Source organism: Salmo salar, chromosome 15 (assembly GCF_965601325.2).
Source record: "Salmo salar chromosome 15, fSalSal1, whole genome shotgun sequence".
NCBI lineage: Eukaryota > Metazoa > Chordata > Actinopteri > Salmoniformes > Salmonidae > Salmo > Salmo salar.
In genome coordinates, this window is record NC_138305.1 from 7,774,479 (window position 1) to 7,846,567 (window position 72,089).

The following is a 72,089-nucleotide window of genomic DNA, read 5'->3' on the forward strand; positions in this document are numbered from 1 at the left end:
ATCTAGGTCTAAAACATAGTACAATGCAAATTACAATACAAGATATATGAAATGGCTGTGTCTCTTCACCGTGTACAGTGGACTGGACATGACATAGACTAACGACCCCACATTTCCCCATCACAAGCACTTTTCAGAACTAAAGTACGATAGGTACCACATCAAGTACCAGAGAAACCCATTAAACTTTGGTTCTCCACGTCAGTTAATAAAATGGTTGACACTGGCCATGCTCCAGCTTGGTGCTCCAACCGCGAAGAGAAAACCCTGACGGTGCACTTGCTCCAGCCGAGGACTCTGAGAAGCGTTTACACTGCGGCTTCTGAGAAAACCACCTGGGACTCCCCACATCGCAACAGATGGGCGAGCAACCCAACCTTCCTCCCAGTTACGGACGGAACAGTGCCCTGAGGAGCCAACCATAACAATAACCCCAGGTTCAGCATCTGCCAGCAGAATGTCTCCTCTCCACTTACACAGAGTTCATATAAGGTTTTTGGCTCCACTAGGAGACATAAGGAATAAGTGAAGTCACAGTGATTTCATAGACAGAAAGACATGTTAGTGAATATGGTTAGATATGGGAATATTAATATATATATATGAATATATTAACCTTGAGCTTAATCTGAGCTGCTATAATAGCTTTGGATCCCTGGTATTGACAATGTGACAGCTTCCTGTAACATCTTCCTGTAACTGTAGGTGGCAAGAATCCGACTTCTCCTGGATACTGTCCTAACTTTACTCTCACAATTCAGTTTTTTAAAGCATTTGCACCCGAGCAACGTTTGTATCGTTTTTTCTCTTTATTCAGCCTTTATCATTTAACATTGTAAAATCCCTTGTCGTGGGTTCTAGCTCTTGTCCTGATCTAGTCCTGAAGATTGATTCACTGCGATTTCAACATGTGCTCCATCCATTCTGTCACAGATTGGTAGCACTCTGTTTTTCCTGTCCTTACAGTAGTTTACAGACACAGGGACCTGCCAGCTCTGCGGCAATTCATTGACAGAAGTCTAACTCCCTCTGCTGGACACTTTTAGCACACGCAGATTGTGACAAGACATGGGTGGGTGGATCCTTTTTCAATGAGTTGACAAGCGTAACAATAAGGAAATCAAAGGTGAAAGTAAAGTTTCATATCTGCCATTTTAGCACACAAAAGGGACATCGGATTCAAAACATAACTTTGATTAAGTAAATTAAAACTAGATTTTTTTTTTTACTGCGTTAAACTAAATTCAGAGGTAAGTTAATGAGCGGAGGAAACAATGCATTCACTCTAAGACTATATATGTATATGGATTTCCTCTGAATAGGTTCCATTGCCTCGTGTTTGCGTATGAGACATCGAATTCTTCTCCTCTAGTTGTGTTCAAGTACGAAAAAAAAACATATCACAGTAAGTCATGGCTTACTTATATAACTTAATAGATTTCTCCAAAACACTTCATTGTACTGTAGCCAGTGATGTAGTTGTAAATCGTGAGGTGCCGGAACAAAAAGTGAGGGTGAGAGGGGGGTGGGGGAATTCTGAGGTATCAGAACACAAAGTGAGGGTGAGAGGGGGGTGACCTGGTGAGTTCTGAGGTATCAGAACACAAAGTGAGGGTGAGAGGGGGGTGACCTGGTGAGTTCTGAGATACCAGAACACAAAGTGAGGGTGAGAGGGGGGTGACCTGGTGAGTTCTGAGGTACCAGAACACAAAGTGAGGGTGAGAGGTGGGTGACCTGGTGAGTTCTGAGGTATCAGAACACAAAGTGAGGGTGAGAGGTGGGTGACCTGGTGAGTTCTGAGGTATCAGAACACAAAGTGACCTGGGGAGTTTTGAGGTCTCTGAATGCATGAAAAAAAAAAACTTTTATAATAAACATTGCATGCATATCATCGCATTTGCGTAGTGGCATAGAGCAGTAGAGGAGAGACACTTACTGAAGATGCATATATGGGAAACATTTATAGTAGCCTAGGATCTGGGAAAAATCTGGCCTTTTATAAACACATTTCTTGCAATTCTACATCATTTTACATGACTGGAGACTTTGGCAGAATCTTTTTTAATACCGCACAAGTGATCGAAATGGCAGGCTCCTTTGACACTGACAAAACTGAGAATCTGAGTTCAATAAAAACGACCTCGTCTTGAATCCATTAATATCCTAGGCCTAGGTGTGTGGGTAGACATATTGTAGGCTACAATATGAGGAGGAAATTATAGTCCTGAACATGCTTTCTGGTCAAACCCCACCTCAAATTAGATTCTGCCACCGAGTAGACTAGATGTATGTTGTTGTTGCATAAAGTAATAAATAAGAGCTTTTTCACAGATCCTATTTTGCAAACTACAGTGTCCTGCCAGACACTTTCAGCTGTCAATCAGAAAATAGTAGCCTAGACACAAACAATAATAATAACGGTACCTTATTTACAAGTACAACATACCTTTTAAAATCAGATGCTATTGTGGATTATGTGATGTCTAGCTACATATAGATGTCTTAATTTGACCAGTTTCTCACAACAGGAACATAATCCTGCAGCAACAGGAAATGTGAAACATTATGGTCATTTTTGTAGGAGCTGATACATTGTTTGTTAGCATAAATCAAGTCTGACATTTTAAAGTGGAAATTACAAACTTTAGAAGCCTTTTAAAAACTCGAATACACTGCAATTTGCATTTGCTGCTGCCCAGGAAATGTATCTTTGACAACAGAGTGATCAAATTAACACAGTACATCTGTATCTTCTATCCTCTCTCTAGAATAGATAGACTAGACAAAAATGTCTAGACCACAAAGACTACGCTGAGTGTCCCATATCACAGCCCTCAATCATGAGTTCCTCACAGGAAACAGAGGAAGATGAGGGTGGTGTGGAAAGCAGGTAAGCCCCTACATGCTTTTTCAATTGTAATTTTATCAGCATACCCACTGTAAATTAAGGCAAACTGAATTGATGATGGCTTACTGGCATGTCACAGCGTCATTCATATCTAGTAATATTTTAACAATAATATTAAATAAAACATGAATGTTATAATTTGTTCATTTAACATAATGAAAAATACACCAGTGCTTCCGCACATTGGCTAACCGGGCTATCGGCATTGTGTCCCACCACCCACCACCCACCAACCCCTCTTTTACACTACTGCTACTCTCTGTTCATCATATATGGATAGTCACTTTAACCATATCTACATGTAAATACTACCTCAATCAGCCTGACTAACCTGTGTCTGTATGTAGCCTCGCTACTTTTATAGACTCACTACTGTATATAGCCTGTCTTTTTACTGTTGTTTTTATGTCTTTACTTACCTATTGTTCACCTAATACCTTTTTTGCACTATTGGTTATAGCCTGTAAGTAAGCATTTCACTGTAAGATCTACTACACCTGTTGTATTTGGCGCACGTGACAAATAAACTTTGATTTGATTATGTTTCACAGTTGCAGTAAATAGTAATATTGCAATAATAAGTAATTGACAGTTTACAAACTAGGCATATATACAGTACCAGTCAAAAGTTTCACAACACTTACTAGGTGTTTTCTTTAGTTTTACTATTTTCTATATTGTAGAATAATAGTGAAGACATCAAAACTATGAAATAACACATATAGAATCATGTAGTAACCAAAAAAGGGTTAAACAAATCAAAATAGGTTTTTATTATATTATTTATAATATATATTTTAAAATATGCTGCATCAGATGACATGGCATCCACAATCACCTGACCTCAACCCGGGGGCGGCAGGTAGCCTAGTGGTTAGACCATTGGGCAAGTCTTATTTTTTATTTTACCTTTATTTAACTAGGCAAGTCAGTTAAGAACAAATTCTTATTTACAATGACGGCCTAGGAACAGTGGGTTAACTGCCTTGTTCAGGGGCAGAACGACAGATTTAAACGACAGTAACCGAAAGGTTGCTAGATCAAATCCCCGAGCTGACAAGGTAAAAATCTGTCGTTCTGCCCCTGAACAAGGCACTGTTCTTCGGCCGTCATTGTAAATAAGAATTTGTTCTTAACTGACTTGAATGGTTAAATAAAAAAATAAAACCCAATTGAGATAGTTTGGGATGAGTTTGAGCAGCCAACAAGGGCTCAGCATATGTGGGCACTCCTTCAAGACTGTTGGAAAAGCATTCCAGGTGAAGCTGGTTGAGAGAAGGCAAAGGGTGGCTACTTTGAAGAATCTCAAATGTATTTTGATAAGTTCAACACTTTTTTTGGTTACTACATCATTCCATATGTGTTATTTCATAGTTTTGACTTCTTCACTATTATTCTACAATGTAGAAAATAGTACAAATAAAGAAAAACCCTTGAATGAGTAGGTGTGTCCAAACTTTTGACTGGTACTGTACATTATAAGCCTTTCAGAAATAATTGTAGGTAAACAAAGGAAAACTTCCTCTAAAACTATATTTTGCTATTTGTTTCATTAGTCCATTGTTGATATACACCCAAAATAATTTGCATGTCAGCAATCAAGTTTTCAAGATATATAACTTTTCAAAATCCAGAAATACAGCCAGTATGATGCATTTTGCATCATATTATGCTGCGTTTTGCATCAGGATGCAAAATGCATTATACTGGCTGTACGTCTATATTTTGAAAGTTATATATCTTAACTTGATTGCTGATATGCAAAACATTTTGGGACTATATCAACAATGGACTAATGAAACAAACAGCGAAAGATAGTTTTCCAGTCTCACTTTTCCTTTAATGTGAATGTTACCCAAACGACACATTATTGATTGTACCTGAGAAACATGAGGTTTGTTCTTCAGAAATATTTATTTTTATTTACAATGACTGTGTTCACCAGATTCATGTTTTCATTGATGCAATTTATATTACAGCCCCCAGTCTGAACAGTCAGCAGCATCTCCTGCACCCAGCTCTCTTTCCATGAAGAGTGACCAGTCAATGGATCAGCCCATTCATTTCAGATATAGAGCTTTGGATGGAAAGTTTAGGTGAGTTTAACATTTTGCACAGGGATGTGGTAATAGAAAGGTCTGAATACAGTTTAGTTTCAACTGAAAATGCAAAACAGGAAGATTTGTTCAATAGAATATTGCTTTACCTCTCAATACAAAGGCTGTTAGGAGGAGCATCATTTGCTATGTTTCACAGTTGCAGTCAATAATAATATTGTTATCATAACTAATGAACACTTTAATTAGGCTGTCATGTGCCTTTTACTGAGGAGTGGCTTCTGTCTGGCCACTCTACCATAAATGCCTGATTGGTGGAATGATGCAGAGACGGTTGTCCTTCCGGAAGGTTCTCCCATCTCCACAGAGGAACTCTGGAGCTCTGTCAGAGTGACCATCGGGTTCTTGGTCACCTCCCTGACCAAGGCCCTTCTCTCCCAATTGCTCAATTTGACCGGACGGCCAGCTCTAGGGAGAGTCTTGGTGGTTCCAAATTTCTTCCATTTAAGAATGATGGAGGCCACTGTGTTCTTGGTGACCTTCAATGCTGCAGAAATGTTTTGGTACCCTTCCCTAGATCTGTGCCTTGACACAATTCTGTCTCGGAGCTCTACGGAGAATTCCTTCGACCTCATGGCTTGGTTTTTGCTCTGACATGCACTGTCAACTGTGGGACCTTATATAGACAGGTGTGTGCCTTTCCAAATCATGTCCAATCAATTGAATTTACCACAGTTGAACTCCAATCAAGTTCTAGAAACATCAAGGATGATCAATGAAAACAGGATGCACCTGAGCTCAATTTCGAGTCTCATTGCAAAGGGTCTGAATACTTATGTAAATGTGATATTTCAAAATATTGCAAAAATGTCTAAAAACATGTTTTTGCTTTGTCATTACGGGGTATTTTTACGTGACAAAATGTGGAAATAGGGAAGTGGTCTGAATACTTTCAGAATGCGCTGTATTTCGGCTCAATCAGAAATTACTTTTAAAAGACGCATTGTCAACAAACCCAGGTCAAATTGAGTCCTAAGCCTAGTTACATTCTTAATATTTTATAAATAATTGTAGGTAAACCTTAATGTGAATGTTACCCACATTAGATATTATTGATTGTACCTGAGAAACATGAGGTTTGTTCTTCACTTCTTTTTTTTTTTTACAATGACTGTGTTCACCAGATTCATGCTTTCATTGATGCAATTTATATTACAGCCCCCAGTCTGAACAGTCAGCAGCATCTCCACCACCCAGCTCTCTGTCCATGAAGAGTGACCAGTCAATGGATCAGCCCATTAATTTCAGATATAGAGCTTTGGATGGAAAGTTTAGGTGAGTTTAACATTTTGCACAGGGAGGTGGTAATAGAAAGGTCTGAATAGAAGATGTGAATACGGTTTAGTTCAAAGTGATTTCATGACCGAGAATTATAAGGTTATATCTACAAAAAGATCACTCTGAAATAAATCGGCTTTAAAGTTCCAAGCCCTCATTGGTTTGAATAGTGTGAGCACCACATTAGGTAGAGAACATTGTACAGAACAAAGCTATATCAACTAAATTTGGACAAAAATGCAGATAGAACCTTATCATTTAAAGCTCTTGATTTGTTAAAGAACTGTTGCTTGTTTCCTGTCCATACAAAGGCTGCTAGGACTAGCATAGTCTGCCTCCTCAGACCTCACAGTGAAAAGTGAGAGTTCCATGGATCGTCCAATCACATTTCAAGAGGCCTTGTCCCATCTTTTTTTAAATTTATTTTGCATTCATGTTATATGACTGTAGTGTAAATTCACCACACAACAGGAATCTGATTTCAAAAAGTTCTGCTTTACATGGCCACGATACATTTGTTTTAATTATGATGGCAAGCCATTAGGAAACAGCAGGACATATAGACCAGTGTGTATATATTTCACCTACAGTAGATAACACATCCCTGTTTCCTCTTTTCGAATACAAGGGCTAAGCAGAGGAAAATGTCTGCCTTCACCTCATACTCTCACTCTTCATGGAGAGGTATAACGGATCACCCAGGTACCTTCTATGGAAGGCCATATCACTGGTAAGTCCTCCACATTGACAGGCTGTGTCTATGGTTGAATATCAAACTGAACTCTTGGCCCCTCAGCCCTTTGTCGAGTGGCCACTTGCTCATATGTTTGATAGTGATCACTCGAGTCTGCAAGTGTTTTTGACAAAATTACCATTGAGAAGATGCGCACACAACATCCCAACTACCAATATGAAAAAATTCAAAATGTATTTGTGAGCATTCTCTCAGGACCTGTCTTGTAGCATGACTCTCTCTTTGGGATATGCCGACATGGCCATACTCATAAACGCAATCGTATCCGTAAATTGACCGTTGATAGTCAGATCGCATCGGATGATACTCGTGATCGGAAAAACAAAAGTCTTTTAATATGCCTAAATAGATTTAGGCAAAATCCCTCCCTGCAAGTTCTCACTGCGAAACTGCCCCGATGGTCCTGCAAAGGATGATTCGGGCCCAGTGGGAGTGACATTCAAGGGTTTTTCTTTATCTTTACTATTCTACTGTAACATTCTTCGTCGTCTGAAGAGGAGGTATCATCGGACCAGAACGCAGCGGGTAAAGTGCTCATCCTCTCATTTATTAAAGAAAACACTTAATCAATACAAAACAAATGACAAAAACAGTCCAGTAAGGTGCATAGACTATACTAGAAACAACCACCCACAAAACCCAGTGAAAACACACACAACTAAATATGGCCTCCAATTAGAGACAACAACAACCAGCTGCCTCTAATTGGAGGTCATTGACAAAACTCAGATAGAACTAGAAAAGCTAGATAAACATAGAAATAAGAAAACTACAACCTAAACCCACAATACCCAACCACACAAAACAAACACCCCCTGCCACGCCCTGACCAACTACAATGACAAATAACCCCTTTTACTGGCCAGGATGTGACATCTACATTGTAGAATAATAGTGAAGACATCAAAACTATGTAAATAACCCATATAGAATCATGTAGTAACCAAAAAAGGGTTAAACAAATCAAAATAGGTTTTTATTATATTATTTTATAATATATATTTTAAAATATGCTGCATCAGATGATATGGCATCCACAATCACCTGACCTCAACCCGGGGGCGGCAGGTAGCCTAGTGGTTAGACCGTTGGGCCAGTCTTATTTTGATTTTACCTTTATTTTAACTAGGCAAGTCAGTTAAGAACAAATTCTTATTTTCAATGACGGCCTAGGAACAGTGGGTTAACTGCCTTGTTCAGGGGCAGAACAACAGATTTAAATGACAGTAACCGAAAGGTTGCTAGATCAAATCCCTGAGCTGACAAGGTAAAATTCTGTCGTTCTGCCCCTGAACAAGGCACTGTTCTTCGGCCGTCATTGTAAATAAGAATTTGTTCTTAACTGACTTGAATTGTTAAATAAAAAAAATAAAACCCAATTGAGATAGTTTGGGATGAGTTGGAGCAGCCAACAAGGGCTCAGCATATGTGGGCATTCCTTCAAGACTGTTGGAAAAGCATTCCAGGTGAAGCTGGTTGAGAGAAGGCAAAGGGTGGCTACTTTGAAGAATCTCAAATGTATTTTGATTTGTTTAACACTTTTTTGGTTACTACATCATTCCATATGTGTTATTTCATAGTTTTGATTTCTTTGCTAGTATTCTACAATGTAGAATATAGTAAAAAATAAAGAAAAACCCTTGAATGAGTAGGTGTGTCCAAACTTTTGACTGGTACTGTACATTATAAACCTTTCGGAAATAATTGTAGGTAAACCTTAATGTGAATGTTACCCACATTAGATATTATTGATTGTACCTGAGAAACATGAGGTTTGTTCTTCACTTCTTTTTTTTATTTACAATGACTGTGTTCACCAGATTCATGCTTTCATTGATGCAATTTATATTACAGCCCCCAGTCTGAACAGTCAGCAGCATCTCCAGCACCCAGCTCTCTGTCCATGAAGAGTGACCAGTCAATGGATCAGCCCATTAATTTCAGATATAGAGCTTTGGATGGAAAGTTTAGGTGAGTTTAACATTTTGCACAGGGAGGGGGTAATAGAAAGGTCTGAATAGAAGATGTGAATACGGTTTAGTTCAAAGTGATTTCATGACCGAGAATTATAAGGTTATATCTACAAAAAGATCACTCTGAAATAAATCGGCTTTAAAGTTCCAAGCCCTCATTGGTTTGAATAGTGTGAGCACCACATTAGGTAGAGAACATTGTACAGAACAAAGCTATATCAACTAAATTTGGACAAAAATGCAGATAGAACCTTATCATTTCAAGCTCTTGATTTGTTAAAGAACTGTTGCTTGTTTCCTGTCCATACAAAGGCTGCTAGGACTAGCATCGTCTGCCTCCTCAGACCTCACAGTGAAAAGTGAGAGTTCCATGGATCGTCCAATCACATTCTAAGAGGCCTTGTCCCATCTTTTTTTACATTTATTTTGCATTCATGTTATATGACTGTAGTGTAAATTCACCACACAACAGGAATCTGATTTCAAAAAGTTCTGCTTTACATGGCCACGATACATTTGTTTTAATTATGATGGCAAGCCATTATGAAACAGCAGGACATATAGACCAGTGTATATATATTTCACCTACAGTAGATAACACATCCCTGTTTCCTCTTTTCGAATACAAGGGCTAAGCAGAGGAAAATGTCTGCCTTCACCTCATACTCTCACTCTTCATGGAGAGGTATAACGGATCACCCAGGTACCTTCTATGGAAGGCCATATCACTGGTAAGTCCTCCACATTGACAGGCTGTGTCTATGGTTGAATATCAAACTGAACTCTTGGCCCCTCAGCCCTTTGTCGAGTGGCCACTTGCTCATATGTTTGATAGTGATCACTCGAGTCTGCAAGTGTTTTTGACAAAATTACCATTGAGAAGATGCGCACACAACATCCCAACTACCAATATGAAAAAATTCAAAATGTATTTGTGAGCATTCTCTCAGGACCTGTCTTGTAGCATGACTCTCTATTTGGGATATGCCGACATGGCCATACTCATAAACGCAATCGTATCCGTAAATTGACAGTTGATAGTCAGATCGCATCGGATGATACTCGTGATCGGAAAAACAAAAGTCTTTTAATATGCCTAAATAGATTTAGGCAAAATCCCTCCCTGCAAGTTCTCACTGCGAATCTGCCCCGATGGTCCTGCAAAGGATGATTCTGGCCCAGTGGGAGTGACATTCAAGGGTTTTTCTTTATTTTTACTATTCTACATTGTAGAATAATAGTGAAGACATCAAAACTATGTAAATAACCCATATAGAATCATGTAGTAACCAAAAAAGGGTTAAACAAATCAAATTAGGTTTTCATTATATTATTTTATAATATATATTTTAAAATATGCTGCATCAGATGACATGGCATCCACAATCATCTGACCTCAACCCGGGGGCGGCAGGTAGCCTAGTGGTTAGACCGTTGGGCCAGTTGTATTTTTTATTTTACCTTTATTTTAACTAGGCAAGTCAGTTAAGAACAAATTCTTATTTTCAATGGCGGCCTAGTAACAGTGGGCTAACTGCCTTGTTCAGGGGCAGAATGACAGATTTAAACGACAGTAACCGAAAGGTTGCTAGATCAAATCCCTGAGCTGACAAGGTAAAAATCTGTCGTTCTGCCCCTGAACAAGGCACTGTTCTTCGGCCATCATTGTAAATAAGAATTTGTTCTTAACTGACTTGAATGGTTAAATAAAAAAATAAAACCCAATTGAGATAGTTTGGGATGAGTTGGAGCAGCCAACAAGGGCTCAGCATATGTGGGCACTCCTTCACGACTGTTGGAAAAGCATTCCAAGTGAAGCTGGTTGAGAGAAGGCAAAGGATGGCTACTTTGAAGAATCTCAAATGTATTTTGATTTGTTTAACACTTTTTTTGGTTACTACATCATTCCATATATGTTATTTCATAGTTTTGATTTCTTTGCTAGTATTCTACAATGTAGAAAATAGTTAAAAATTAAGAAAAACCCTTGAATGAGTAGGTGTGTCCAAACTTTTGACTGGTACTGTACATTATAAGCCTTTCAGAAATAATTGTAGGTAAACAAAGGAAAACTTCCTCTAAAACTATATTTTGCTATTTGTTTCATTAGTCCATTGTTGATATACACCCAAAATAATTTGCATGTCAGCAATCAAGTTTTCAAGATATATAACTTTTCAAAATCCAGAAATACAGCCAGTATGATGCATTTTGCATCATATGATGCTGTGTTTTGCATCAGGATGTAAAATGCATTAAACTGGCTGTATTTCTATATTTTTAAAGTTATATATCTTAACTTGATTGCTGATATGCAAAACATTTTGGGACTATATCAACAATGGACTAATGAAACAAACAGCGAAAGATAGTTTTCCAGCCTCACTTTTCCTTTCATGTGAATGTTACCCAAACGACACATTATTGATTGTACCTGAGAAACATGAGGTTTGTTCTTCAGAAATATTTATTTTTATTTACAATGACTGTGTTCACCAGATTCATGTTTTCATTGATGCAATTTATATTACAGCCCCCAGTCTGAACAGTCAGCAGCATCTCCTGCACCCAGCTATCTGTCCATGAAGAGTGACCAGTCAATGGATCAGCCCATTCATTTCAGATATAGAGCTTTGGATGGAAAGTTTAGGTGAGTTTAACATTTTGCACAGGGAAGTGGTAATAGAAAGGTCTGAATACAGTTTAGTTTCAACTGAAAATGCAAAACAGGAAGATTTGTTCAATAGAATATTGCTTTACTTCTCAATACAAAGGCTGTTAGGAGGAGCATCATTTGCTATGCTTCACAGTTGCAGTCAATAATAATATTGTTATCATAACTAATGAACACTTTAATTAGGCTGTGATGTGCCTTTTACTGAGGAGTGGCTTCTGTCTGGCCACTCTACCATAAATGCCTGATTGGTGGAGTGATGCAGAGACTGTTGTCCTTCTGGAAGGTTCTCCCATCTCCACAGAGGAACTCTCGAGCTCTGTCAGAGTGACCATTGGGTTCTTGGTCACCCCCCTGACCAAGGCCCTTCTCTCCCAATTGCTAAATTTGACCGGACGGCCAGCTCTAGGGAGAGTCTTGGTGGTTCCAAACTTCTTCCATTTATTAAGAATGATGGAGGCCACTGTGTTCTTGGTGACCTTCAATGCTGCGGAAATGTTTTGGTACCCTTCCCCAGATCTGTGACTCGACACGATCCTGTCTCTGAGCTCTACGGAGAATTCCTTTGACCTCATGGCTTTGTTTTTGCTCTGACATGCACTGTCAACATTGGGACCTTATATAGACAGGTGTGTGCCTTTCCAAATCATGTCCAATCAATTGAATTTACCACAGTTGAACTCCAATCAAGTTGTAGAAACATCAAGGATGATCAATGGAAACAGGATGCACCTGAGCTCAATTTCGAGTCTCATAGCAAAGGGTCTGAATACTTATGTAAATGTTATATTTCAGTTTTTATTTTTAATACAATTGCAAAAATTTCTAAAAACCTGTTTTCGCTTTGTCATTACGGGGTATTTTTACGTGACAAAATGTGGAAATAGGGAAGTGGTCTGAATACTTTCAGAATGCGCTGTATTTCGGCTCAATCAGAAATTACTTTTAAAAGACGCATTGTCAACAAACCCAGGTCAAATTGAGTCCTAAGCCTAGTTACATTCTAAATATTTTATAAATAATTGTAGGTAAACCTTAATGTGAATGTTACCCACATTAGATATTATTGATTGTACCTGAGAAACATGAGGTTTGTTCTTCACTTCTTTTTTTTATTTACAATGACTGTGTTCACCAGATTCATGCTTTCATTGATGCAATTTATATTACAGCCCCCAGTCTGAACAGTCAGCAGCATCTCCAGCACCCAGCTCTCTGTCCATGAAGAGTGACCAGTCAATGGATCAGCCCATTAATTTCAGATATAGAGCTTTGGATGGAAAGTTTAGGTGAGTTTAACATTTTGCACAGGGAGGTGGTAATAGAAAGGTCTGAATAGAAGATGTGAATACGGTTTAGTTCAAAGTGATTTCATGACCGAGAATTATAAGGTTATATCTACAAAAAGATCACTCTGAAATAAATCGGCTTTAAAGTTCCAAGCCCTCATTGGTTTGAATAGTGTGAGCACCACATTAGGTAGAGAACATTGTACAGAACAAAGCTATATCAACTAAATTTGGACAAAAATGCAGATAGAACCTTATCATTTCAAGCTCTTGATTTGTTAAAGAACTGTTGCTTGTTTCCTGTCCATACAAAGGCTGCTAGGACTAGCATCGTCTGCCTCCTCAGACCTCACAGTGAAAAGTGAGAGTTCCATGGATCGTCCAATCACATTCTAAGAGGCCTTGTCCCATCTTTTTTTACATTTATTTTGCATTCATGTTATATGACTGTAGTGTAAATTCACCACACAACAGGAATCTGATTTCAAAAAGTTCTGCTTTACATGGCCACGATACATTTGTTTTAATTATGATGGCAAGCCATTATGAAACAGCAGGACATATAGACCAGTGTATATATATTTCACCTACAGTAGATAACACATCCCTGTTTCCTCTTTTCGAATACAAGGGCTAAGCAGAGGAAAATGTCTGCCTTCACCTCATACTCTCACTCTTCATGGAGAGGTATAACGGATCACCCAGGTACCTTCTATGGAAGGCCATATCACTGGTAAGTCCTCCACATTGACAGGCTGTGTCTATGGTTGAATATCAAACTGAACTCTTGGCCCCTCAGCCCTTTGTCGAGTGGCCACTTGCTCATATGTTTGATAGTGATCACTCGAGTCTGCAAGTGTTTTTGACAAAATTACCATTGAGAAGATGCGCACACAACATCCCAACTACCAATATGAAAAAATTCAAAATGTATTTGTGAGCATTCTCTCAGGACCTGTCTTGTAGCATGACTCTCTATTTGGGATATGCCGACATGGCCATACTCATAAACGCAATCGTATCCGTAAATTGACAGTTGATAGTCAGATCGCATCGGATGATACTCGTGATCGGAAAAACAAAAGTCTTTTAATATGCCTAAATAGATTTAGGCAAAATCCCTCCCTGCAAGTTCTCACTGCGAATCTGCCCCGATGGTCCTGCAAAGGATGATTCTGGCCCAGTGGGAGTGACATTCAAGGGTTTTTCTTTATTTTTACTATTCTACATTGTAGAATAATAGTGAAGACATCAAAACTATGTAAATAACCCATATAGAATCATGTAGTAACCAAAAAAGGGTTAAACAAATCAAATTAGGTTTTCATTATATTATTTTATAATATATATTTTAAAATATGCTGCATCAGATGACATGGCATCCACAATCATCTGACCTCAACCCGGGGGCGGCAGGTAGCCTAGTGGTTAGACCGTTGGGCCAGTTGTATTTTTTATTTTACCTTTATTTTAACTAGGCAAGTCAGTTAAGAACAAATTCTTATTTTCAATGGCGGCCTAGTAACAGTGGGCTAACTGCCTTGTTCAGGGGCAGAATGACAGATTTAAACGACAGTAACCGAAAGGTTGCTAGATCAAATCCCTGAGCTGACAAGGTAAAAATCTGTCGTTCTGCCCCTGAACAAGGCACTGTTCTTCGGCCATCATTGTAAATAAGAATTTGTTCTTAACTGACTTGAATGGTTAAATAAAAAAATAAAACCCAATTGAGATAGTTTGGGATGAGTTGGAGCAGCCAACAAGGGCTCAGCATATGTGGGCACTCCTTCACGACTGTTGGAAAAGCATTCCAAGTGAAGCTGGTTGAGAGAAGGCAAAGGATGGCTACTTTGAAGAATCTCAAATGTATTTTGATTTGTTTAACACTTTTTTTGGTTACTACATCATTCCATATATGTTATTTCATAGTTTTGATTTCTTTGCTAGTATTCTACAATGTAGAAAATAGTTAAAAATTAAGAAAAACCCTTGAATGAGTAGGTGTGTCCAAACTTTTGACTGGTACTGTACATTATAAGCCTTTCAGAAATAATTGTAGGTAAACAAAGGAAAACTTCCTCTAAAACTATATTTTGCTATTTGTTTCATTAGTCCATTGTTGATATACACCCAAAATAATTTGCATGTCAGCAATCAAGTTTTCAAGATATATAACTTTTCAAAATCCAGAAATACAGCCAGTATGATGCATTTTGCATCATATGATGCTGCGTTTTGCATCAGGATGCAAAATGCATTAAACTGGCTGTATTTCTATATTTTGAAAGTTATATATCTTAACTTGATTGCTGATATGCAAAACATTTTGGGACTATATCAACAATGGACTAATGAAACAAACAGCGAAAGATAGTTTTCCAGCCTCACTTTTCCTTTCATGTGAATGTTACCCAAACGACACATTATTGATTGTACCTGAGAAACATGAGGTTTGTTCTTCAGAAATATTTATTTTTATTTACAATGACTGTGTTCACCAGATTCATGTTTTCATTGATGCAATTTATATTACAGCCCCCAGTCTGAACAGTCAGCAGCATCTCCTGCACCCAGCTATCTGTCCATGAAGAGTGACCAGTCAATGGATCAGCCCATTCATTTCAGATATAGAGCTTTGGATGGAAAGTTTAGGTGAGTTTAACATTTTGCACAGGGAAGTGGTAATAGAAAGGTCTGAATACAGTTTAGTTTCAACTGAAAATGCAAAACAGGAAGATTTGTTCAATAGAGTATTGCTTTACCTCTCAATACAAAGGCTGTTAGGAGGAGCATCATTTGCTATGTTTCACAGTTGCAGTCAATAATAATATTGTTATCATAACTAATGAACACTTTAATTAGGCTGTGATGTGCTTTTTACTGAGGAGTGGCTTCTGTCTGGCCACTCTACCATAAATGCCTGATTGGTGGAGTGATGCAGAGACTGTTGTCCGGTGAGAGAGAGACAGGTTGAGATTGCCAAGGCCAGAGTAGAACAGAAGGTGTCATATGCTGAGGCAGTGAAGAGAGTAGAGGATGATAGGTCAAGGCTAAGTAGTAGGTCTATGACAATACAGTGATATGAATTTGTGCTTCATTAAGGTTGGCGTCTTTTATCGTTCATTGCCATGTCTATCAACTGTACTGCAGAAATGGAATGTAAATCACAGAAGAGATGTTGTGGTGGCAGCTGCAGAGAAGTACATGAGTGTAAGAGGTTTTACTGCAAAAGAGTTACAATGAATGAAAGAGTCCCGTCCTCCCAGGCCATTAGCCTGGTGTAGGATCAGTAAGAGTCAGTACTGTAGTGGAATAGGGTCGTGGTTTTTATGAAATAGTGTTTTTTATGAAATAGTGATATATATATATATATATATATATATATATATATATATATATATATATATATATATATATATATATATTACTGCTCAAAAAAATAAAGGGAACACTAAAATAACACATCCTAGATCTGAATGAATGAAATAATCTTATTAAATACTTTTATCTTTACATAGTTGAATGTGCTGACAACAAAATCACACAAAAATAATCAATGGAAATCCAATTGATCAACCCATGGAGGTCTGGATTTGGAGTCACACTCAAAATTAAAGTGGAAAACCACACTACAGGCTGATCCAACTTTGCTGTAATGTCCTTAAAACAAGTCAAAATGAGGCTCAGTAGTTTGTGTGGCCTCCACGTGCCTGTATGACCCCCTAGCCTGTATGACCTCCCTACAACGCCTGGGCATGCTCCTGATGAGGTGGCGGATGGTCTCCTGAGGGATCTCCTCCCAGACCTGGACTAAAGCATCCGCCAACTCCTGGACAGTCTGTGGTGCATGGAGCGAGACATGATGTCCCAGATGTGCTCAATTGGATTCAGGTCTGGGGAACGGGCGGGCCAGTCCATAGCATCAATGCCTTCCTCTTGCAGGAACTGCTGACACACTCCAGCCACATGAGGTCTAGCATTGTCTTGCATTAGGAGGAACCCAGGGCCAACTGCACCAGCATATGGTCTCACGAGGGGTCTGAGGATCTCATCTCGGTACCTAATGGCAGTCAGGCTACCTCTGGCGAACACATGGAGGGCTGTGTGGCCCCCCAAAGAAATTCCACCCCACACCATGACTGACCCACCGCCAAACCGATCATGCTGGAGGATGTTGCAGGCAGCAGAACGTTCTCCACGGCGTCTCCAGACTCTGTCACGTCTGTCACGTGCTCAGTGTGAACCTGCTTTCATCTGTGAAGAGCACAGGGCGCCAGTGGCGAATTTGCCAATCTTGGTGTTCTCTTGCAAATGCCAAACGTCCTGCACGGTGTTGGGCTGTAAGCACAACCCCCACCTGTGGACGTCGGGCCCTCATACCACCCTCATGGAGTCTGTTTCTGACCATTTGAGCAGACACATGCACATTTGTGGCCTGCTGGAGGTCATTTTGCAGGGCTCTGGCAGTGCTCCTTCTGCTCCTCCTTGCACAAAGGCAGAGGTAGCGGTCCTGCTGCTGGGTTGTTGCCCTCCTACGGCCTCCTCCATGTCTCCTGATGTACTGGCCTGTCTCCTGGTAGCGCCTCCATGCTCTGGACATTACGCTGACAGACACAGCAAACCTTCTTGCCACAGCTCGCATTGATGTGCCATCCTGGATGAGCTGCACTACCTGAGCCACTTGTGTGGGTTGTAGACTCCGTCTCATGCTACCACTAGAGTGAAAGCACCGCTAGCATTCAAAAGTGACCAAAACATCAGCCAGGAAGCATAGGAACTGAGAAGTGGTCTGTGGTCACCACCTGCAGAACCACTCCTTTATTGGGGGTGTCTTGCTAATTGCCTATAATTTCCACCTGTTGTCTATTCCATTTGCACAACAGCATGTGAAATGTATTGTCAATCAGTGTTGCTTCCTAAGTGGACAGTTTGATTTCACAGAAGTGTGATTGACTTGGAGTTACATTGTGTTGTTTAAGTGTTCCCTTTATTTTTTTGAGCAGTATATAGTTTACATGCACCTAAGCCAAATACAGTTTTTCACAATTTCTGACATTTAATCCTAATAAAATTGTCTTAGGTCAGTTAGGATCACCACTTTATTTTAAGAATGTGAAATGTCAGAATAATAGTGTGGAGAATGATTTATTTCAGCTTTTATTTCTTTCATCACATTCCCAGTGGGTCAGAAGTTTACATACACTCAATTAGTATTTGGTAGCATTGCCTTTAAATTGTTGAACTTGGGTCAAACATTTCGGGTAGCCTTCCACAAGCATCCCACAATGTTGGGTGAATTTTGGCCCATTCCTCCTGACATAGCTGGTGTAACTGAGTCAGGTTTGTAGGCCTCCTTGCACGCACACGCTTTTTCAGTTCTGCCCACACATTTTCTATAGGATTGAGGTCAGGGCTTTGTGATGGCCACTCCAATACCTTGACTTACTTGTCCTTAAGCCATTTTGCCACAACTTTGGAAGTATGCTTGGGGTCATTGTACATTTGGAAGACCCATTTGCAACCAAGCTTTAACTTCCTGACTGATGTCTTGAGATGTTGCTTCAATATATCCACATAATTTTCCTACCTCATTATGCCATCTATTTTGTGAAGTGCACCAGTCCCTCCTGCAGCAAAGCAGCATGATGATGAGGTCTACCATTTTTTTCTGAGGTCTTGGCTGATTTCTTTAGATTTTCCCATGATGTCAAGCAAAGAGGGACTAAGTTTGAAGGTAGGCCTTGAAATACATTGACATGTACACCTCCAATTGACTCAAATTATGTCAATTAGCCTAACAGATGCTTCTAAAGCCATGTCATAATTTTCTGGAATTTTCCAAGCTGTATAAAGGCACAGTCAACTTAGTGTATGTAAACTTCTGACCCACTGGAATTGTGATACAGTGAATTATAAGTGAAATAATCTGTCTGTAAACAATTGTTGGAAAAATGACTTGTATCATGCACAAAGTTGATGTCCTAACTGACTTGCCAAAACTATAGTTTGTTAACAAGAAATTTGTGGAGTGGTTGAAAAACGAGTTTTAATGACTCCAACCTAAGTATATGTAAACTTCCCACTTCAACTGTGTATAGTTGTTAGTTGGTTGTGCAATGTTTTCCTTTAACCCTTTCCTTTTTGTATCACAAAATGTAACATGACTGAACACACAACCGCACAGTAGGTATCGGCATGCACAAACTAAATGTTCGACCGCCATGATACCAAAAAAGAAGACGACTCCACAACTAACATTTTAGATTTACTCAATTGCTGCGTTTCCACCTCAAAGTAGACAGCCCTCGGCCCTAAACCCTGAGCCCTTGAATGATGTTTCACATCGTCACATCCGAGTGTACCTTAAATGTCCTTTGCCCAAATGAGGGGGAGTGATGATCAGAGAGGCAACGTTCTTGGTAGATATCTTGAAGTTGAGCTTTAAAACAGCCAACCTAAAGCTGGGTAGCGAGCTACAGTTACCCATAGATGGCTAGCTAGTTATATAGTTTGGTCATTTATTCCAATACATTTCAGAATTGCTAAAAATATGTTTATGAATCTAGCAACATTTTATAGGATCCTCACTACGAGACTAAGTCAATTTGCCAACGCTAAAATCGATGTATAAATGTATTTTTTTTTAGCAAGCTAGCTTCATACTTTTTTCTGACATGCTGAAAATGCAGCCTTGTTGATTACATTTGACCCTTCACGGCCACCAGAGTTTGACATGTGACTACAGTTTGCTTTTAATTGTGGGTCATATCAACCACGCAAGTGACCAAAGTTCTTCACTCCCCGAGCTAAATTGAGGTGGCAACGTTAGTGAATTGGATCTCCACTTAAGATGGCAATCAAACTGCATCCGGTTTCGACGGGGATTCCCCCGAGGGAAAGTGGATAGCGCAAGGGCTGAGGGGGTAAAAATAACATGTTTGGACTGCAGCTAATGACTCGTGAACATGTGTAACCTTCTGGTTCAAACCTGTTGATGATTAGTTATTTGAGAAGGAGACCAAGTCAAGACGCTGGACCGGGTGGATTCAGTTTATAGTAAGGCAGTTTATTATGAGACAAAGATATTTGGCAAAGCGTGCACGGACTCCTTCGTTTAGCTCATAGGGAACTAGCAGAAGAGAGCCCCGAAACATAGTGTGCATCTAATTTATACAATGAAATGACAGTGTGTTGACGTTGAGTCTAGTAGGTCCGCTCTCCTCACTGGTCGATGAGTGGAGGGACGGTCCACTCTCCAGGTGGTGTCGACTTCCCATTGGCCCTTGGCAGTGTCCTTTGTCCTCGGAGTCCAACACACCTAAGTGTGTGTGTGTGTGGTGTGTGTATTTCTGGTAATTCGTGTCTGGGTGCTTGCGATATTCATGGAATGTTGTTCTTTACACCAGTGGTCAGTTCGTGTGGCTAGGGTGCTTTCATGTCTTGACATTTTTGTGTGAGTGCTTAGTCCGCCATCAGTCTCTGGGTGTGGTCGTGATTGGTATCAGTTGGTTGCTCAATATGTCTTTGGAATTTTGTTGTGTGCTGTTGTGAAACATGTTGTGCAAATGCCCTCCTTATATATCATTAGGTAAAACGTTAGATTATCTTTATTACAAACCCCTTTCCAAGGCAACTAATCAGCAGGCATGGAAACAATGGTACTGGAGCTCATGCAATCTATATTTATTTCAGGGACAGACAATAACAGTCATTCACATCCCTGGGACAGACAATAACACACCACCAATAACACACTATTGTCAAACCTTCTAGGTTTGGATGGAGCTCACAAGCTAGCCAACAAGCTAGCTAACAGTGTACATGGATAACAGGATGAGAGCTAGCATAGCTAACAAGTTAGCATGAAAACTCTGTTATAACGACCAACATACATTTCACATTATGACAAACTACATGTCGTTACATTGTACATTAGTTCATACATATTATGTGACAGTTTGGACATAATTATATCAAAAGAAAGTGCCTTTAACTGGGAGAGGATCATTTCCTACATACCATTGATTCCATCAGCATTAAACCACAGAGAGAACAATCAGACAGATATTTCACCGGATGTATAAATGTGAAGCATCAGCTTGGCGTTTCCATTCCTTTTCCTGTAGACCACAATCACCTCCTTTGTCTTGATCACGTTGAGGGATAGGTTGTTGTCCTGGCACCACACGGCCAGGTCTCTGACCTCCTCCCTATAGGCTGTCTCGCTGTCGGTGATCAGGCCTACCACTGTTGTGCCATCGGCAAATTTAATGATGGTGTTGGAGTCGTGCCTGGCCGTGTAGTCATGAGTGAACAGGGAGTACAGCAGGGGGCTGAGCACACACCCCTGAGGGGCCTCTGTGTTGAGGATCAGCGTGGCGGATGTGTAGTTACCTACCCTTACCACCTGGGGGCGGCCCGTCAAGAAGTCCAGGATCCAGTTGCAGAGGGAGGTGTTTAGTCCCAGGGTCCTTAGCTTATTGATGCGCTTTAAGGACACTATGGTGTTGAACGCTGAGCTGTAGTCAATGAATAGCATTCTCACATAGGTGTTCCTTTTGTCCAGGTGAGAAAGGGCAGTGTGGAGTGCAATAGAGACTGCATCATCTATGGATCTGTTGGGGTGTTATGCAAATTGGAGTGGGTCTAGGGTTTCTGGGATGATGGTGTTGATGTGAGCCATGATCAGCCTTTCAATGCACTTCATGGCTTCAGACGTGAGTGCTACGGGTCGGTAGTCATTTAGGCAGGTTACCTTAGTGTTCTTGGACACAGGCACTATAGTGGTCTGCTTGAAACATGTTGGCATTACAGACTCGGACAGGGAGAGGTTGAAAATATCAGAGAAGACACTTGCTAGTTGGTCAGTGCATGCTCGGAGTACACGTCCTTGTAATCCGTCTGGCCCTGCGGCCTTGTGAATGTTGACCTGTTTAAAAGTCTTACTCACATCGGCTGCGGAGAGCATGATCACACAGTCTTCCGGTGCAGCTGGTGATCTCATGCATGTTTCAGTGTTTTTGCATCGAAGCGAACATAGAAGTAGTTTAGCTCGTCTGGTAGGCTCGTGTCACTGGGCAGCTCTTGGCTGTGCTTCCCTTTATAGTCTGTAATGGTTTGCAAGCCCTGCCACATCCGAAGAGCGTCAGAGCCGGTGTAGTACGACTCGATCTTAGTTCTGTATTGACGCTTTACCTGTTTGATGGTTCGTCGGCGGGCATAGCAGGATTTCTTATAAGCTTCCGGGTTAGAGTCCCGCTCCTTGAAAGCGGCAGCTCTAGCCTTTAGCTCAGTGCGGATGCTGCCTGTAATCCATGGCTTCTGGTTGGGGCATGTACGTACGGTCACTGTGGGGATGACGTTATTGATACTATAAGGTTAAAGTGCAAAATGTCAGATTTAATTTGAGGGTATTTTCATCCATATCAGGTGAACCTTTTAGAAATGACAGCACTTTTTGTACATAGTAAGAAAGTATTGTGACAAATTAACTTATGTGTACTAAAGTAGTGAAAAGTTACGTATTTGGGCTCATATTCATAGCACGCAATGACTACATCAAGCTTGTGACTCTACAAATTGGTTGGATGCACTTGCTGTTTTGGTTGTGTTTCAGATCATTTTGTGTCCAATAGAAATGAATTGTAAATAATGTAGTGTGTCATTTTGGAGTCACTTTTATCATGAAAAAATAATGAGTGAGAAGGTTATAGACTCACAAATATCATACCCCCCCCCCCCCCCCCAAAAAATGCTAACCTCTCCTGTTATTGTAATGGTGAGAGGTTAGCATGTCTTGGGGGTATGATATAAAATGCTAACCTCCCCTGTTATTGTAATGGTGAGAGGTTAGCATGTCTTGGGGGTATGATATAAAATGCTAACCTCTCCTGTTATTGTAATGGTGAGAGGTTAGCATGTCTTGGGGTTATTATATAAAATGCTAACCTCTCCTGTTATTGTAATGGTGAGAGGTTAGCATGTCTTGGGGGGTATGATATAAAATGCTAACCTCTCCTGTTATTGTAATGGTGAGAGGTTAGCATGTCTTGGGGTTATTATATAAAATGCTAACCTCTCCTGTTATTGTAATGGTGAGAGGTTAGCATGTCTTGGGGGGTATGATATAAAATGCTAACCTCTCCTGTTATTGTAATGGTGAGAGGTTAGCATGTCTTGGGGGTATGATATAAAATGCTAACCTCTCCTGTTATTGTAATGGTGAGAGGTTAGCATGTCTTGGGGTTATTATATAAAATGCTAACCTCTCCTGTTATTGTAATGGTGAGAGGTTAGCATGTCTTGGGGGGTATGATATAAAATGCTAACCTCTCCTGTTATTGTAATGGTGAGAGGTTAGCATGTCTTGGGGTTATGATATTTGTGCTTCTAACTTTCTCACTCATTAATATTCACAATTCATTCAGAATTATCCTTAGTTGTGGTAGCGTCCACATTAATGTATATGTGTTTTAGAAACATTATCTTCCTATTTATATCAAAAGTGACTCCAAAATGACACAATACATTATATTGGAGTACAGAGCCAAACTAACGTTGGAGCTCACTGTAAGTTAGGAAATCTCTTACTCATTTATCAAGGTACCCTTTAAGACATAAAACTAAGGGGTATTCAGGCACTTTTCCCAGTCTTGAATGTTGCTGCACATAGTTTTAAAGTTGGGGAAGTACGTGTTATATATGCTATTGCTACAAGCTAACATAGTCTCTCCCCTTTGTGCAGTGCACTGACAGCTAGTCTTCTGGCAGAGGACCACTTCAGATGCTCAGTGTGCAAGGAGGTTCTCAACGAGCCGGTCTCCATCCCCTGTGGACACAGTTTCTGCAGGCAGTGCATTGAGACCTGTTGGAACAACCCAGCGAAGAAAAAAGTATACGACTGTCCCGGGTGCCAACGGAGATACATAACATGCCCCGTTCTCTTCACAAATTTAACCTTGGATAAGGTGATCCAGAAACTCCAGCAGACAGGATTTAAGGTCCCTGCACTTCCCCCTCACCGCTACGCTGGACCTGGAGATGTGGCCTGTGATCTCTGCACTGAGAAACAGCTCAGAGCTGTGAAGTTCTGTCTGACCTGCACTGCCTCTTACTGTGAGAGCCACGTTAGGCAGCATTACACCGTAGCAGCACTGCAGAGACACACCCTGGTGGATGTAACTGGAAACCTGGATCAGAAACTCTGCAATGAAGAACAACAGACTGCATTAAGGCTGGAAGCTAAATTGGAACAGATGAATACAGAGTTTGCTGAGGAAAAAACACAAAAAAATAAACTGACGCAGGTACACTATTTTATCAACACTTTACGTTTTTTCTGTATTAACAATTTCAAACTAATAACTAATAGTATTTCCTCTCTGTACTAGGCTGGATTTACTAGATAATCAGTATCCCACTTATACAGTACAGTAGCGATTATGATTTGATTTGCTCCCCAGAATGTAAAGAATCCAACCACTGAGTTAACCTGTTATGCAAAGAGGTCATCCAAAGGTAAGATACAATTCAAATCAAACTTTATTAGACAGGTGTAGACTTTACAGTGAAATGCTTACTTACAAGCCCTTAACCAACAATGCAGTTTAAAAAATATGAATAAGAATAAGAAATAAAAGTAACAAGTAATTAAAGAGCAGCAGTAAAATAACAATAGTGAGACTATATACAGGGGGGTACCGGTACAGAGTCAATGTGCGGGGGCACCGGTTAGTTGAGGTAATATGTACATGTAGGTAGAGTTATTAAAGTGACTATGCATAGATCATAACAGAGTAGCAACCACGTAAAAGCGGGGGCGGGGGGGCAATGCAAATAGTCTGGGTAGCCATTTGATTAAATGTTCAGGAGTCTTATGGCTTGGGGGTAGAAGCTGTTTAGAAGCCTCTTGGACCTAGACTTGGTGCTTCGGTACTGCTTGCCGTGCGGTAGCAGAGAGAACAGTCTATGACTAGGGTGGCTGGAGTCTTTCAATTTTTAGGGCCTTCCTCTGACACCGCCTGGTATAGAGGTCCTGGATGGCAGGAAGCTTGGCCCCAGTGATGTACTGTGCCGTACGCACTACCCTCTGTAGTGGCTTGCGGTCAGAGGCCGAGCAGTTGCCATATCAGGCAGTGATGCAACCAGTCAGGATGCTCTCGTTGGTGCAGCTGTAAAACATTTTGAGGATCTGAGGACCCATGCCAAATGTCTCCTGAGGGGGAATAGGTTTTGTCGTGCCCTCTTCACGACTGTCTTGGTGTGCTTGGACCATGTTCGCTTGTTGGTGATGTGGACACCAAGGAACTTGAAGCTCTCAACCTGCTCCACTACAGCCTCGTCGATGAGAATGTGGGCGTCCTCCTTTTCCTGTAGTCCACAGTTCTGCTGTTGAATGATAGTACAGTGATTTGTATTTCCTGCAATAGCACTATACTGTAGTGTGTGTTTCTCTCTCATGTGATTCTCAGATTGGGCAACCGAATGTTTTGTGCTGGCTGCCCTTGGTCGTCCCTTAGACCTTGGGATGATGTATGACTGCTGCAGTGATTGTCTTTCCTCAGGTACAGTTATTGTGTTTTTGAGTGCATATATCTGAAGTAATATGTTTAGTAATAAAGCAAAGGTTGGCAAGCAAGGTCTTCACAGACATCTGGATTTGCTGATTTTCTCTGACTTTTCTCTGGCCTTGATTTAATTGTTGGGTTGTGGGGTTTTATTTTCAAGAAGAAAAGGGAAATAAATTGAATTATTTGAGAACATTGACCCAGATAATAAAAAAAACTGTAATTCTGTCAATTCTACTGTGAAATAAATATCCTTTTATCTCCTAAGATGTCGGTCTATGGGATGAGAGCACAACAGCCAACATGCGTCAGTCTCTGCCTCGGCCTCACACAGAGGTGATGTGTATTGAAAGAGACTCCCTACAGGACAGATTCAGGGCTCTGGATGTTTCCACTTCTCTAAGGGCCGGTGTCTTGTCTGGGCTGGTGGAGGTTGGTGGTGCTGCTGGATACTTGAACCATCCCGCCCAGTCCAAAAACAAGGACCGGGTCACTCTACAGTACAGAACCACTACCAGGCTGGACATGCTCAGTCGCAGGGTATTTGAAGAAACCGTTAAAAGGGATTCAAAGGCAACACATGTGGTGATGGCTGTTCTCTATGGAGCTCAAGCATTCTTTATCTTTGATGACAAGCGTGTCAGTGGAGAGAAAAGGGCTGGTGGAGGAGAAGTCGATATGCGCAGTGTTATCAAGAAGATGGTGCCCTCCTTCAGTGCAGATCATATGTTATCCAGCTTGAGTGACAATGAGAAAATAAACAGTTTGTTGTATCAGTGTACACTCCACAGTGATGTAGACCATATCAATGGCTCCATGACTTATGGCCAAGCAGTACAAGCTCTTGAAACTCTCCCGAAGCACCTTGGACAACAGGGAGAGAAAGCAGTGCCTCTGTATGCCTGGCTCTATCCTCTGAAGAATCTGGACACTTCAGTTCAGATCACTCAAGGCTTTCTCTCCGAGGCCGAGGACGTGGTGGAGCATCTGAGGCAGGTCACCATGAGATGCCAGGACATGATGACATTATTACACGTCAACGATGATGTGATGAAATGGTTCCCCAGTGTGAAGGAAAAACTTGCAGAATTTTCTGAGCTGCTGCAGAAGTACCAGTCCGAGTTTAAGAGAGGGCTAGCTATGGCAGTAAAGACCGTGAGAGAGAGTGAAGAGATGGATGAAAAGAGGCTGAGAGACATTCTCCAGAACCATGACCAATCACCATTCTGTTCTCAGTACACACATCAGTGGCTTAACAACAAAGAGGAGGAGATAAAGGCGCTGCTTATCTGCAAAGAAAAAAACATCCCCATTGGGAAGGAGGTCCAGGAGAAAGCAAAAAACATCCCCACAGGGAGGGAGGTCCAGGAGAAAGCAAAAAACATCCCCACAGGGAAGGAGGTCCAGGAGAAAGCAAAAAACATCCCCACAGGGAAGGAGGTCCAGGAGAAAGCAAAAAACATCCCCACAGGGAGGGAGGTGCCGACCCCAAACAGGACGCTGTGCTTCACGCTCACCTCACTGGTTGGTGAAGATCCATACCTTTCCACCATGAAGCAGTATATACATTCTGCACTAGAGATCACCACAAACCAATCAGGGATCAGCGGACAGCAGCAGACACAGCATGCCTTCAAGCCTCCAGATTTAACTGAAAAAATACAGTCTGACCTCCACTTGTTCACCACATCCAATGAAGACAGAAGAGATGGAGAGAAATTCAATTTTCTTGTTGCAGCTACACCAGATGTCACCTTTCCTGGATCCCGCATTGGTCTGTATCAAAATGGTCGTCTTATCGGCCGCAATTTCAAGCTTGGATCAAAGCCAAATCCAGCCGAAGTAACAGAGATAAAACAGAACAGCTTCAATCTGAAATTTCCTCAGTCAAAGGTCATGAGTCCTGTGAAGTACAGAATAGAGTATACCGCAGAAGGTGATGTTAAATGGACTGTTGGATATTTACCATCTGGTCCTGGATCTGTGGGACTGGGTCCTGACCACTGTAACACTTGTATGTTGCCTGGTTTGAAACCTGACACTAAATACCAGGTTAGATACAGTGCTGTGGACAGCTCTAGTATGAGTGACTTCAGCATGGTCACCATTGTAAAGACAAACCCAAGGTCCACACCTGGACAGCCCTGTGTGAAACTGGTGGGAGAAAATGTCAGAGTCACATGGCGGATAGCGGAAGAGGAAGATGGCGTTCCCGTGCTACGTTATGCTGTGGAGTTCAAAGAGGCAGGGCTTGAGGGCTGGTCCAGTGTATCAACAACGGGGCCTGAATGTAGATGCACTTTATCTCAGACCTCCAGTACTTGCTACCGAGTCAGAGTCTCTGCCGTCTATGGAGAGGGAGACACAAGTAAACCCAGCACAGAAACAGACGTCCCTGTAAAGGGTGAGCCATCACTGTGGATTTTATAACGGAATATTTGTCATTCATTCATAAGACATGATTATTCTCGAAAATGCATTACTATAATCAGTAGCATTAACCATCTGGCAAACATTCTCTATGCATCATATTGAAGCAATTTAAGTCCATACAATATTGATTTCTCTTTTTTCAGTCTGGTCCATAGACCTCTCACAAAGGAAAGCCTCCTTCCTCCTAGAAGTGCTGAAACTCCAACCAGAGAAGAAACCAGTAGAGCTGAAGGGTTGGTCAGACGAAGAGAGTGAAGTGAGGAGTTTCCTTCAGTGTCTGCCCTACATCTCACAGCTGAGGTGAGTGATTTCCCTGCAGCTGGAGGACATCATTGTTTTACTAGTGAGCGACTCTTCCTTTTGTGCTCCTGCATATAAAATCTCCCTCTAAGAGCTAGTCATTGGCTTAACCATTTCTGACGGTACTCAGAATTACTCACATATGACGTTCATTGGAGAAGCTCTGGGGAGTTATTTTTGACAAACAAAGGGGTGTAATGGGTTTGCACTCAAAAAGACGTCGCATAAAACTTACTTCATTATTTTGTGTTTTAAAGACATTTTCAATGCAACAGGGATAGCGTACACAGACGTTTTGGCTTTATACAGCCTTCTTCAGGGTGTAGGTACAATTTGAATGTAAAACAGCATTTGTGAAGAACAGCAGATAAGCAGCAGGTGATTCTAATCAGGGATGTGGCTTTTCCGATCTACCTGTGTACAAATTAGTTACAAAGAAATACAGAATTATAGGGTATGGGAGCAGGCACGACGGCCAATTCACAAATCAACCGTCCCAGGTGTCCGCTCACCTAAATGCATCACATCAATTCATGAGATAGCCCACCACAAAGAACATCAGGCAAATCCATTCATAAATACGTGGGACCAACTCGTAAACAATATGAAAAATCTGATATGCACAGTGTTCTTGTATAACAGTCTAAATGTGGCTTATAGGAAGGAGGTGAAATTGAATTCTTTGTTTAAACCGTGTGGAGATACAGAATTCTATTTATATCCACATGGCTTCTCTTTGGAGTAATTTATGGTCATAAATCCACTATTGGAAGTAAAGATATCACCTCACTAAATTGCGAGACACTTTATAGAACAAAATAATTGTATTCATGAATTGCGTCGCGTTGGGAATCGAAAAAGCTTCATCCACCCCTTGGAGGTGACCATGTGAGAATGTTGTTCATTGACTACAGCTCAGCGTTCAACACATTGACTGAACACCTCCCGCTGCAACTGGATCCTGGGTGGGCTTCCCCCAGGTAGTAAGGGTAAGCAACAACACATCTGCCACGCTGATCCTCAACACAGGGGCCCCTCAGGTGTGTGCTTAGTTCTCCTGTACTCCTTGTTCTCCAGCATTCGTCCCTGAACCACCTGTTGTGCTTGTTGGGCCCAGACAAACTGAGCTATCAACTCATCCATGCTGTTGTTGTGTAAACGTCAACCCTGATCTGACCACATTATCAGAGTGCCCACATTCTCCACTTCAGTCATTTAGCAGATGCTCTTATCCAGAGCAACTTACAGTTGTGAATACATTTCATAATTTTTTTTTCTTCCCCGTACTGGTCCCCTGTGGGAATCGAACCCACAACCCTGGCATTGCAAACACCATGCTCTACCAACTGAGCCACACGGGACCACCACTTGCGGCAAACCAGGGGGTTTGGTCAAGACGTTTACACAGAACAGACACTGACAGAGTATGATTAGCTCGGTTTCAAGGGTGTTTCTTAAATAATAAATCAAAAAGGATAGGTCTCCCCATGAGACCCTCTCCGGGATACTGTCTTGCTGTATCCTGTTGGGCACAAAAACGGAACTCTCTCCTGTTACCTCTGCAACCATCCCCAACTATACAGGGGTCCTTTCTTTTCTTCCCTTCCCTTCTTTCTTCCCTTCCCCCCGATGTAAGAATGTGTTAATGAGTTAGGGATTTATTTAGTGATAAAATGTTTATCAGTGTCTTTTTTAAATGGCCTAAAACATTTGCCAATAAATCACAGTTCAACATTTAGTTTTGATTTACTTTCGGTTGAGTTGTCAACTAACTGTGAATTCAATGTGAAATCAACAACCAGTGTCACTGGATTTGGGTTAAAAGTTGAGTGATTTATTATTTATTTTTTTCCCTTATTTAGATTACTTTCTGCATATCCAATCAGTTTTCCATGTTGATTTAATCACATCACATCGATTTATGTTGGTTAAAATGACGTGGGAACAACATTGATTGAATCTGGGGTTTTTTAACAGTGGGTAATGATATAAAAATTGTTTCTTTTGCTTAAATCGAGGTTTGTCAACAACAACAACAACAACGCAGCCGTTATCCAGTGTGTGCTCAGTCTGAGTGTCGCAGCAGCAGACCATGACGCAAGGACAGGATGGAGTTGGTCTAAGTTCCTATCTCTGGTGTGGAGCTACAGTTCCTTCCCATTTAATAAAGAAGTTCATCCTTCAGATCAATGTGACTTCCTTCTGGATCTTTACTCGTGTGCAAAGGCATCTGGAACTAAAAAGGGCAGGAGTCTCATTCCATTACTTTGGCCAGTTTACCAGTCAGCTCCAGCAGTCTGGTATGTGAATCTTGCTAGAAGAAAGGCCTCCGTCTTCCTCGAAGTTCTGAAACTCCAACCAGTGAAAAGGCCAGTGCAGGTGAAATGCTGGTCAGATGAAGAGAGTGAAGTGAAGAGTTTCCTTCAGTGTCTGCCTTACATCTCACAGCTGAGGTGAGTTATCTACAATACCTCAAACAAACACTGGTATCTACAAAAAAACATGAAAAGTAGTGCCCAGGAGGGCCCAGGAATGTTTTAATGAAAAGTAGTGCCCAGGAATTTTTTAATGAAAAGTAGTGCCCAGGAATGTTTTAATGAAAAGTAGTGCCTAGGAATGTTTTAATGAAAAGTAGTGCCCAGGAGGGCCCAGGAATGTTTTAATGAAAAGTAGTGCCCAGGAATGTTTTAATGAAAAGTAGTGCCCAGGAATGTTTTAATGAAAAGTAGTGCCTAGGAATGTTTTAATGAAAAGTAGTGCCCAGGAATGTTTTAATGAAAAGTAGTGCCCAGGAATGTCTGTAGCAATACACATAATCATTATTTTGCTGCAAGAGTGATCATTTGGATTCACCCGAAGTACAAAATGTCTATTGTGTGCAACAAAACTTTAACTAAAGCTATGGAAGATAGACATTTTTGCTTCCAGCTTTCAACATGTTTTAATATTGTGTTAATTTTTTTCAGTTTTAAGGACAACAATCTTGTACACTTCCTACATAAAAATAGAGAGCAGGCCCAGCATTTTGCCGCTCTCTTACAAGCTCATGGCTTTACCCTGTCATTGGGAGGAGAGTTACCCAGGCAAACCTGCACTTCTGTGGGGAGAATCTTGGCCCTCTGTGCCTCAGGAGTGAAACTCAGTCTCACACCCTGCAAGATTTCTCTCAGCGGAGCTTCGATTCTCTTCAGACATCCGTTGATGCTACACAACCTCATGTATGCAAATGTATCAATACTTCAACAAACATAAATCTACACATTTAATTGATTTTCCCTCTGAAGTTTTCATTGATAATCAGTTTTTTTTTTGTATTACAATTTTCAGACTAAATGAGATCATGACAGTGAAACTGACCAGACTGCTTGCGACTGGTAGAGTCAGTGCTCCAATGGGGGTTGAGGAGCTTTCGCTGGTTGTTGAGAACTCACAACTATCAGAGGATATGCTTTCTAGGGTCCTGAGTAGTGTGGCGTCCCTGCTGAGACTCTTGGCTGTGCAGTGTCTGGACCTGACGGAGTGCACTATCCACGGTCACTCTCTCATCCTGCTGCTGGGTCACCAGGGCCCTCTGAAACTCAAGTGAGTCTGCAGAAGACAGTTATTGCTATAGTCTGGTGAAAGGTTTATGTTTTACGATTTAAATGTATGCATGCTCTTATGTATGTGGGGCGGCAGGTAGCCTAGTGGTTTAGAGTGTCGGGCCTGTAACCGAAAGGTTTCTAGATTGAATCCCCGAGCTGACAAGGTGAAAGTCTGTCATTCTGCCCCTGAACAAGGCAGTTAACCCACTGTTCCCTGGTAGGCCGTCATTGTAAATAAGAATTTGTCCTTAACTGACTTGCCTAGTTAAATAAAAAAATACATGAAATGTATGTTCTCACCTGACAGACTGTGTCCAGACACTCTGCAGCAGCTGGCTGTAGTTGTGCATGAAGCTCAGGACAAGGACCTGACTCATTCATTCTTAAAGAAGGTTGGTGGAGACCTGACCTCTTGCAGGCTGGACTGGGAAGTGCTTCTCTCTCTGCTGCAGCGTTCAACCCACAACATCACTGTGAATCTCAGAGAGAACTGGCTTCCAGAGAGAAACCTGACAGATCTTCGTCCCTTTCTGGGCAGGATTATTTTAAAGAGGTATGGGTTTTTCTGCTTGCCACTTTTAAATCATAGTTTATCTTAAGAAACGAAATACATTTGGTTTTTGTGTTAAGAACCGTCATTTTAAAAAGAGCAGTGACTTGTTTCCCATGATGCAGTGTTGACAGGAATCTGCTGCTGCTGCTCCTCCACTGCTACTCTGCCTCAAAGATCCAGCCAGGGGCAACAGCCCTGCTTGGGGCTCTGCAGCACAGGCTGGACTTCTCCTCCTCTGTGGACCTGTCAACAAAGGACCAGGGGAAGCCTCTGTGTCTGAGTTCTGCTGACTGCAAGGCCATCGTCAGAGTCCTGGAGCAGAGCCGTTGCGTCACAGAGCTGATCCTATGCGATTGTGAGATTTCAGACAGAGCACTCACGAAGCTGCTGCTGAAAATCCCACGCAGAGTTAACCTCAGGTTAGAGAGACATCTGTTCAATAGATCAGTCCAGGCGAATTTTGTTGTTTTTAGAATCCCAGACTTTAGCTTTACAGGCTTGGTTATGAATGACATTTTGCCTTTTCAAAAATGTCACATCTCTCCATCTAAACTGGGTGACCTTGTCTCTCTTGTTTCTCTCTGACTCAGCCCCAGTAAAGCCATATTGGTTCAACTTGTACAAACTTGTAACAAGAATAATGCAGTGCATCATGCAGGATCCCTGGTCAGAGCCCTGGGTGGGGAGCTGGACCTCAGTGAGACCAAGCTGGATCAGAAGGCCTGTAGATCTCTGGCCCTGGTTCTCATGCATTCAAAGGGTCTGTCAGAACTGGACCTCAGCCTCTGCCAACTCACAGACCACCACCTACAGCCTCTGCTCACACACCTGCACAAAGTCCAAGTCCTGGAGTGAGTGTTTTAAAGATCATGATGAAAATCAAACACAAGAAATACATATTACTAGTTAAAAATAAGCATATATTTGGGAACCTCAATAGATTGTGATGTTGGGTATATAAAGATTACAATGCGAATGTGGTTTAACATTTTATAAAACCACAACGTTTCACTCACTGCTTCTTTAAGAAAATGTTATTTGCTATAGTCAATGTGACACATCTAAAAAGGCCATGTTGCTAATTCGCTATGCACATGCTGCTAGGGCTTAGTCGTTTTCCTTCCCTAATGAAGACATGTTTGGTTGCTTACTAGTACTAGGCTACTGTAGGTAAATACATTATTATGCAATATATATATTCCCTGTACTTAATGAAATTATCCCTCCCCTTCTCTCTTTCTGTGTGTCTCTGTCCCCTCTCTCTCTCTCATTCTCTCTCTCTCATTCTTTCTTTCTTTCTTTCAGTCTAAGTCATAATGCAATTTCCAACTGTCTGAGTAAGAAAATACTGAAAGCTGTCTCCACCAGCAAAGGCCACATAGTTCGGTGAGTTGTGATTGTTTGCTCACTGTATGTGTAAGTCTTTCTCCATTAGAATTCAATCATCTATACTATCAAATGTGATTGTTTTTTAATTAACTCATGATTGGAAAGTGAGAACAATGTGTTTTTAATGTGATTTAACATTTAACAGCGTGGTAGGCTACTCTGTTTTGTAATATGCAGTATTTTGTATTTTTACAGGCTTACAAACAACAGAATGAAAGCCAAACCACTGTTCTAGTCGGCATCCGTCGTTAAGATGACAGAATCTTTCTCCATGTAATCTTGCACACCCACGGTTGTGGGAAAGTTGTCATTCATACCAATATTCAGTTTTCAACCAAGATCTCAGCGATCACTACCTCACTGCCTGCATCCGTAATGGGTCTACGGTCAAACGACCTCCACTTATCACTGTCAAACGCTCCCTGAAACATTTCAGCGAGCAAGCCTTTCTAATTGACCTTGCCCTGGTATCCTGGAAGGATATTGACCTCGTCCCGTCAGTAGAGGATGCCTGGTTATTTTTTTTAAATGCCTTCCTCACCATCTTAAATAAGCATGCCCCATTCAAGAAATGTAGAACCAGGAACAGAGATAGCCCTTGGTTCTCTCCAGACCTGACTGCCCTTAACCAACACAAAAACATCCTATGGCGTTCTGCATTAGCATCAAACAGCCCCCGTGATATGCAACTTTTCAGGGAAGTTAGAAACCAATATACACAGGCAGTTAGAAAAGCTAAGGCTAGCTTTTTCAAGCAGAAATTTGCTTCCTGCAACACAAATTCAAAGCCACTGGCTCCAGGTCATCTACAAGACCCTGCTAGGTAAAGTCCCCCCTTATCTCCGCTCACTGGTCACCATAGCAGCACCCACCTGTAGCACGCGCTCCAGCAGGTATATCTCTCTGGTCACCCCCAAAGCCAATTCCTCCTTTGGCCGTCTCTCTTTCCAGTTCTCTGCTGCCAATGACTGGAACGAACTACAAAAATCTCTGAAACTGGAAACACTTATCTCCCTCACTAGCTTTAAGCACCAGCTGTCAGAGCAGCTCACAGATCACTGCACCTGTACATAGCCCGTGCTACAGGTGGGTGCTGCTATGGTGACCAGTGAGCGGAGATAAGGGGGGACTTTACCTAGCAGGGTCTTGTAGATGACCTGGAGCCAATGTGTTTGGCGACGATTATGAAGCGAAGGCCAGCCAACGAGAGCGTACAGGTCGCAGTGGTGGGTAGTATATGGGGCTTTGGTGACAAAACGGATGGCACTGTGATAGACTGCATCCAGCTTGTTGAGTAGGGTATTGGAGGCTATTTTGTAAATGACATCGCCGAAGTCGAGGATTGGTAGGATGGTCAGTTTTACGAGGGTATGTTTGGCAGCATCAGTGAAGGATGCTTTGTTGCGAAATAGGAATCCAATTCTAGATTTAACTTTGGATTGGAGATGATTGATGTGAGTCTGGAAGGAGAGTTTACCGTCTAACCAGACACCTAGGTATTTCTAGTTGTCCACAAATTCTAAGTCAGAACCGTCCAGAGAAGTGATGCTGGACAGGCGGGCAGGTGCAGGCAGCGATCGGTTGAAGAGCATGCATTTAGTTTTACTTGTATTTAGGAGCAGTTGAAGACCACGGAAGGAGAGTTGTATGGCATTGAAGCTCGTCTGGAGGGTTGTTAACACAGTGTCCAAAGAAGGGCCAGAAGTATACAGAATGGTGTCGTCTGCGTAGAGGTGGATCAGAGATTCACCAGCAGCAAGAGCGACATCATTGATGTATACAGAGAAAAGAGTTGGCCCAAGAATTGAACCCTGTGGTATCCCCATAGAGACTGCCAGAGGTCCGGACAGCAGGCCCTCCGATTTAACACACTGAACTCTATCAGAGAAGTAGTTGGTGAACCAGGCGACGCAATCGTTTGAGAAACCAAGGCTACTGAGTCTGCCGATGAGGATGTGGTGATTAACAGAGTCAAAAGCTTTGGCCAGGTCAATGAATACGGCAGCACAGTATTGTTTCTTATCGATGGCGGTTACGATGTCGTTTAGGACCTTGAGCGTGGCTGAGGTGCACCCATGACCAGCTCAGAAACCAGATTGCATAGCGGAGAGGGTGCGGTGGGATTCGAAATGGTCGGTAATCTGTTGGTTGACTTGGCTTTCGAAGACCTTAGAAAGGCAGGGTAGGATGGATATAGGTCTGTAGCAATTTAGGTCAAGAGTGTCACCTCCTTTGAAGAGGGGGATGACAGCAGCTGCTTTCCAATCTATGGGAATCTCAGACGACACGAGAGGTTGAACAGGCTAGTAATAGGGGTTGCAATAATTTCGGCAGATAATTTTTGAAAGAAAGGGTCCAGATTGTCAAGCCCAGCTGATTTGTAGGGGTCCAGATTTTGCAGCTCTTTCAGAACATCAGCTGAATGGATTTGGGAGAAGGAGAAATGGGGGAGGCTTGGGCGAGCCTATGTAGATAGTCCATAAAAAAATCTGCCGTTTCCAGCTACAATTGTCATTTACAACATTAACAATGTCTACACTGTATTTCTGATCAATTTGATGCTATTTTAAATGGACAAAAAATGTGCTTTTCTTTCAAAAACATGAACAAGTGACCCCAAACTTTTGAACGGTAGTGTATATATATTCTTAATCCATTCCTTACTTAGATTTACATGTATTTGGGTAAATGTTGTGAAACTGTTAGATATAACTTGTTAGATATTACTGCACTGTCGGAGCTAGAAACAAGCATTTTGCTACACCCGCAATAACATCTGCTAAACGTGAACGTGACCAATAAAATTTGATTTTGAGCGTTGGTGACTGTAACTGTACTGCTAACAACAATTTAATTACGTTTTTTTTGCCGACCTTTACTGACACCGGTCATATTCAACGGCTGTTGTGCGTTTGTAAATTCCTCAGTTATTCTGCGCTCTGGGACATTCAGGGGCGGTAGGTAGCATTGGACTTTTAAAAGGGAGGTTGCAAGATTGAATCCCTGAGCTGACAAGGTAAAAATCTGTTGTTATGGCCCTGAACAAGGCATTTAACCCACTGTTCCTAGGCCGTTATTGAAAATAAGAATTTGTTCTTAACTGACTTGCCTAGTTAAATAAAGGTAAAATTCAAAAATGTAGTAAAACACTCAGACGAGTTCTCTGAATTGCAGTAGCCAGAGTGAATTTATGAATGCACCCAAGGTGTAGCCTGCTTCCATATGGGAAAAAACGGGGCACACTATTAAGCAGATTTTACAGACAATAGTTAAAACCAAAATATTGTGGACGCTATACTATGAGTGCTCTTTACAAGTTTTTGATTTCAGTGTGACATCAAAAAGTCGATACAATTAAAACTAAATCTGTTTTGTCTTTGCACTGCACCACCCAAAAAATACCCACCATTTTAGAACTATTAACTGTACTTAGAATACTGCCATATTTAGAATTTGGAACTTATTGATCATCAGCTGCTATATCCAACACAAAATCTAAGTGTGTATACTGTTCCTACTTCACTTATTTGGTAGGACATTGGCATTGTATATCATAGTCACACATATACCATATGGCCTATTTATGTGTTTTATTAAATTGATAGAAACAATACATTTGGAAGCAACATCTAATTTGTATATACACATTCACATAATATAATAAATTAACAAGAAATCACACTATCAACCCAGCCTCTCTCAACCCAGCCCCTGTTACAAGTTAGTAATTTTGAAATGATTAAGAGCCAATCAGAGCATCCTTTGTTGACTGAGTCAGCAACCAGTACATTCAAAGTTTCCTGAAACATGTGAAGAATGCAATCCATAGAAGCAATAATCATTTGGACTCCAAAGTTACTGATATAAATAAATAAAAATACATTCTCACCACCAATATGCTGTATATGTTGATGTATTACAGACCATTTCAAGAGCATGAGAATATTACCTAATATTACAGATCCCCCCAAAAATCACAACTACGGTAGAGTAGCCAGACAATGTTTCCACAACTAAAGCCAATTTACTAAATAATCGATTGCTATTTCATTGCAGTTCACCCAACATTATTAGGCTCTGCTAGTCTACTCTGTTTTTTAAAATCACCCTGGAATAGGTATGTTTACAATCAACTGAATACAATTAATATACAAATATCTCAAAACAGCAGATATAACTAATGTATACATCTAAATCATTTCAGTTGCAAAGAGGAACCAGACAAGTATGTCCATTTTCACCATTTTTATTTGCTAACAGGCATCAAGTATAAATGATGCTTTTATAACATTATTCTCAATGCTGATGCCCCTTTGACCAATTAGAAAAAGACAACATTTATTTTCATTCGCTGCTGTCAAAAGAAAACCCTGCGACTCTATTTTTGCCCAACATTTTTACATTAATTGAAAGTAGTCCCTTTACAGTATGTACTCAATTAGCTTCTGAAGTTTTGTTGATTGTATGATCATCAATGGTACAGCTGTTTTTTTCCATTTCCTGAAAAGTTAACGTTTTGGAGATACAAGGTTTACTTACTGTACATCAGCGACGATTTGTCAGTTTGAATGATATCAACAGTCTTCACATATTTCATTTGTCAATTTTGAGATGAAATCTTTTGCGATATGTGATGATAGTATAACAGGCCAGAGCTCTTGAGAGTACAGCTGTGGTCTGTGACAATGGGCATATCATTTTCAGTGCTCTGAATCCCAAATTTGACAGCACTAAAAATGTCCATCTTTTAAAATAGTCTGTATGTTGATTAATTGCAGGCAAAATTATTGTGGGACAGTTATTCAGCCCTTGTTGGTTACATCACAATGTCAACCACTCTGATCCCAGAGGCTACTAATCTTGTTATTGGCCAGTCCAAGACGCTTGACTTTTTCCCGCAAGGCTTCACGTTTCCGGCCAATCTCCGATTCTTCCTTCAGCATCTCGTCCAAGTCTTCTCTGTTCAGCAGGCCCAACATCTCACTGGACAGGATCCTGGCTGACTCCTTCAGGATGAAGTAATGGATCAGCATGGGCACCTGGTCCGCCAGTCGCTGCACCACGATCTGAGAGAGAGAGATGGAAGTGGAGAGGCAGGAGAGGAGAGGCGGGAGAGGAGAGGCAGGAGAGGAGAGGCGAGGCGGGAGAGGAGAGAGGGAGAGGTGTGGCGGAAGAGAGAGGTGAGGTGGGAGAGAGAGAGTACAGGGTGAGGACTAACGAATAGATGTAAACATTGGTTTCGTCAAAGCTAGCGTGTGAACATCAAAGCTAGTAAGCGATCTAGTTGTTATGGGTTAGTTAGTGGGGGTTAATTAGCGACTTAGAGTCAGCTATTTTAGCCACTACGGTTAGTAGAGTTAAAGGGATTGGCTTAGATTAACAGCACGCTGGGATTCGTACTGCTGCCACCCTAACCTCCTCCCCATCATCTTTTCTTTCAAAATACAGTTTCTCCTCACTGGCGCTAGAGAGTGCTGCATGATTTTCCTCCTTGCACAACTCCTCCTGCGCTCTCTATTCTACACATAGCTACTGTACTTTGGATCTCCATGTTGGTACCTCAAAGTCTGAATTGAGGAGTTCAGGGTACTTGCTCCTGGTGTCATAAACTGAGCAGTCAGTTTTCCCTGGGGTTGCCTTCTGTTACAAAATTCCTTTTATGTTCATGAACCCCAAGACATGAATTGTTGCTCTACCAACAATTATGCTGTCCTTAATTGGTCTTAATACCTAGACGTGAGTAGCTGATCTACGAACAGTGACATTGTCCTCTCAGATCACGACACCATAGGCATGAATAGTTGCCATATGAAAAACAGTTACAATGTCTCATGTTGGTACCTCAAAGTCTGAATTGACGAGTTCAGGGTACTTGCTCCTGGTGTCATAAGCTGAGCAGTCAGTTTTCCCTGGGGTGAAAAAAAAAAAGTTATGAAATGAAATGTATGCATTCACTACTGTAAGTCGCTCTGGATAAGAGCGTCTGCTAAATTACTAAAATGTAAAATGTAAATGGATGGGATGTGGAAGTGTTCTATCTAACTGCGCTCCTAAGCAAATAACTACCTCCATTCCAAACTAGAATGCATAAGGGACAGATGATTAGAAGTTGGCCTAACTTGGATGTGGTTGACCAGGGTTTGGGTGAGTCTAGCGGCTAGGCACTTGGTGCTTACCCTTTCTTCATCCAGGAGGGAGCTATACATTGAAAGAGAGAGAGACAAGATACAGTAGAAGAACATACGTTGCAAACTGAGTGTCAAGAAACAAGTAAACAGTTCACCTGAATTCGTCGTGATTTTCGAAGAAGTCCCTCTCCTCCTCAATTGCATCATTTATGGTGACACCATCATTAATTTGTTTCTGACCACGACATTTCTCAATGATGTAGCCCATATTGAGAGGGATGATTTTATTGCGAACAATGTCCAACACATCCTTCTCTGTTCCCCTGTCAATCAGGTCTGGCTTCGTCAGAATGGCTGTAAGACAAAAAGACACAAATAAAAAAACGTTACTCTTAGAGCACACCAACAACACATTGAAGACATTTGAGAGCAAATAAACCTTTCCTGTAGTATGTTGTTGTTGTTATTATTTAGTCTACTTTATATGATTTCTTTACCTAAAGTTCTTGTGCCTTCATGGTCCACTTCTTTGGCCATTTTCAGAGCTTCTGTTGTTGCTATGTCAACATTGCATGGCACCACCACCAAGTTAATGTTTTTTTGTTTTGATTTTCAGAATGAGACGTTTAATCTAGAGAAAAGCCAGAAGAGCATGACTGGTGTGGTTTTGTTTTTATCAATCTTAGTAATGTTACTTTTTTGGATGTTTAATGTGACAGATGTTTGGTATTGATATGCCGAGATCACACTACTTGAATCGAAAAGATTGGCTAGAATCCAAAAGTTATCAAAATCAAGACTTACTTGGGCTCATGTCTTCTGGTTGTCCTTGTACAGGTACCCTGGTGATCCCAGGTAAGTCTATCAGACTCAGGTCACACACTGAAGAGGACATGATCTTCAAACTGATCAGTTCATCACATATCCCCACTCCCTCTCCAGCTAACTCGTTCTGGGCTGTTAAATCAAATTGAAGAAATATAGATGTACACCAGAACCTCAACGGTACAGTCAGTTATGGATTGACCAGTGATAAGAGAATTATCTAATAAAGGTAAATTAATCAATAGTCCATTATTAATTAGTAGTTATGTAGCATGTATAATGAATAGTTAAAGTACTGAACGTTAGTCCCATAAAGGTCTAGTAGAGGCTGGAGAGGGAGATAAATGTGTGTGTGTGTGTATTAATGGACCTAAGAGGACTGTAGACATTTGTTCTACCTGACCTAGCAACTTTGAGAGGCTTTGGAGGCAAATATGTGAGTAGCCTTCAAGGTTCTCCTAATCTCGGGGGAAAGCACAGGCAGCGCTGGATAGTGATTAACAGTGGTGGGAAGTCAAGGGAGAGATACTGTTCACCTACTGTTTGTGTGTATGCGTAGGTTATCTACTGTTGGTGTGGAGGTGTGTGCGTAAGCAGAGAGAGAGGATAAAATGAAGTTCTTTGTGTATGTTGGGCAGAACTTTCTCTGAATAAACTGTACAGACCTTTTGCAGAAAGCTGAGTCCTTGCCTAATTATTAACCCATTGTCTTACAAACCTTGGGAATTAGTCAAGGCTTATTGATTGTTAATTATTATCATTAGGATAGAAAATTCTTATGACAACCAGTCAAACGAGCAGGCAATATCGAACTGGGACTATTTTTCTAACCCCCCCCCCAAAAAAAGCATAATTACTGTCGTCTACAGACCAATGTAAATGTTGTTTACATGTACTAAACACATTGGATATGTTCAAGATCTGGCTAAATGATCAGAAAATGCATGTAAATATGCAAAACATCGTTTCTACAAGACTTTATGCTATTTTTAAATAGATTACACAAATAGTAACATTTAATCTAACCTTCTTTTATGCAAAACATCGTTTCTACAAGAGTTTATGCTATTTTTAAATAGATTACACAAATAGTAACATTTAAATCTAACCTTCTTTAACGTGTCCCGCTACTTCTGAGAGGTCACCAATATTAATACGTTTGTCTCTGTATGAGATGGCAGCCTTCCACGCCACTCCGCTGACATAACAGAGTCTGAGTTCCAGTGGACACCTGGTGACAATACCTGGAAATTAACATGAAATTACAATACAACCAACGCTATACAAAAAGGTTTTTTTCTGGTGAGCATTGATCTGTTCAGGGGCGGACTGAGACAATAATTCAGGCCGGGAATTTGACTCCATCCCAAGCCACCCTTTTCATGCAAACAACCAGAATGCTAATTTTGTAGGCTAACCTTATTTGTTGATGTAACGGGTACCAAACTGGTTATAAATTTGGCCACTATGTTCATCTGGGAAGAAAGTTATCCACATTACAAAATACAAACATTTGGGACTGACCAACAAGTAGCCTATCTGAACACTGAGTTTTCAAGGTTATGTATGGCTATTGTCACAACGTCCACAGAAGGTGGCGCTCCTCCCCGGTCGGGCGGCACTCGGTGGTCGTCGTCGCCGGCCTACTAGCTGCCACCGATCGATGTTTCAGTGTCTGTTGGTTATGTCTGTATTTGTACGCACCTGTTCCTTGTTAGTAATTAGTGGGGGTGTATTTAGTTTGTCGGTTTGTTGTTTGGGATTTGTGCGGGATTGTTTTCATGTAATGTTGTACGTAGTCAGGATTGTTTTTTGTATTGTTCGGTTTTCACGACGTATTTTGGATAGGCATTAGGGTTGTGACCCTAACCCTGCCTTGTCGTTGTGATTCCTTTGGACTTTATTAAATACGTCTCTTATACGGATCTCAGTCTCCTGCGTTTGACTCACCCGTCTCCTGCTACTTTTAACAACTTGACAGCTATAGGTGCATCCTCAAAGTCACTAGGAATACACCAATCATAGCACATACAAATGTACAAGGCTAGACACACAAAACAATTAGCCTACACTTTTTAAAAAGAGAATGAGATATACAGAGTTAGCTCATGTTCAAATGATTATCCTTCTATTCAAGCATCAAACATATCAAAAGTATTTAAAAAAACTTCACACATTCACTGAACATAAGCTACAACAATGTAAGTAAGTATAATACAAATGTCGAAAAAGCACTCCTCTACAAAGAAATGTAGATTACAATGTTCCCTCACTGGTGTCCATAAACCCAACAGCACACAATAAAACACATCTAAACACTGAGTCAATGAAATTGAACATTGGCTACAAAACTGCAAGTATAATATGAAAGTCCCAAAAAACATGCCTGTGTACAAAAGCGTTAACTCATAGCAAATGTTCTTTCACCCTTGTCAGCCTGTTAAAGGAAGAGTCATAGCATAGCTCCTTCAGAGTAACCAGGAAGTAATTATCACTAGTAACAATATAAGCTCAAAACACTTGCCATGATTGTCGGCCATGTTTTCCAAGTTATATACAGCTTCATGTCTGTGTCCTCTGTAGCTGAGCTCACATTTACCAATAACTTTAACTACATCAATCACACGTTCCATGACCTGTTTCCTCTTTCTGACCTGGTCTCGTTGAACTGACATTATCACTCAGAAGGGTACAGATGTCTGCTCTGCTGGCTCTGAGGAAAAAGGCTTCTGCACTTTCTCTATGGGTCTTGTTTCTCTCATGTTCCTGTACTCTCTGATTGGCATGTTTCCAGGCCTGTAGGCCACTATCACTGGCTGAAGATTTTGTCAATGACAAATCAAATCAAATTTTATTGGTCACATTGTCACGCCCTGACCTGAGAGAAAGACGGTTTATTTCTCTATTTTGTTATGTCAGGGTGTGGGGTGGGCATTCTATGTTTTGTATTTCTTTGTTTTGGGCCGAGTATGGTTCCTAATCAGAGGCAGCTGTCTATCGTTGTCTCTGATTAGGAATCATACTTAGGCAGCCTTTTCCCACCTGTGTTTGTGGGTAGTTGTTATCTGTTTAGTTTTCTGTACCTGACAGCAGGGGCGGAAATCCCGGGGGGGACAGGGGGGACACGACCCCCCCATCCTTGGAAAAATATGATTTGTCCCCCTCAATATATCACTGAAACATAACTATGTAATTTAAATAATATTAATAATACGCAATGAAAGCAATTGTGCTGATTATAGACACTTAATAGCGCGTTTTTAAGTTTCAAAAGATTGCGACCCCCCCCACCCTTTGCCTCACAATGTTTTGATCCACTGCCAGTTCCTTAGTTGGCAAGGTAACAGAGGGGTCTTATCTACTGTCTGAAAGGCACTCAATGAACGTAACTGAAGTGAGGTTAATCCAGTCAATCGCGCACACACACTAGCTGAATATGCAGAGCTAGCGCGCAAATATTAACTATTAAGCTAGCTAGTACCTATTCCATTTATGTGGCCTCGTCAAAGATGGAATCTTTGCTATCGTCAATTTATTCCAAGATCAGCATGCAGATGATGTAAGTTAGTGCTTCAAAGTCCCTGCGATAAGGTTAGCGATAAACTGAAGTCCAAACTGAACAGAACTACACTCTCTTCTACCATTGTCTTAAATATATTTAATGGTCTCGTTGCAAAAGCTAAATTGTTTAGGGAACTTTTATTTATTTATTTTATTTCACCTTTATTTAACCCGGGTAGCAAAGATTATAGCAAACACCACTGAAACGGAATTGGTGCTCGCTAGCTTTGCAAATTCAGCTATTGTTGGAAGCCAGCCAATATGAAACAAACTATTAAAATTACAAAAGGTTGCAGCATATGTTGTGTAAATGGTGAACTCATACAGCTGTCAACTCTTGTCATTTTAATCCGTTTCACATTTGCTAGCTACCTTTTAGATCGAAGCCCAAATAGAATGATAAAAGATAAGATGATAGAAGCCCATCTCCTACTGTAAATAACCTACACACGGTGTGTGTGTGTAGCCAGCCAGCCAGCCAGGTAGAAAAATGGCAGAAAAATAAAAGACGGACATCAGAGTATTTTTCAGTACACCAAAACGCAAAGTAAGAACCCTAGTAGCCTAATATCTCAAAGACTAGTTGATAAAATGTTCATAAGAAAGAAATGAAATTCTAATGGAAATGTTTCACAATGATGTCATTAGGCAGAGCAGGCAACAGATGGCACACAGACAGCAGAGTTGGGGACAGATATGCAGGGACAGACTGGCAGAGACAGGGAGTCTCTGGTAAGTTTGTTGAGTCTTTGTTTGGCAACATTATGAAAGGGTCTCCATTTTTTTGACTTGTAAAATAGGAACATAATTGGAAAATGCCATGGATACCCCCACTCTCAACTTAAACTGGTGACTGAACTAAGATTTGTTAAAGGCAATGGTATTGCTGTTGTGATTAGTTGTGTAGTTTTGGGTACCGGTAGTTAGGAGTACGGCAAACACCTTATTTCTTTGGTTCCTCAATATACATTTACCATATTACAATGTAGGCTATGTGTTACAGCACTACTTTTGGTGTCCGCCTCTGGATATCATAAGGTGAATGCACCATTTTGTAAGTCGCTCTGGATAAGAGCGTCTGCTAAATGACTTAAATGTAAATGTAAATACATGAGATGAGTAATGTAGGGTATGAAAACATTATATGAAGTGGCATTGATTAAAGTGGCTAGAGATACATTTATTACATACATTTTTCCATTATTAAAGTGGCTAGAGTTGAGTCAGTATGTCGGCATCAGCCACTCAACGTTAGTGATGGCTGTTTAACAGTCTGATGGCCTTGAGATAGAAGCTGTTTTTCAGTCTCTCGGTCCCAGCTTTGATGCACCTGTACTGACCTTGCCTTCTGGATGATAGCGGGGTGAACAGGCAGTGGCTCGGGTGGTTGTTGTCCTTGATGATCTTTTTGGCCTTCCTGTGACATCGGGTGGTGTAGGTGTACTGGAGGGCAGGTAGTTTGCCCCCGGTGAGGAGTTGTGCAGACCTTACTACCCTCTGGAGAGCCTTACGGTTATGGGCGGAGCAGTTGCCGTACCAGGCGGTGATACAGCCCGACAGGATGCTCTCGATTGTGCATCTGTAAAAGTTTGTGAGTGTTTTTGGTGACAAGCCGAATTTCTTCAGCCTCCTGAGGTTGAAGAGGCGCTGCTGCGCCTTCTTCACCACTCTGTCTGTGTGGGTGGACCATTTCAGTTTGTCCGTGATGTGTACACCGAGGAACTTAAAACTTTCCACCTTCTCCACTACTGTCCCGTTGATGTGGATAGGGGGCTGCTCCCTCTGCTGTTTCCTGAAGTCCACGATCATCTCCTTTGTTTTGTTGACGTTGAGTGTGAGGTTATTTTCCTGACACCACACTCCGAGGGCCCTCATCTCCTCCCTGTAGGCCGTCTCGTTGTTGTTGGTAATCAAGCCCACTACTGTAGTGTCGTCTGCAAACTTGATGATTGAGTTGGAGGCGTGCGTGGCCACGCAGTCATGGGTGAACAGGGAGTACAGGATAGGGCTGAGAACGCACCCTTGTGGGGCCCCAGTGTTGAGGATCAGCGGGGTGGAGATATTGTTATCTACCCTCACCACCTGGGGGCGGCCCGTCTGGAAGTTCAGGACCAAGTTGCACAGGGCGGGGTCGAGACCCAGGGTCTCGAGCTTAGTGACGAGTCTGGAGGATACTATGGTGTTAAATGCTGAGCTGTAATCGATGAACAGCATTCTTACATAGGTATTCCTCTTGTCCAGATGGGTTAGGGCAGTGTGCAGTGTGATGGCGATTGCGTCGTCAGTGGACCTATTGGGGCGGTAAGCTAATTGGAGTGGGTCTAGGGTGTCATGTAGGGTTGAGGTGATATGGTCCTTGACTGGTCTCTCAAAGCACTCCATGATGACGGAAGTCGTTTATGTCGTTATTTTGCAGCCTCTGTGGCAAGGGCCTTTCTCTTTTTTATATTCTCTCCCTCTCTGCTCTCTGTTATCCGTAGAGAAGCAGGTAGACGGTTGCTATGTGCGTCGCGGAGAGGCCTGATGTGATTTTTGGCATGGGGACACTGCAGCGAGAGAGTGAGAGTCGCGCCTGATGCGTGGATTCTCCAACTCATTCCTGCTTGTTATATTATCGCTGGTCAAGAAAATGAACATTCACTCAAGTAATGGAACAGTTCTGATTGAGAACTGGATTGCTATATAGCCTATATAACACACACACATATATATATATATATATATATATATATATATATATATATATATATATATATATATATATATATATATACACTGCTCAAAAAAATAAAGGGAACACTTAAACAACACAATGTAACTCCAAGTCTATCACACTTCTGTGAAATCAAACTGTCCACTTAGGAAGCAACACTGATTGACAATAAATGTCACATGCTGTTGTGCAAATGGAATAGACAACAGGTGGAAATTATAGGCAATTAGCAAGACACCCCCAATAAAGGAGTGGTTCTGGAGGTGGTGACCACAGACCACTTCTCAGTTCCTATGCTTCCTGGCTGATGTTTTGGTCACTTTTGAATGCTGGCGTTGCTTTCACTCTAGTGGTAGCATGAGACGGCGTCTACAACCCACACAAGTGGCTCAGGTAGTGCAGCTCATCCAGGATGGCACATCAATGCGAGCTGTGGCAAGAAGGTTTGCTGTGTCAGTCAACGTAGTGTCCAGAGCATGGAGGCGCTACCAGGAGACAGGCCAGTACATCAGGAGACGTGGAGGAGGCCGTAGGAGGGCAACAACCCAGCAGCAGGACCTCTGCTGCTGGGTGCAAGGAGGAGCAGGACCTCTGCCTTTGTGCAAGGAGGAGCAGGAGGAGCACTGCCAGAGCCCTGCAAAATTACCTCCAGCAGGCCACAAATGTGCATGTGTCTGCTCAAACGGTCAGAAACAGACTCCATGAGGGTGGTATGAGGGCCCGACGTCCACAGGTGGGGGTTGTGCTTACAGCCCAACACTGTGCAGGACGTTTGGCATTTGCCAGAGAACACCAAGATTGGCAAATTCGCCACTGGCGCCCTGTGCTCTTCACAGATGAAAGCAGGTTCACACTGAGCACATGACAGACGTGACAGAGTCTGGAGACGCCGTGGAGAACGTTCTGCTGCCTACAACATCCTCCAGCATGACCGGTTTGGCGGTGGGTCAGTCATGGTGTGGGGTGGCATTTCTTTGGGGGGCCGCACAGCCCTCCATGTGCTCGCCAGAGGTAGCCTGACTGCCATTAGGTACCGAGATGAGATCCTCAGACCCCTTATGTGACCATATGCTGGTGCGGTTGGCCCTGGGTTCCTCCTAATGCAAGACAATGCTAGACCTCATGTGGCTGGAGTGTGTCTGCAGTTCCTGCAAGAGCAAGGCATTGATGCTTTAGACTGGCCCGCCCGTTCCACAGATCTGAATCCAATTGAGCACATCTGGGACATCATGTCTCTCTCCATCCACCAACGCCACGTTGCACCACAGACTGACCAGGAGTTGGCGGATGCTTTAGTCCAGGTCTGGGAGGAGATCCCTCAGGAGACCATCCGCCACCTCATCAGGAGCATGCCCAGGCGTTGTAGGGAGGTCATACAGGCACGTGGAGGCCACACACACTACTGAGCCTCATTTTGACTTGTTTTAAGGACATTACATCAAAGTTGGATCAGCCTGTAGTGTGGTTTTCCACTTTAATTTTGAGTGTGACTCCAAATCCAGACCTCCATGGGTTGATAAATTGGATTTCCATTGATTATTTTTGTGTGATTTTGTTGTCAGCACATTCAACTATGTAAAGAAAAAAGTATTTAATAAGATTATTTCTTTCATTCAGATCTAGGATGTGTTGTTTAAGTGTTCCCTTTATTTTTTTGAGCAGTATATATATATCAAGATAGCATCGCTATATAGCCTATAGTTCCATAATAACATTGGGCGCCATGGAACAGAGTATCTTACCATTCCCCCTGGGTAGTGCCACTCCGGATAGGGCCTCAAGCACAGAGCTCTTTCCTGAACTCTGCTCTCTCACCACAGCAATGGCTGGCAGTGGAAGGTCCTGATCTATTCCAATGGATCTCAGGTAGTCTATTAAGTCAATGTAGGGCCTGACCCGCTCGGCCATCTGGTCCTGGAATTGCCCACTTGTTGGTTCACTGGAAAAGCATTAAAGCAATGAAATGTGCTTCTACATCTGCATTGCTTGTTCGATTGTTTTGGGGTTTTAATGCTGGGTTTCTGTATAAGCACTTTGTGACATCGGTTAATGTCAAAAGGGCTTTATAAATACATTTGATTGATTGATTGATTGATTGATTGATTGATTGATTGATTGATTGATTGAAATGATGAATGATTCGTTTAAATGACCAATGTGTGGCTAAATAGATGTTCCACTAATTGGAACATACAGTGCACAAAGGAACTATAACATGGTCTATTAGTTACACTTTCACACTGTTTTCTTAATAAATGCATAAAAAATGATCATGGACTAAAGGTTGAATCCTTTGCCATATGCAGGTATTCAAAAATTCAGTTGACGTATTATTGCATGAAAAAAATGTAGTTACTCATGCAGATTATTTTTTTTTTATTTTAAATGAGAGTTTTCAGAATATGTTGTGAGTGTTGTGAGCAATACAGTGTTTCTGTGCATTGTTACGGTGCCTAAAGAAGTTAGAAATGGAGCTCGTGTGTAAAAATCACAACCTGCAATAACGTTACACCACCCTGATCCTTCCTCATGATTTGATTATTTATCATTTCCTTGTTTATTAACCTTACATTTTAGTCATTTAGCAGACGCTCTTATCCAGAGCGACTTACTTTTTATTTTATTTATTTATTTATTTTTATTTCACCTTTATTTAACCAGGTAGGCAAGTTGAGAACAAGTTCTCATTTACAATTGCGACCTGGCCAAGATAAAGCAAAGCAGTTCGACAACATACAACAACAGAGTTACACATGGAGTAAAACAAATATACAGTCAATAATACAGTAGAAAAATAAGTCTATGTACAATGTGAGCAAATGAGGTGAGATAAGGGAGGTAAAGGCAAAAAAAGTCCATGGTGGCAAAGTAAATACAATATAGCAAGTAAAACACTGGAATGGTAGATTTGTAGTAGAAGAAAGTGCAAAGGAGCAAAATAAAATAAATAAATACAGTAGGGGAAAAGGTAGTTGTTTGGGCTAAATTATAGATGGGCTATGTACAGGTGCAGTGATCTGTGAGCTGCTCTGACAGCTGGTCCTTAAAGCTAGTGAGGGAGATAAGTGATTCCAGTTTCAGAGATTTTTGTAGTTCGTTCCAGTCATTGGCAGCAGAGAACTGGAAAGAGAGACGACCAAAGGAGGAATTGGCTTTGGGGGTGACCAGAGAGATATACCTGCTGGAGCGCGTGCTACAGGTGGGTGCTGCTATGGTGACCAGTGAGCGGAGATAAGGGGGGACTTTACCTAGAAGGGTCTTGTAGATGACCTGGAGCCAGTGGGTTTGGCAACGATTATGAAGCGAAGGCCAGCCAACGAGAGCGTACAGGTCGCAGTGGTGGGTAGTATATGGGGCTTTGGTGACAAAACGGATGGCACTGTAATAGACTGCATCCAGTTTGTTGAGTAGGGTATTGGAGGCTATTTTGTAAATGACATCGCCAAAGTCGAGGATCGGTAGGATGGTCAGTTTTACGAGGGTATGTTTGGCAGCATGAGTGAGGGATGCTTTGTTGCGAAATAGGAAGCCAATTCTTGATTTAACTTTGGATTGGAGATGTTTGATGTGAGTCTGGAAGGAGAGTTTACAGTCTAACCAGACACCTAGGTATTTGTAGTTGTCCACATATTCTAAGTCAGAACCGTCCAGAGTAGTGATGCAGGACAGGCAGGCAGGTAGCGATCGGTTGAAGAGCATGCATTTAGTTTTACTTGTATTTAGGAGCAGTTGGAGGCCACGGAAGGAGAGTTGTATGGCATTGAAGCTTGTCTGGAGGGTTGTTAACACAGTGTCCAAAGAAGGGCCAGAAGTATACAGAATGGTGTCGTCTGCGTAGAGGTGGATCAGAGACTCACCAGCAGCAAGAGCGACATCATTGATGTATACAGAGAAAAGAGTTGGCCCAAGAATTGAACCCTGTGGCACCCCTATAGAGACTGCCAGAGGTCCGGACAACAGGCCCTCCGATTTGACACACTGAACTCTATCAGAGAAGTAGTTGGTGAACCAGGCGATGCAATCATTAAAGAAACCAAGGCTAATGAGTCTGCCGATGAGGACGTGGTGATTGACAGAGTCGAAAGCTTTGGCCAGGTCAATGAAAACGGCAGCACAGTATTGTTTCTTATCGATGGCGGTTACGATATCGTTTAGGACCTTTAGCGTGGCTGAGGTGCACCCATGACCAGCTCTGAAACCAGATTGCATAGCGGAGAAGGTGCGGTGGGATTCGAAATGGTAGGTAATCTGTTTGTTGACTTGGCTTTCGAAGACCTTAGAAAGGCAGGGTAGGATGGATATAGGTCTATAGCAATTTGGGTCAAGAGTGTCCCCTCCTTTGAAGAGGGGGATAACAGCAGCTGCTTTCCAATCTATGGGAATCTCAGACGACACGAAAGAGAGGTTGAACAGGCTAGTAATAGGGGTTGCAATAATTTCGGCAGATAATTTTAGAAAGAAATGGTCCAGATTGTCTAGCCCGGCTGATTTGTAGGGGTCCAGATTTTGCAGCTCTTTCAGAACATCAGCTGAATGGATTTGGGAGAAGGAGAAATGGGGAAGGCTTGGGCGAGTAGCTGTGGGGGGTGCAGTGCTGTTGACTGCAGTAGGGGTAGCCAGGTGGAAAGCATGGCCAGCCGTAGAAAAATGCTTATTGAAATTTTCAATTATAGTGGGTTTATCGGTGGTGACAGAGTTTCCTATCCTCAGTGCAGTGAGCAGTTGGGAGGAGGTGTTCTTATTCTCCATGGACTTTACAATGTCCCAGAACTTTTTTGAATTTGTGTTGCAGGAAGCAAATTTCTGCTTGAAAAAGCTAGCGTTAGCTTTTCTAACTGCCTGTGTATATTGGTTTCTAACTTCCCTGAAAAGTTGCATATCACGGGGGCTGTTTGATGCTAATGCAGAACGCCATAGGATGTTTTTGTGTTGTTTAAGGGCAGTCAGGTCTGGGGAGAACCAACCTGTTCCTGGTTCTACATTTCTTGAATAGGGCATGCTTATTTAAGATGGTGAGGAAGGCATTTAAAAAAAATAACCAGGCATCCTCTACTGACGGGATGAGGTCAATATCCTTCCAGGATACCAGGGCCAGGTCGATTAGAAAGGCTTGCTCACTGAAATGTTTCAGGGAGCGTTTGACAGTGATGAGTGGAGGTCGTTTGACTGCGGACCCATTACGGATGCAGGCAATGAGGCAGTGATCGCTGAGATCTTGGTTGAAAACAGCAGAGGTGTATTTAGAGGGCAAATTGGTTAGGATGATATCTATGAGGGTGCCAGTGTTTACGCTTTGGGGTGGTACCTGGTGAGTTCATTAACCTCTCTAGGGTAGGGGGCAGTATTTGCACGGCCGGATTAAAAAACGTACCCGATTTAATCTGGTTATTACTACTGCCCAGAAACTAGAATATGCATATAATTATTGGCTCTGGATAGAAAACACCCTAATGTTTCTAAAACTGTTTGAATGGTGTCTGAGTATAACAGAACTCATATGGCAGGCAAAAACCTGAGAAGATTCCTTACAGGAAGTGGCCTGTCTGACCATTTTTTGGGCTTCTACATTCTCTTTATTGAAAACTGAGGATCTCTGCTGTAACGTGACACTTCCTACGGCTCCCATAGGCTCTCAGAAGGCGGCAAAAACCTGAATGATGTCTTTGCAGCCCCTGGCTGAAAAACATTAGCGCATTTGGATGGTGGTCGATCAGAGGACAATGAGACTGAGGCGCGTGCACGAGGCGACACCATGTTTTTATGGTCTTTGAACGTAAACAGGGTTTCCCGGTCGGAATATTATCGCTTTTTTATGAGAAAAATAGCATAAAAATTGATTTTAAACAGCGGTTGACATGCTTCGAAGTACGGTAATGGAATATTCAGAAATGTTTTGTCACGAAACGCGTCGGGCGCGTCACCCTTCATCACCCTTCGGATAGTGTCTTGAACCCACGAACAAAACAGAGGATATTTGAACATAACTATGAATTATTTTGAACCAAACCAACATTTGTTATTGAAGTAGAAGTCCTGGGAGTGCATTCTGACGAAGAACAGCAAAGGTAATCCAATTTTTCTTATAGTAAATCTGACTTTGGTGAGGGCTAAACTTGGTGGGTGTCTAAATAGCTAGCCCGTGATGGCTGGGCTATCTACTCAGAATATTGCAAAATGTGCTTTCACCGAAAAGCTATTTTAAAATCGGACATTGCGATTGCATAAAGGAGTTCTGTATCTATAATTCTTAAAATAATTGTTATGTTTTTTGTGAACGTTTATCGTGAGTAATTTAGTAAATTCACCGGAGGTTTGCGATGGATATGCTAGTTCTGAACGTCACATGCTAATGTAAAAAGCTGGTTTTTGATATAAATATGAACTTGATTAAACAAAACATGCATGTATTGTATAACATAATGTCCTAGGATTGTCACCTGATGAAGATCATCAAAGGTTAGTGCTGCATTTAGCTGTGGTTTGGGTTTATGTGACATTATATGCTAGCTTGAAAAATGGGTGTCTGATTATTTCTGGCTGGGTACTCTGCTGACATAATCTAATGTTTTGCTTTCGTTGTAAAGCCTTTTTGAAATCGGACAGTGTGGTTAGATTAACGAGAGTCTTGTCTTTAAAATGGTGTAAAATAGTCATATGTTTGAGAAATTGAAGTAATAGCATTTCTAAGGTATTTGAATAACGCGCCACGGGATTCCACTGGCTGTTGAGTAGGTGGGACGATTTCGTCCCACCTACCCTAGAGAGGTTCATAATTTGTGTGAGATTGAGGGCGTCAAGCTTGGATTGTAGGATGGCTGGGGTGTTAAGCATGTCCCAGTTTAGGTCACCTAGTAGCACGAGCTCTGAAGATAGATGGGGGGTAATCAGTTCACATATGGTGCCCAGAGCACAGCTGGGGGCCGAGGGTGGTCTATAGCAGGCGGCAACGGTGAGAGACTTGTTTTTAGAGAGATGGATTTTTAAAAGTAGAAGTTCAAATTGTTTGGGTACAGACCTGGATAGTAGGACAGAACTCTGCAGGCTATCTCTGCAGTAGATTGCAACACCGCCCCCTTTGGCCGTTCTATCTTGTCTGAAAACGTTGTAGTTAGGGATGAAGATTTCAGAGTTTTTGGTGGACTTCCTAAGCCAGGATTCAGACACAGCTAAGACATCCGGGTTGGCAGAGTTTGCTAAAGCAGTGAATAAAACAAACTTAGGGAGGAGGCTTCTAATGTTAACATGCATGAAACCAAGGCTTTTACGGTTACAGAAGTCAACAAAAGAGAGCGCCTGGGGAGTAGGAGTGGAGCTAGGCACTGCAGGGCCTGGATTCACCTCTACATCACCAGAGGAGGAGAGAAGTATGAGGATAAGGGTACGGCTAAAAGCTATAAGAATTGGTCGTCTGTGACATCCGGAATAGAGAGAAAAAGGAGCAGGTTTCTGGGGGCGATAAAATAGCTTCATGGTATAATGTACAGACAAACGTATGGTAGGCTGTGAGTACAGTGGAGGTAAACCTAGGCATTTAGTGATGATGAGAGAGATATTGTCTCTAGAAACATAATTGAAACCAGAAGATGTCATAGCATGTGTGGGTGGAGGAACTGAGAGGTTGGATAAGGTATAATGAGCAGGGCTAGAGGCTCTACAGTGAAATAAGCCAATAAACACTAACCAGAACAGCAATGGACAAGGCATATTGACATTAAGGAGAGGCATGCTTAGCCGAGTGATCAAAGGGTCCAGTGAGAGTTAGATAGCTAGCCGAGCCATAGGTAGCAAGCTGGTAGAAGATGGAGGAGGTTTGTTTTTAGCCACCTCGTGCGATTCCGTCTGTAGATTAGTGGGGTTCTGTGTGGTAGGGGGGACCAGTCCAATTGGCAAAATAGTTAGTTATAGTGGCCCAAGAAAAGTGTCCGATAGACCTATTCAGATCGCAGCCGATAAGACAGCTAACGATTAACGATTAGTGGGCCGCAGATGGGCGATCAGGTTACGTCGCGACGGAGGGGCCAGTTGGATAACTCCCTCGGGCAGGCAACGCCGGTGGTCCAGTCGTGAAGGCCCGGTGGGGCTCCGCATCGGCAGTAAAACGGGTCCGGATAGGTGTTTTGAGGTTGAGTTTTTAGAAGAAAAAAAATATATGTAAAAAGATATGCGAAGAAAATATATATATACACGGGACACGACAAAGGATGTCTGAACTGCTACGCCATTTTGGGACGAAGAAGAAGAGTGAATGTAGTAGAGTGAATACATTGGGTTATTTTTTCGTACTGGTCCCCCGTGGGAATCGAACCCATAACCCTGGCGTTGCAAACACCATGCTCTACCAACTGAGCCATATGTGACCTGCACATCTCCCTGCCTCACATCTCCCTCTTCTCCCTCTTTCCCTCTCAACACAATATATCATCAAAGCACATTTTACATTTAGAATATGACTGTTTACTGTTGTAATTTTATGTATATGTCCAGTTCCTAAACTTAGAATTTGTATCAACAAAATCATATAAAATATTGTACACAAGAATTATTCGACAAGTGGTTTGGATTAGTTTTAAAATAATCTCACCTCATTTTTTTCATTGAATTGCCAAGGAAACAAAAAAAGTTCATAAGAGTATGTTCTCTTGGATGAAATCACTTCTATGAAAACGATATGCTCAATCACATTTATTTTGTCCTGAATACCCATAAACCTCAGAGTAGTTGGATATTGTTCCAAAGTGCTTGCACATCGTCCATTCTTTTTCCTGATGGTGATATCCTCTGAGTTGTAAAATAATCTTGGTGGCATTCTAGGACATTCTATTTACACCAGCGGTCAAACTTGCAAATTGAAGCAGTTTGGGTGTCAGGTCAATATTTAGAAGTTTGTCCCCCCTAAAAAATGTGTGCTGTCTGTTTTCTACTTCCAAAGTGATCACTAATAAGTTTACAAGAACAAAATACTTTTTAAAAACTGAATTTAAAGGGGCGTTAAGGAAAAAAATACTAAAATCTGGTTTTTAAAAAACGGCCTATCTGGCGAGTGGTAGAAGTCATAAACATCCGTTTGAGTCCCAGAATTGACTATTGGATAACTTTGGTCATGAAGTCAGCATTTTCTTTAAACGAGATTGTCTGAGATTTAAGAAATCGATGACGTCTCCACTTTCCTTGACATATTTGATGGTTGGGTTTTGATTTCAATCACGCCCACTAACACAGGATGGTAATGCCTAGGGTACAAAGCTACTTGTATTTGTAAAATTGTCAGTTTATAGATTTGGATTGGATTATACTCAAAATCAGAAAAAAACTGAAGTGTTTTGAAATGCCCAAAAATTCTCTTCTCAGTCAAATTTCTTAATGAGGAGGAAGAAAATCAAGGCGAAATCAGTCAGTTCAACCTTTCAGATCCCTGGCGGAGAAAGCAAACAGTGAACGGACATAACTTTATCTCTATAGGAAGAGCCAATCAGACCATCAGTCTCTCTGAACTCATTAACAATAAAGGCTTACATAACAGTTTCAGTTTGCAACATTTGAAGAATGAAATCAATATAAACAGTAATCATTTTATAACCCTCCGACATTTACTGATATCCATAAACTGTATGGCTACTTCACTGACATTCTCACCAACAATGATCTTAATCAGTTAACATTTGTCTCATAAAAATGTGTTTCCTAATGTATTTTTTTGTGTTTTGCCATCTTTAGCAAAAAAAAGCATTCTAAAAATCTCAGGTTCCCAGGTTCAAGTCTTGGTCAGGGCCACCCCTGATTTCACCAAGGCCCACATTGGTGTCAGAAATGGGATTGCACTGAGTGAGGCCAATTGAACAGTTTCCTGTAGATGTGCTTTTCCCACACTGAAGAAAGGGGGTAGTAGTGTAGTGACTGTACAATACCTAGCGACTTCGCAAAGAGGTGTTGACCTTTTTGGCATATTGGTTTAAAGGGTCGTTCCATGAAATGAGTGCCTTTTGTGTCACTTCGATATTTTAAGTATAAATTGTGCACAAATATTGAATTGTAAAAGCCTGTGATATTGAATGAAGTGCCCTTTAATATAGACCACATGAACAATTCAATGAATCAGATTGTTTTATATGAATAAAGACTAATTCATAATTTTGACATATCTTCTAGGATGATTTTAACCCACCTAGCCCCATAGTTTTTTCAAGTCTCACAATCATTGTAATGCAACCATGTCCCTCATTTTAAGGTCTACCCTGTTACGTGAACTGTACTCCTGTTTTAATATGGTGAATAGTTATTTTTTCCAAAAGAAACATTGAATATCTAATAATCAAATCATTGTGTAAAAGCAGGTGAGCTGGTTCTACTCTTTCTGGTGTTTTGTGGTGGAAAACTGAGCAAGTTGAGCATAACACATCAACCCTGTTAACCATAGATAGACATGATAGAAACGTTTTTAACAATTGTTATTTTTTTGTGAAGCTTGTTTTCAATTGCCCTTCTCTGTTGCACACAACAAGCTTCCATTCCCCCTGTCACAAAGGGGATTTATGGCTGATTTAAGATTATTTCAATCTCTATTACTTTAATAGGCACTTACTATATTTGTTTTAATTATTTAACATCTTAAAAACGCCAAGTCAAATTGTAGGTACACTTTTGAATGCACAGGCTATTGCTCAACATGTCTATATCCATAACTTGTACTGATACTACAGTACATGTACACAGATATGTACAGTAGTATTGTTAACTGTGTAAGATGCACAACCAGTAAGATGCACAACAATAACTTGGTGAGTAAACATTGATCGCTGTTCGTGGTGAAGAAAGAAAATGTCCCTTGTATTTTCAAAGCATTTTTCTGCGATAGGTCAGTGAACGCCATCTACAGGTATTTACCCTCTACTACACCACTGTGTACAACAGAATTAATCAATCATAATATTACTGTTATTATACTAATAGTAACGTCATACAAAAAGTAATAATGAATTATTTTTTCCAAAATTATTAACATTTACAATTTCTCTAAATCTGTTTTTTTTCTCAATTTAGACCATGAAGAAGTGCAACAAGTGGTAAATGAATATGATGAGAAGCACAGGGGAAGTGAGCTACCAGGTTTCATTAACTACATGGTATTTCAACTCGTTGTTCAAAAACTAGTGGCTAAACTTAAGGATCCAGCTATGATGACACTCCAGAAAATCAGAGGTAACTGACCAGAAGCCCTAGATTTCATGTGATGTCCCATACTGCATTGCATTTTCTGAAAGTCTCTTCATTGCACCTTATTCCACCTGTGAAATGTGTTGTTGTGATGCATCATGTATGGGGGCTCTATGGAACATGCTTACTAAGCACTCAGGAAAGCAAGTTTTGGTGAATCAGATACAACTAAGGTAAATAGAAAATAATGTTAAGTTTCAATTTTGTCTATCCCTTTTAACAAATGCATTCCTTTGTGTTTTTCCAGAAATGGTGCATACACAATTTGTTCATTTGTCCAAAGTCAGCTTCGAGAATGTTCCTTACCTTCAGCATGTCTCAATGGTAATGGCAATAATCATTTGTTAATAAGACCATTAAAACATACGTTTTATTTACACAAATTATGCCGTCTAATTTGAAATAGCGTACCCAGTTGTTTTAAATGTTTGTCTGTTTTACATGAAATACATTTACACTGTATTCTTGTGTTTTGATGAGGTTGATGTTCATGAGATAAAGCAACAACAACAAAAAGACTTCATGAAGAATTACAGTTTACGTGTGGGTTATTTTATAGCCTGAATCTGTCTCTGAAACAATAACAGTATTACAATGCCTCCCTGCATCCACAGTTGGTTGTTTATGTCCTCGTGGTAATTTAGGGCTTGATTTAATCCGTATCACCGAAGTTCAGCGCTATAGGTCAATTGAAATTTAAAGGCATTGTTCAGGCGTTGGCAAGGAGGCTGCGTTCACGGTAAACGCTGAATGCGTCAGCTCAATCGGAAAATTGCATTTAAATGGCAATACGGATTGAATAGAGCTGAACATCCATAATACAGACTGAATAGAGAGAGCACTTACTCTTTGTTTTTGAACTCATAGAAAAACATTGAAAACATCCAGGAACGGCAGTCAAACATAGTGATGAAGAGGATCGGGGAGCAGTTTAAAAATGGAGATGCAGGTCTACACACAGGATGTATTCTTCGAAACATTGAATCCAGAGGAGGAAACCCCAGATTGCTCCGGTTACGACACCAGGAGCAAATACCCTGAGCTGCTCAAGGCATACTATGAGGTAGAATGCACTGCCAACTTGGCACAGACGTCAATTCAACGTCTATTCCACATTGGTTTGACGTTGATTCAACCAGTGTGTGCCCAGTGGGTTAGTTTCAGTTTGAAGATATAAAGTACACTAGGTAAGTGCAGGAGGATATATGCCAGGAAGAAAATCATGCAGCATATTCCAGTTATTGCTCTTACTCAAATTAATCTGACTCTGGGTAAATAGAAAGACGGCTTAATTTCCAGAATTTCACAGTATCCCTTTAACCTTAGTGGTTAAAATACCCAAAGTCACCAAATTAACCCCTAACATCTCCCCACTAACTAACTGATTGCTAGCTCTGAAGTTAACATGCTAGTTCTGACAATCTCGGTTAACCCAGAACTAAAAGTCTCAGGTAATTGGTCAGCTGCTCAACTCAATTCTGAGTCCATACGATGCAGTGATCGAGGCGCTCCATCATCAAATGAAATTTATATAGCCCTTCTTACATCAGCTGATATCTCAAAGTGCTGCACATCTCTCTTTACAAGTTACGGGAAGTTTATGGGCCGAATGTCCCCTCCCTCCTTTCCCGAAATACAAAAACAAATGTGTGAAATCGTGATTTGTCCAAATAACCAGTGATGAGAAAACCCAAGCACTGGAACTATTGCTGCTCGTTGTCCAATAGTATAAAGACAGACCTATGGTACCATTCATGTTTCCGTAGTCTGGCCACGAGAGATTAGCCCCGACAAAACATAGAATTGTTAGTCCTCACTTAAACTAACTAAATCTGTCTTGTCTGTCTGTCTGGTGCAGCGACTGGCGGACCAGGTGCCCATGCTGATCCGTTACTTCATCCTGAAGGAGTCAGCCAAGATCCTTTGCTGTAAAATGTTGGGCCTGCTGAACAGCGATGATTTGGACGAGATGCTGAAGGAGGAATCAGCGATTGGCCGAAGAAGATCAGCCTTGCGAGCCCGTGTGGAGCATCTTGGACTGGCAAATGACAAGCTCAGTAGCCTATGAGAACAGAGTGGTTTTTGACAATGCCAAAAAATCAGAGATTTTGTCACAAAATATTAGTTTAAGTATAATCAGATTCAATTTTACACCAACATGTTTTGATGTCATTCCTACTTTACGAATGGTCTACAGACAAGCAAAATACACTATTTTATTTGAAGAGGCAGTAATGTCCAAATGCAATGTCTTTAAATAATAATAATGATGATAATGATGACGAAGCTATTATCTTGTATATTCATATTCAACAGAAATGTGAGGAATGAGATTCCCTGGTCTCAATGTTTCCAGATCAAAAGCGCAGATTCAGTATATTCCTTACCAGTAGTCCACTGTCAGTGATTTCTAGGATTAATACAGCACCTAACCACCATACAGATAGAGATTCCTCTGTCAACTCAGGTTGACACAAGGTCAAGCCATGAAATATGTCAATTCACTTGGAAATTGAATTCGTCTAGATAGGTAATAATCATGAACAAGACTCCTCCATTAACTTAAAAGTTGTATTTATTTATTAACTTTGTCACTTTCTCTTCTAACAACTAACTCGGTAATAAAAACAGGTGATCTCTTCCAGTTTAACAGTCCCAAATACAAAACACAGATAAACACAGGAAAAACAGAAGTATTTACACAGTCAAACCACATTATCATGTGGAGAGGAGAAACTGCAAAGACAAGGCAAAGCTTTCCGTCAGTCAACGGCCGCGTTCCAGAACGACTACTTTGCAGACGCCCGCCAGATCTCACAACGCCTGGACAGATATCAGCTTTGTCACGCCTGCAATGTAGTGGGCCTGGAACGTGACCAATGTGTTTAACTTCAAAGTGTATGCTAGAATCCTAAAAATAAAGTGTTCTCATACAAATCTGATCACTATGAAATGTACCTGGTACAAAATGATATAAGAACAAATACAATAAAATATTTGTAAATATCCATAATATGAAATAACGACGACTACAGAGAGGATCATAAATTAATAATCTGAAGAAAGTAAAAACCTATTAGGAAGAAAGTTTGATTCAGCATTAACTGAGGAAAAACAAAAGTCCAAATCCTCAGCTCACACACACAATCTCCACTATTACATAAATCAACTCATTCACTCGCTCAACTCTGCTCCGCCACAGCACTTACTTAACTCAACCACAAGGGGGCGATACAACCACATTTCTATTCTACCATACTCATGAGAGTGGCATAAGTGGTTAGGTACGCCACTATCACAGGATGCATAATCTTGAGTGCTTAAAGCGTTCAGCACAGGACAGTCCTCCAAAGCTATATTTATTCCATCAAAGTGGCTGGTTAGTGGCAGAAAACCAAAACACTGATTATCATCAGGAACATACTGGTCGCGTCCCAAATAGCACACTGTTCTCTATATCAGTGTTTCCCAAACTCGGTCCCGGGGACTTCATGGGGTGCACGGTTTTTCTTCTTCTTCTTCCCCCTAACCCTACACAGCGGATTTGAATAATCAAAAGCTTGATGATTAGTTCATTATTCGAATCAGTTGTGTAGTGCTAGGGCGTATACCTTGGGGTCCGCAGGACCGAGTTTGGGAAACCCTGCACCTATATAGTGCACTACTTTGACCAGGGCTCACAGGGCTCGGGTCAAAACTAGTGTACTAATATAGTGAAGACGTTGCCATTTGGGACCCACAAGGTATCTATCGTCACACCATCTTAACATCCACCCCTCTGTTTCTGCCCATGGCTGAGTGTCCCATTGATAAAGGATGAGAGGAGAAGGAAGTTGTTGCTTCCTGTTGTAGAGTATCACAAAGCTTTTATATCAACAAAAATGGACATCAAGTTTCCAATCCAATGCACTCAGTGCATTTTAAACATATTGAGCAGTAAAGTTCTCAAGGCTTGGCCGACCACACCGACTGGAGCAAGAGAATCACGTATAACGGTACATGTGACACAAACACACAAATAAACATTAGCTTCATATTTTCTATACCAACCCTGCTGTAGGTTAGCTTTGACACCATTATACCCTATACTGATCCCCAGTAAACACAATGCTGGCTTTTTAAACAGAGAGAGAGACAGAGAGAGAGACAGAGAGAGAGAGAGAGAGACAGAGAGAGAGAGACAGAGAGAGAGAGAGACAGACAGAGAGACAGAGTAGCCTGTTTGTTGTACATGTTAGGACTGAATCAGTTGGCCATCCAGCAGCCAACTCTTAACTCCTGTAGAAAGTCAAATACATCTTGAAAATGTCCGGAGATTTTCATCAACAGTGTCACCCAGTGTAAATACACGGTGTGTTTTGTTACGTTTTCGGCAGATGTGGCCAAAGGACAAAAAAAAAACGCATTTCCCTGGACTTTTCTCTCCTTCTCACGATGGTCGTAACTTATTATTTATTTGTTTTAAATTTTAAAAAAAGTATAGAAATTCATTCAAAAAGATGAAAAAAAAGTTTTCCTTGAAACATACAACATGAAGAAGAGAAAACTCTCCATGACAGGAGAACAGAAAAGTTCCTTTTCCTCTGAACAGAACAGGTCAGATTGTCGTGTCCCATCCAAAACAGGGATACTGTTATTAGGACATCCCCACAGGGCACGGCTTGGTTGTCAGACAGGGTTGACTTGGTTCCTCCTTCTGAAACTCTACACTCTACTTAGCAGAGTAGATCTGTGGAACGAGAGAGAAGAGAACATCTATTATGCAAGACATGTAACAGACATGTAATTCAGTGATAATGCCTGAGAAGCTGCTGTTTGGAGAATAGATATATTGGTGTGGGTGTTAGGCCCGAGACAAAGTTGAGGGCTGGCAAACCCTGCCATTAAATCCTCCCAATACAAGCTTCGAGGGTATTATCAGTTTTATTCGTTTTACACAATGCAGATATCCCGGTTAGCCAATGTGCAGGGGCACTGGTTGGTCGGGCCAATTGAGGTAGTATGTACAGTCATGGTTTTGGTGGTAAAAACTGTTGAGAAGCCTTTTTGTCCTAGACTTGGCACTCCGGTACCGCTTGCCATGCGGTAGTAGCGAGAACAGTCTATGACTGGGGTGGCTGGGGTCTTTGACTATTTTTAAGGCCTTCCTCTGACACCGCCTGGTGTAGAGGTCCTGGATGGCAGGCAGCTTTGCCCCAGTGATGTACTGGGCCGTACGCACTACCCTCTGAAGTGCCTTGCGGTCGGAGGCCGAGCAATTGTTGTACCAGGCAGTGATGCAACCAATTGGACCGCAGAGTGAAGGAAAAGCAACCAACAAGGGCTCAGCATATGTGGCAACTCCTTGAAGACTGTTGGAAAAGCATTCCTCATGAAGCTGGTTGAGAGAATGCCAATAGTGTGTAAAGCTGTCATCAAGGCAAAGGGTGGCTACTTTGAAGAATCTCAAACATGAAATAGATTTGGATTAGTTTAACACTTTTTTTGGTTTCTACATGATTCCATATGTGTTATTTCATAGTTTTGATGTCTTCACTATTATTCTACAATGTAGAAAATAGTAAAAATAAAGAAAACCCTTGAATGAGCAGGTGTGTCCAAACTTTTGACTGGTACTGTATATTCATTAAAAAAGTTATTTTGATGAATTTATTCATCCTATTTCATCCTTCCACGAGATATAGTCCCGACACCAATCTAGGGTTGCTACCCAAGCCGGATGGTCGTTCGTTCAAATGGTTCGGTTGCCAGAGACGCGACCCAGTTGTTATGTCTTTTTGTTCTGTATCTATGGACGCGACCCAGTTATTATGTCTTTTTGTTCTGTATCTATGGACGCGACCCAGTTATTATGTCTTTTTGTTCTGCATCTATGGACGCGACCCAGTTATTATGTCTTTTTGTTCTGCATCTATGGACGCGACCCAGTTATTATGTCTTTTTGTTCTGCATCTATGGACGCAACCCAGTTATTATGTCTTTTTGTTCTGCATCTATGGACGCGACCCAGTTGTTATGTCTTTTTGTTCTGTATCTATGGACGCGACCCAGTTGTTATGTCTTTTTGTTCTGTATCTATGGACGCGACCCAGTTATTATGTCTTTTTGTTCTGTATCTATGGACGCGACCCAGTTATTATGTCTTTTTGTTCTGTATCTATGGACGCGACCCAGTTGTTATGTCTTTTTGTTCTGCATCTATGGACGCGACCCAGTTATGTCTTTTTGTTCTGTATCTATGGACGCGACCCAGTTATTATGTCTTTTTGTTCTGTATCTATGGACGTGACCCAGTTATTATGTATTTTTGTTCTGTATCTATGGACGCGACCCAGTTATTATGTCTTTTTGTTCTGTATCTATGGACGCGACCCAGTCATTCATTATAAAATGTACCGTTGCCCTTGCTTACTAGCTAGCCAACTTTGGCTAACACAGTCACGTCAAACTACCATTCCAGTGTTTTACTTGCTTTACTTATTTACTTCGCCACCATGGCCTTTTTTGCCTTTACCTCCCTTATCTCACCTCATTTGCTCACACTGTATATAGACTTATTTTGCTACTGTATTATTGACTGCATGTTTGTTTTTACTCCATGTGTAACTCTGTGTTGTTGTATGTTGTCGAACGGCTTTGCTTCATCTTGGCCAGGTCGCAATTGTAAATGAGAATTTGTTCTCAACTAGCCTACCTGGTTAAATAAAGGTTAAATAAATAAAATAAAACAGTGCAGCCAGAATAATGGGGGGGGGGGGGGGGGGGGGGGTACAGCCATAACAATGAGCTAATGACGTGCGATTTCGCACGCCATAGAACATTTGCTTTCTTGCCAGGTCACTGTTCAGAAGAGATAGCCAACTACATAGCCAACACATAGCCAACAATCACTTCAAACTGAAGCTGGAATGACAGCAAACTAGCTGCATTAAATGTTTTTCTATTGACATTTCTTAATATATATCCATAACAATAATGCTGATTCATATATTGACTGGCAGAGAAAAGCTGCAAGTCTGTCTCGTCTCATCCCCAACATGTTCACTACTATGGGACAGCTGGAGATCGAATTTGAATATTGAAACAATGTTGCAAATGTCGGAGACGGACAGCAAGGTTTATACAAATCTCTGCTGTTGAAAACCAACTGCTCGTCTAAAAGAAATGAGAGATAATGTCTAGATGCTTTTTATAGTGGAGATCAAGTTTATAAATTGCCTGGCTGGGCTGATGAGACAGTGGATTGCACAGTCAGATGGAACAGAGTAAATAGGCATTTCAACGTCATAGATTTAGCTGGTGGTAGATTTAGCTGGTGGTAACTTGTGGAATAGACACCAGCTGGAATGCGGTATTAACCTGTTATGGCTAGGGGGCAGTATTTTCACGGCTGGATAAAAAACGTACCCGATTTAATCTGGTTACTACTCCTGCCCAGTAACTAGAATATGCATATAATTATTGGCTTTGGATAGAAAACACTCCAAAGTTTCTAAAACTGTTTGAATGGTGTCTGTGAGTATAACAGAACTCAAATGGCAGGTCAAAACCTGAGAGATTCCTTTACAGGAAGTGGCCTGTCTGACCATTTCTTGAACTTCTTTGCCATCTCTATCTTTTACAAAGGATCTCTGCTCTAACGTGACACTTCCTACGTCTTCCATAGGCGCTCAGAGCCCGGGAAAAAACAGAATGTCGTCATCCCAGCCCCAGGCTGAAACACATTATCGCCTTTCTCAAGTGGCCGATCAAGGGACTGAGGGCTTAGGCGCGTGACCTGGCCGCCCCCGTCTTTGTGATTTTTCCTCTGTTTGCCGAAAAGGAGATTCCCGGTCGGAATATTATCGCTTTTTTACGAGACAAATTGCATAAAAATTGATTTTAAACAGCGGTTGACATGCTTCGAAGTACGGTAGTGGAATATTTAGAAATGTTTTGTCACGAATTGCGCCATGCGCACGACCCTGATTTACCATTTCGGATAGTGTCTGGGACGCACGAACAAAACGCCGCTATTCGGATATAACGATGGATTATTTTGGACCAAACCAACATTTGTTATTGAAGTAGCAGTCCTGGGAGTGCATTCTGACGAAGACAACAAAAGGTAATCAAACTTTTATAATAGTAAATCTGATATTGGTGAGTGCTAAACTTGCCGGGTGTCTAAATAGCTAGCCCGTGATGGCTGGGCTATGTACTTAGAATATTGCAAAATGTGCTTTCACCAAAAAGCTATTTTAAAATCGGACATATCGAGTGCATAGAGGAGTTCTGTATCTATAATTCTTTAAATAATTGTTATGCTTTTTGTGAACGTTTATCGTGAGTAATTTAGTAAATTGTTAGCAAATTCCCCGGAAGTTTGCGGGGGGTATGCTAGTTCTGAACGTCACATGCTAATGTAAAAAGCTGTTTTTTGATATAAATATGAACTTGATTGAACAAAACATGCATGTATTGTATAACATAATGTCCTAGGTGTGTCATCTGATGAAGATCATCAAAGGTTAGTGCTGCATTTAGCTGTCTTCTGGGTTTTTGTGACATATGCTAGCTTGAAAAATGGGTGTCTGATTATTTCTGGCTTGGTACTCTGCTGACATAATCTAATGTTTTGCTTTCGCTGTAAAGCCTTTTTGAAATCGGACAGTGTGGTTAGATAAAGGAGAGTCTTGTCTTTAAAATGCTGTGAAATAGTCATATGTTTGAAAAATTGAAGTTTTTGTATTTTTGAGGAATTTGTCATTCGCGCCACGCCTATCATTGGATATTGGAGCAGGTGTTCCGCTAGCGGAACGTCTAGATGTAAGAGGTTAACCAATCAGCATTCAGGATTTGACCCACCCATTGTATAACAAGTAATGTTCTATGTACAGTATTCCTTCATTCCTGCTACAATAGTAGAAATCAATACAACGCGGCCACTGCAGTGGGCCTACAACGCGGCCACTGCAGTGGGCCTACAACGCGGCCACTGCAGTGGGCCTACAACGCGGCCACTGCAGTGGGCCTACAACGCGGCCACTGCAGTGGGCCTACAACGCGGCCACTGCAGTGGGCCTACAACGCGGCCACTGCAGTGGGCCTACAACGCAGCCACTGCAGTGGGCCTACAACGCAGCCACTGCAGTGGGCCTACAACGCAGCCACTGCAGTGGGCCTACAACGCGGCCATTACAACGGGCCTACAACGCGGCCATTACAACGGGCCTACAACGCGGCCATTACAACGGGCCTACAACGCAGCCATTACAACGGGCCTACAACGCCGCCATTACAACGGGCCTACAACGCCGCCATTACAACGGGCCTACAACGCAGCCATTACAACGGGCCTACAACGCAGCCATTACAACGGGCCTACAACGCAGCCATTACAACGGGCCTACAACGCAGCCATTACAACGGGCCTACAACGCAGCCATTACAACGGGCCTACAACGCAGCCATTACAACGGGCCTACAACGCAGCCATTACAACGGGCCTACAACGCAGCCATTACAACGGGCCTACAACGCAGCCATTACAAGCCTCTACTCAGTTCTACGTACCTGTTTAGATAAGGGTTAATACCACCCCCCCATCCCTATCCTGAAACATTGATAAGGCACATTTCTGGGCTAGAGGGTCATAGCTGGACTCAAGGCATGTCAGCGAGGCTAGAGACCCAGAGAAACTACACCAGTCTGGAGTCAGTGGGGAGAGAGAGAAACTACACCAGTCTGGAGTCAGTGGGGAGAGAGAGAAACTACACCAGTCTGGAGTCTCAGTGGGGAGAGAGAGAAACTACACCAGTCTGGAGTCTCAGTGGGGAGAGAGAGAAACTACACCAGTCTGGAGTCTCAGTGGGGAGAGAGAGAAACTACACCAGTCTGGAGTCTCAGTGGGGAGAGAGAGAGAGAGAGAGAAACTACACCAGTCTGGAGTCAGTGGGGAGAGAGAGAAACTACACCAGTCTGGAGTCAGTGAGGAGAGAGAGAAACTACACCAGTCTGGAGTCAGTGGGGAGAGAGAGAAACTACACCAGTCTGGAGTCAGTGGGGAGAGAGAGAGAGAGAGAGAGAGAAACTTCACCAGTCTGGAGTCAGTGGGGAGAGAGAGAGAGAGAGAGAGAGAGAGAAACTACACCAGTCTGGAGTCAGTGGGGAGAGAGAGAAACTACACCAGTCTGGAGTCTCAGTGGGGAGAGAGAGAGAGAAACTACACCAGTCTGGAGTCTCAGTGGAGAGAGAGAGAGAGAGAGAAACTACACCAGTCTGGAGTCTCAGTGGAGAGAGAGAGAGAGAGAGAGAGAGAGAAACTACACCAGTCTGGAGTCTCAGTGGAGAGAGAGAGAGAGAGAGAAACTACACCAGTCTGGAGTCTCAGTGGAGAGAGAGAGAGAGAGAGAAACTACACCAGTCTGGAGTCTCAGTGGAGAGAGAGAGAGAGAGAAACTACACCAGTCTGAACTCGCTAACTTGCTTCGCCATCTCCCAGAATTTCTGAAAAACAACGATAAAACATGAATGCAATGTTAACATAACATGCTGTTAATGTTAGCTGAATACACTGGCTGGTCACTATAGAAAGGATGTGACACTACCACAACTGATGGTAACTTTCACCTGTCTGTCCGCCCTCATGACTGACTGACTGACTGACTGACTGACTGTCCGCCCTCAGCTGACTGACTGACTGACTGACTGACTGACTGTCCGCCCTCATGACTGACTGACTGACTGACTGACTGACTGACTGTCCGCCCTCATGACTGACTGACTGACTGACTGACTGACTGTCCGCCCTCATGACTGACTGACTGACTGACTGACTGTCCGCCCTCATGACTGACTGACTGACTGACTGACTGTCCGCCCTCACTGACTGACTGACTGACTGACTGTCCGCCCTCATGACTGACTGACTGACTGACTGTCCGCCCTCATGACTGACTGACTGACTGACTGTCCGCCCTCATGACTGACTGACTGACTGACTGTCCGCCCTCATGACTGACTGACTGACTGACTGTCCGCCCTCATGACTGACTGACTGACTGACTGTCCGCCCTCATGACTGACTGACTGCACTCGACTGCTCCCGCCCTCATCGACTGACTGCACTGTCCGCCCTCATGACTGACTGACTGACTGACTGTCCGCCCTCGACTGACTGACTGACTGACTGTCCGCCCTCATGACTGACTGACTGACTGACTGTCCGCCCTCATCGACTGACTGACTGACTGACTGTCCGCCCTCATGACTGACTGACTGACTGACGCTGTCCGCCCTCATGACTGACTGACTGACTGACTGTCCGCCCTCATGACTGACTGACTGACTGACTGTCCGCCCTCATGACTGACTGACTGACTGCACTGTCCGCCCTCATGACTGACTGACTGACTGACAGTCCGCCCTCATGACTGACTGACTGACTGACAGTCCGCCCTCATGACTGACTGACTGACTGACAGTCCGCCCTCATGACTGACTGACTGACTGACAGTCCGCCCTCATGACTGACTGACTGACTGACAGTCCGCCCTCATGACTGACTGACTGACTGACAGTCCGCCCTCATGACTGACTGACTGACTGACAGTCCGCCCTCATGACTGACTGACTGACTGACAGTCCGCCCTCATGACTGACTGACTGACTGACAGTCCGCCCTCATGACTGACTGACTGACTGACAGTCCGCCCTCATGACTGACTGACTGACAGTCCGCCCTCATGACTGACTGACTGACTGTCCGCCCTCATGACTGACTGACTGTCCGCCCTCATGACTGACTGACTGTCCGCCCTCATGACTGACTGACTGTCCGCCCTCATGACTGACTGACTGTCCGCCCTCATGACTGACTGACTGTCCGCCCTCATGACTGACTGACTGACTGTCCGCCCTCATGACTGACTGACTGACTGTCCGCCCTCATGACTGACTGACTGACTGTCCGCCCTCATGACTGACTGACTGACTGTCCGCCCTCATGACTGACTGACTGACTGTCCGCCCTCATGACTGACTGACTGACTGTCCGCCCTCATGACTGACTGACTGACTGTCCGCCCTCATGACTGACTGACTGACTGTCCGCCCTCATGACTGACTGACTGACTGTCCGCCCTCATGACTGACTGACTGACTGTCCGCCCTCATGACTGACTGACTGACTGTCCGCCCTCATGACTGCTTTCTAGACTATGAATAGGGTCTCCAATGATAAAAGTCTTAATTCCACTGTAGTGCAGAAGTCTTACTTCCTCATTCTCTGCCAGTTATTGGGGAAGATGTAAAAACAAAAAAAAGGCCTTTTCCGTTACTATGTACCGTAAATATGTTGGTGTGCAAATGGTCTCCTTTAGCAATGGAACATTTCTGGAGCTGGTGGACCTGTGTTACATAAAAACCTTACTTCATCTTATTACAGAGGTGGACAAACCACCTCAGTAGTGAGCCAAACCCCCCCCCCCCCAAATAAAATATTGTTCATAAAAACATAAGGTCATTCTGGAAGTCTCTGGTGGGCCAAACCAATTGGGCCAAGTATGGGGGGGATTTCCTTACAAACAGCAAACTGTTTCCCAAACGCACCTCAAAGTTCACATGTCCGTTCTGCATCCTGTTGGAACATCCCTCGTTCAGGAAATAGAGATCTTTGATCAGTAGGCTGAAGAAAGGGATGACAATCTGACAGAGAGATGAGAGAGAAGAGAAAGAGAAGATAGCGAGGAGAGAGAAGAGAGGAGAATTAAAAACAACAGTCAGGTTACAGGAGTCAGGTTATTGTATGAGGGGTTGGCTTTATCCCAGGCATTAGGTTACAGAGAGGTTAGGGTTGGCCCTATCCCAGGCATTAGGTTACAGAGAGGTTAGGGTTGGCCCTATCCCAGGCATTAGGTTACAGAGAGGTTAGGGTTGGCCCTATCCCAGGCATTAGGTTACAGAGAGGTTAGGGTTGGCCCTATCCCAGGCATTAGGTTACAGAGAGGTTAGGGTTGGCCCTATCCCAGGCATTAGGTTACAGAGAGGTTAGGGTTGGCCCTATCCCAGGCATTAGGTTACAGAGAGGTTAGTGTTGACCCTATCCCAGGCATTAGGTTACAGAGAGGTTAGGGTTGACCCTATCCCAGGCATTAGGTTACAGAGAGGTTAGGGTTGACCCTATCCCAGGCATTCGGTTACAGAGAGGTTAGGGTTGGCCCTATCCCAGGCATTAGGTTACAGAGAGGTTAGTGTTGACCCTATCCCAGGCATTAGGTTACAGAGAGGTTAGGGTTGACCCTATCCCAGGCATTAGGTTACAGAGAGGTTAGGGTTGACCCTATCCCAGGCATTAGGTTACAGAGAGGTTAGGGTTGGCCCTATCCCAGGCATTAGGTTACAGAGAGGTTAGGGTTGGCCCTATCCCAGGCATTCGGTTACAGAGAGGTTAGGGCTGACCCTATCCCAGACATTAGGTTACAGAGAGGTTAGGGTTGACCCTATCCCAGGCATTAGGTTACAGAGAGGTTAGGGTTGGCCCTATCCCAGGCATTAGGTTACAGAGAGGTTAGGGTTGGCCCTATCCCAGGCATTAGGTTACAGAGAGGTTAGTGTTGACCCTATCCCAGGCATTAGGTTACAGAGAGGTTAGTGTTGACCCTATCCCAGGCATTAGGTTACAGAGAGGTTAGTGTTGACCCTATCCCAGGCATTAGGTTACAGAGAGGTTAGGGTTGACCCTATCCCAGGCATTAGGTTACAGAGAGGTTAGGGTTGACCCTATCCCAGGCATTAGGTTACAGAGAGGTTAGTGTTGACCCTATCCCAGGCATTAGGTTACAGAGAGGTTAG

At 42.1% G+C, this 72,089-nt stretch overlaps 3 protein-coding genes across 7 annotated transcripts in view; 1 reads left to right on the forward strand and 2 right to left on the reverse strand.

Annotated features, from left to right (window-relative positions):
• Positions 1 to 1,114: 1,114 nt before the first annotated feature.
• LOC106570908 (uncharacterized) lies at positions 1,115 to 36,638 on the forward strand. Of its 5 annotated transcripts, XM_014143488.3 has the most exons (25): positions 1,115 to 1,250; positions 2,769 to 2,890; positions 4,888 to 5,004; positions 6,184 to 6,300; positions 6,932 to 7,033; positions 8,912 to 9,028; positions 9,660 to 9,761; positions 11,564 to 11,680; positions 12,877 to 12,993; positions 13,625 to 13,726; positions 15,529 to 15,645; positions 23,738 to 24,299; positions 24,456 to 24,510; positions 25,464 to 25,556; positions 25,828 to 26,882; positions 27,000 to 27,963; positions 28,136 to 28,292; positions 30,311 to 30,745; positions 31,259 to 31,510; positions 31,620 to 31,874; positions 32,184 to 32,429; positions 32,552 to 32,848; positions 33,020 to 33,280; positions 33,735 to 33,815; positions 34,014 to 36,638. In XM_014143488.3, exons 2-25 carry the CDS (start codon positions 2,841 to 2,843, stop codon positions 34,051 to 34,053), a joined length of 5,811 nt encoding a protein of 1,936 aa, XP_013998963.3. In that variant the 5' UTR covers positions 1,115 to 1,250; positions 2,769 to 2,840; the 3' UTR covers positions 34,054 to 36,638. The 5 variants fall into 5 exon arrangements, with proteins under 5 accessions (XP_013998963.3, XP_082817702.1, XP_082817704.1 ...); XM_082961576.1 differs by having other exon boundaries at positions 25,828 to 27,963; XM_082961578.1 differs by lacking the exon at positions 13,625 to 13,726 and having other exon boundaries at positions 25,828 to 27,963.
• A 1,931-nt stretch (positions 36,639 to 38,569) lies between these two features.
• Positions 38,570 to 48,953, reverse strand: LOC106570906 (interferon-induced GTP-binding protein Mx). The gene is given in 9 exon segments (XM_045695256.1): positions 38,570 to 38,884; positions 39,378 to 39,458; positions 39,938 to 40,016; positions 40,102 to 40,300; positions 40,444 to 40,556; positions 40,558 to 40,579; positions 40,751 to 40,903; positions 41,881 to 42,015; positions 48,788 to 48,953. Coding segments are annotated over 9 exon segments (1,185 nt in total). The 3' UTR covers positions 38,570 to 38,647.
• Positions 48,954 to 68,696: 19,743 nt separating this feature from the next.
• LOC106570905 (ras-GEF domain-containing family member 1B-A) overlaps positions 68,697 to 72,089 on the reverse strand; it is a 55,854-nt gene continuing 52,461 nt past the window's right edge. The window contains exons 11-12 of the mRNA XM_082961599.1: positions 70,848 to 70,943; positions 68,697 to 68,744 (exon numbers count right to left, since the gene is read on the reverse strand). Of these exons, the coding sequence (XP_082817725.1) occupies positions 68,697 to 68,744; positions 70,848 to 70,943 (144 nt within the window). The remainder of the gene's footprint in view (positions 68,745 to 70,847; positions 70,944 to 72,089) is intronic.

Coding starts and splice junctions, on each gene's coding strand:
- LOC106570908 (XM_082961576.1), top strand. CDS start 2,841: ATGAGTTCCTCACAGGAAACAGAGGAAGATGAGGGTGGTGTGGAAAGC. Junction 12,994..13,624: donor GCTTTGGATGGAAAGTTTAG/GTGAGTTTAACA, acceptor TTCGAATACAAG/GGCTAAGCAGAGGAAAATGT. Junction 24,511..25,463: donor TGCAAAGAGGTCATCCAAAG/GTAAGATACAAT, acceptor TGTGATTCTCAG/ATTGGGCAACCGAATGTTTT.